The sequence below is a fragment of the Hippopotamus amphibius genome, chromosome 8 (assembly GCF_030028045.1).
Source record: "Hippopotamus amphibius kiboko isolate mHipAmp2 chromosome 8, mHipAmp2.hap2, whole genome shotgun sequence".
In the NCBI taxonomy this organism is placed as follows: domain Eukaryota; kingdom Metazoa; phylum Chordata; class Mammalia; order Artiodactyla; family Hippopotamidae; genus Hippopotamus; species Hippopotamus amphibius.
Window position 1 is genome coordinate 106,099,559 of NC_080193.1, and position 72,089 is coordinate 106,171,647.

A 72,089-nucleotide genomic window follows, 5' to 3' on the forward strand; every position below is an offset into this window, starting at 1 on the left:
AATGTATTTCTCACAGCTCTGGAGCCTGGAGGTCTGAGAGCAGGTGCCAGCGTGGTCAGGGTCTGGTGAGGCCCTCTTCCAGGTAGAGGCTACTGACTTCTTTGTGTTGTCACATGGCAGACAGAGAGAGCTTGGGTCCTTCCATGGCCTCATAAGGCCACAGATCTCATTCAGGAGGGCTCCACCCTCCTGACCTAAGTACCTCCCAAAGGCCCCATTTCCTATTACCATCACATTAGAGATTAGATTTCAACGTGGACTGGGGGAAGAGGGACACAGCATTCAGTCTTAACACACCTCCTGTGGGAAAAGCAAACTTCGCACTCGGCTCACATGGCATTTATCCTCGTGACTTACTTTGGCAATAACTATGTGAGCAAGTAAGATGGACCCCATATCTAAGCAAAGCTTGCAAGGGCCCTTGGATGTTTCCATCAACCATCTCACTCTTTTCCTTCTGCCTCGGGAAAGGCACAGCCTATATTAAGTCCCTTCTTTCAGCCTCTTGGGGTATAAAGACTTGTGGAGCAGGAATAGAACCAGCATTGACCTTCAGCCAACATTACAGATAAACAAGAAGTAAACTTTTGTTCTTATAAGCCATTGAGATTTGCGAGATTACTTGTCACCACAGGACAGCTGACAAATGCAAGGAACAAGATTAACAAACCAGATAAGGAAACATGGAAGGAATATTAGTGGCCTCAGAATATTTTGATCTGATATTGCATCTATAACCAAGATTAGCCTATGATTCAAAATGAGTAATCAAAGCTTGTAAAAGTGTATCTAAAGTTAAAATTTTATCTGAAATAAATTTAATGGATGGGCTACATAATAAAATTGTTATAGTGAATAACTAGGTGATTTAGAACAGGGCTTATCAACTTTATTATGCTTACTGGTCACCTGGGGATTTTGTTAAAATGCAGATTCTGATTTAGGAGGTCACAGATGTAGCCTGAGAAATTGCATTTCTAATGAATTCCCAGGTGATTTTAATGCTGTTGATCTGGGACTCAGAATCTGAGAACCACTGTTCTAAATCCTTGCTACTCAAAGTATAGACCAAAGGCCAGCAATTCATCAGCAAGCAGCTTTTCAGAAGTGCCATGGTGCTCCCCCGCCCCCCAACAACTACAGAATCAGAAAGTCTGTGGATGGAGTCCATCAATTTATTTTTAAAAAGCCTCCCAGGTGATTCTGATGCACATAGAAGTTTGAGAACCATTAATTTAGAGTGAAGATATCTCTACAGTATATATAACAATAACAAAAAAAATACAAAGAAAAAATGGAAAAGAAATTGTGCCAGAAAAGGTAAAGCAATAGGTGCTAGACAGACTGTCAAAAGAAGTCATAGAAGACAAGAATAGATACCGCGAAGGTGAGAAGGGAGAAGTTTTCAGACCAAAGGACACATTAAATGCTGAGCAGAACGAACAAAGGTGACCTACATCCAGACACCAGCCTGTAAATGTGCAAAGAGGTCATTTAAAATCATCCATAAGAGAACATTTTTTGCTCAATGAATCCCAGGAAATTCACTTACTCTCTTAACTTACAAACCTTATAATTGATGCTGGTATTTCTCATCTCCCACTTAAGGTGAGCAATATGGAATTAAAATAAGTAGAGATTAAATCTCAAATTCCCTCCCACCTACCCTTCAAATTACTTTTAAAACCTGTTTTGGCAAATTACTTGGTGTTTTCTTATTTACTGAACAGCACTGCAACAAAACAAGCATGATTTCAAATAAAAGTTATAGCTGGCATTTTTTTCCTTGATGAATCAAAAGTGCTTAAATTCAGTGGTGTTTAGGATTTGTTACCTTTTTAAGTGTATCAGCCAGATTTGTTTTTGATGTAAGTGATTGTAATCACCAGTTGTTAAAAAGTAACCAATCTAGCTATAAGCTGTTTAGCAGTTTTAAGTACAGTAACATAAATATTAAGCTCTGTAATTTAGTTCCTATTAAGCACATATTCAAGAAAAGAAAAATGTTAAAAGATTTTACACAATAATTTAAGTCTCCAAAGGCTTTCGATTTAACAAATCAGGGAAACTGAACATATGTTTCATTTGTAGAAGGAAAAGTTTACAAATACATGAGGAATTTCCATGACCTTTTTGCAATTTGATTATTAACTCACTGCTGAGCCCTTCTTAGGAGCTTACCAGGCTCTGGGGAAGCAACAGTAAAGAAAGTCACTGGTTTTGCCTTCACGGAACTGACATTCTACTGAAAGCAGGGAGGAAACAAGCAAAGAGATGAAATCATTACAGATGGTGACAGATGCTGGAAAGGAAAGGAACAAGCTACTAGGGGAAAGAAAAAGGAGACACATCCTTACAAAGGATGGTTAGGGACCCTTATTAGGTAGACCCAAAGAATAATATACAGCCATCCATGCAAAGTAGAGGAGTAGGCAGTCCTAGCAGAGGAGAGAACAGTAAAAAAATTCTTGAGCGAGGGAAGAGTTCTGTGTGTCCTAAGAAGGCAAGGGGGAGGCACAGGATGAGGTCAGAAAGATAAGCAGGGGCCAGATATGCTCAGGCCGTTGAATAAGGTAGAGAGCAGTCAAAAGCCATGGAGAGTTTTAAGCAAGAAGACATTATCTAATTTTTGTTTTAAAAATATTACTCTGCACAACCATTAGAATGGCTATCATTAGAAAAATTTAATTTAAAAAAAACACGAGAAAAACAAAATAACACGCATTAACAAGGATGTGGAGAAATTGGAACCTTCATGCACTGATGGTACAGCTACTGTGGAAAACAGTATGGTAGTACCTCAAAAAAATTAAAAAAGGTATTATCATATGACCCAGCAATTCCACTTCTGGGTATACTCCAAAGAATTGAAAGCAGGATCTCAAACAGTTATTTTTACACCAATGTTCACAGCAGAATTATTCATAATAGCCAAAAGGTGGAAACCCAAATATCGATCAACCAACGAATGGATAACTACAGTGTGGTATATAATTACAACAGAATACTCTTCGACCTTGAAAAAGTAGGAAATCACATGATTCAATGTGAATGAACCTTGAAGCCTTTACGCTAAATGAAAGTAAACTGCACACAAAACACCAAATGTTGTATAGTTCCACTTAAGTGAGGGACCTAGAATAGTCAAAATCATAGAGATAGAAAGTAGAATGATGGTTACCAGAGGCTGGAGGGCAGGGAGGAGGAGGAGTCAGTGTTTAATAGGAACAGAGTTGCAGTTTGGGAAGATGAAACAGTTCTGGAGATGGATAATGGTGATGACTGCAGAACCACGCCGACGTGCTCAATGCTGCTGAACTGTATACTTGAAAAGAGTTAAAATGGTAAATCTTATGTTATCTATATTTTACCACAAGTTTTTAAAATGCTGCAGAACTTAAAAATACCTATCACTCTGGCTGTGGTGTGAAGAATAGATTGGAGGGGAACAATGGAAGTGGAAAGACTGATCGGAAGGCTGTAGCAGTTGCTGGGGTGAAAGAAAACAGTGGCTTGAAATAGAGAGGGCAGGTCACCGTTTCCATCGGTGAGGCCATTTTAATAACTGATTTTGAAACAATAATATGAAACAAATGTCCTCTATTTCCACCACCACAGGTAGGTTGAGCAAGGTACTTACGTTCCTATACCAACAGGTCCCACTTCGAGTAAATTTCATTTTTTAAAATAACGCTAATGCTCCGCAGGGTTGCGGATGTGGGTTGGATGGGGATGCACGCACCAAGCACTGTGCAGAGGAGGAGCAGGGTATCACACGCCAAGCAGTGGGAACATCCTCATGGAAGTCCAAGTGACTGTTAGCGCAGATTTCCACCTATAGTTTGATGTAACTAATACTTTAAAATCAGAAAGATATAGGTCCCATCAATTTTAAACTTTATATGACAGACATTAGAATATGCCTAAAGACTTGGTTCTTTTTACTTCAGTAAATATTAATACTAACTGGTCTCTGTGAATTTTATCCAATGAATGTTTTACGGGATGAGTGGATAGACTTGTTATTCAACCTGCATGTCATATACATACAAGAAAAAAAATAAATTGCTGCCATCTTAAATATCACTTGTGCAAAATGTCCTTTCTCTGTGTTGAACATGTGGAAATATGCTAATCTCTTTCCAGATATATTTCTAGTTTAATGTCAGGTTACGTTCCTTTGATTTCTGCTGTAGGAACTGTTCCTGGATGTCTTGTAAAGATGTGAACACAGCTTGCATACCAACCTTCAGGTCTGGACTTCAAGTGATATGTGACATAACATAACATAAAAAGTGTATGTTTGGCAGACTGAGGCCAAAGTGTGAAATCACTATTTTTTTCTGATACGAAGCACAATATTTGAACATCCTCATGACCTATTTAGGAGTGATTTCTTTGTTCTAAAAGAAGGCTTGATTTAGGAATACATTTTAGTCTTTACTTTGGCTTTTCTCTCCTCCCTTTACAACTTGTGAAAACTAGTAACTGTATTTTACGTGGTGAAAAATTTCAGAATGTATTATTTCTGTTCTATTCTGAATGGAACGTTATAAAACAATTCCCATTGGCGCAGGAACAAATAACTTCCATTTGTGAAACAATGCCCTTCTGGTTTTTAACTCTCTGACTTCCTGAAAGTTATTCCCAAGGAAACGAGCCATAACTGCGGCATTCTGTTTGTTTGGATTGAATTGCTACTTCCTAATGAATTAATGTCCAGAAATTCTTACATCTTGCTCAGCAGCCAAAGTTCTGCAAGCCATCCACATAACAGCAGCAGAAAATGAGAAGACAGAGGGAAAAGGCTCCACAAATCCTCTGAGGGCCACTGTATAACCTTGGACCGCGTGTCGGGAAAATCTTGCTTCTAATTGGAAGCATACACACATTTAATGCTTTTGCCAGCTGGGAAACTGAAACTTTCCAACTGTGAATAGAAAAATGTGCTAGATAACTTTTCATTGGAGGTGTTTTAAAAACCAAGGTTTTCACATGGCTATTCCAGCACAGCAAGTAGCCTTCTGATTAAATTAATGTTTTCTAAAAGCTCTAAAATGAAACAAATCATAAGTAATGTTGTTGTGAAGTTAGCTTACTTGTTTTCAGGGAAAAGCAGTTCACTTCAGTATAATATTCTGCAACATGAGAACCAAGAGTGAAATTATTTTCCGTGTTTTTACTTGGATTTCCAAACTAGACCTTATCACAGTTTTCAACTCCATTGACCTAACCCAATAAGTATATTCCACCCTTACAATGAGTTATAGTAGTCCCTCTTTTTTAAAAAATATTTATTTATTTTATTTCTTTTCTTTTTTTAAAAAAAAATTTTTTTTGGCTGCATAGGGTCTTAGTTTAGGCATAGCAGTCCCTCTTTAAAGAGCTCATACTCAAGTAATTATGTTCTCAATGAATCAAAAGCAAAAGGTACTTTAGTCTGAATATGGATATTTATAAATTGCTTTAAAAATTGTGTTGAGAATTTTATAACATTTGGAAAGATAAGAGGTAATTTTCTATTATTTTAAAAACCACTAAATTGCTATTTTAATTTTCTGTAAAAAAAAAAAGGAATGTGAAAAATCACAGACTCTACAATTCCCTTTAGAGAGTTAAAGGAGGAGAAGAAAGATGGCGGCGAAGTAGAAGGATGTGGAAAGCATCCCTCTCCACAGATGAATCAGGAATACATCAAAAGATGCAATAGATTCCACATAGAGAGTTAAAAGAAAGCTGTTGAAGACATCGCATTCGAGGAAAGCATTTTGCATTTTGGCAATGATGTCATATTTAATAAGGAAAGCTAGCTGTGTCAAAGCACAAATTAAATAGCCGTATAAATGTCCAGAATTGTCTTTTATAGGTTTTCCAATGGAGAAAAAATAAGGATTGCTATTTTGTTCTTATTAAAGCCATATAAATGTTGTTCTACACTTGTCTCAGACTTTTATGTGCACACAGATATCCTAGGGATCAAAATATAGTTGTGAGTGGATAAGGTTTGGCATGGAGCCTGAGAATACGAATTTCTAACAACCTTCCAGGGCATGTTGTCCACCATAGCTTGTTAAACGCTGCGCTTTGCTCGCTGTCTACATTGTGTAGACAGGGTAGACAGAAGCTATTCATCATCAGTTGTTAAGTGAAGAAGGCAGATTTCTAACCTGTATGTATTATATGATCCCATTTAGGGTCGGGGGAGGAGGCAGGGGGCAGGGAGGCATTTCCATGTGCCAGGAAGGGTGGTAGAGGGGGAAATTCTTCCATTTAAAACAATAGCAAGGGGGCTTCCCTGGTGGTGCAGTGGTTAGGACTCCACACTCCCAATGCAGGGGGCCTGGGTTCGATCCCTGGTCAGGGAACTCGATTTCACATGCATGCAACTGAAAGTTCGCATACTACAACTAAGGAGCCTGCCTGCCACAACTAAGACCCAGTGCACCCAAATAAACATATAAATATTTTTTAAAAATAAAAATAAAACAATTGCTAGTCTGAACTGTTTCTACCCACAGTGGCATGATCCCTCAGCAGGCTAAAATACCCATTGTTTGCGAAAGATGTCTGAATGGGCTTGAGAGTGGAAACTGAGGCCTTCCAGAAAAGGGTCTGGAAAGAACCATCAAAACAGACAGAACACTGATTTGCTCCCTATAAAGAAAGTCACCAGATCTGGGGCAGTTGGACGACTGCATGAGAAGAGGCACAGGCTGAGAGAGACAGAACCAGACAGCAGTGCAGCCGGCACTTACCCAGTCAGGTGGGGAAGCAAGTCCGGGCTGAAGCAGCTAAAGGAATTTTGAGAATGGAGATGTGTTAAGCATATGCTCTTCTGTAACACTTGTCAGCAGCCCCAACACCACCCTTTCCCCCCCGGGAAGGAGAATCATGGAATCCAGGATAAAACACTGTGTTCTATATTAGAGTCTACACAAGAGACTAGACACAGGGAGATTAAGACAGCAGCAGAAGCCAGAAATTGAAGCAAGATGTAAGCAGGAGGACCATTTGCCCAACCTGAGAATCCCTAGCGATACTGAGAAGGATAATAAGTTTTCCAATGTGAAGGAGCAGTCCTGGTGTGAATTATATGTGAAATTTATAGGATAGAATGACTTTCACCTACTATAGGACATGGGGTCATCCAAACAACTGCTATGCTATGTAGATAGAGGAAAGGGTCTGGAAAAATACACACCAAAATGTTAACTGTATTTATCTTTGAGTGGTGGGATTGTGAGTGAATTTTCTTTTTTGCTTACCTATATTATCTAAATTAAAAAAAAAATAAGCTGTATTACTTCAGAATTGAAAAAAGTGAATTTTAACTCCACCTGCACACACACGCACATGTGAAATGATGCCACTTTCCAGTAGAAGTGATACTTCAGATGAAACCTATAGAACACAGACAAGTTGGGCAGTGGGAATTAGTTGGGGGGGCTGCTTCCTATGTGCCAAGGAACAGGGACAGGGCAGAGCCTGCTGCAGTGGCAGAGCCCAGGGACGGTGTGGCCAGAGCGGGTGAGGAGGAGCACAGTGACCCGGGCTAAGACTAGACCAGTAGTCGTGAGACACGGCACGCTGAGCCTCGGAGGTCAGAGAAAGCAGCGTGGTTTTATTCTGAGTGCAGTGGTCAGTCATGAAAGGGCTGAAGCAGGCAATGACACAATCTGATTTATATTTTTAAAATATCAGAGTAGGGGAATGGCTGAGGGTGAGAGAGGTGGGCAAGAGTAGAAGCCGTTGTCAGTTTTGAGCCCTCTGCAGCTCCCAGGCAAGAGGGGTAGTGGCTTTGACTACAGTAATGGGATGAGAATTGACAGCTCTTGGAGACAGATGGGCTGAGGAACAGGGAATAACAACACAACACCACAACAACGTCTCTAGGGGATAGAGCTTGGACAATTAAGTAAGTGGAAGTGCCATTTTCTGAGATGGAGACTGGGGAGAAATAAGTATTGGATGGAAAAGCCGAAGTCTAGTTTTAGAAATGTTAACTTTAAAGTGCCTGTCAAATATCCCAAGAAAGATGATAGCAGAAGATTTGATAAATAAGAAGTCACAGGTGAACTGAGAGTCAGTCATTGGAATTGAGGTAGGGAGAACATATACTTTGTCACTCAAACTGGGACACTTTTGTGAGTGAACAGGGAGACTATTAAAAATTTTGCTAAGACAATAGGGATTGATAGCCCCAACCCACACCCCCCGCCATGGCAGAGTACAGAATGAGGAGAGGATGAGACCAAGAACTAGCCTCTGATGAATTCCAACATATATCTTCAGCAATAAGTGGAGGAGAAGGAACCAAATTACATACAGAAATCGGAAATCCAGGAGAATGTGGTGACATGGAAGCTAAGAGAAGAAAGTATTTTAAGGATGGAATGCTCAATTGAGTCAAATATGGTTAACAGCTCTAATAAGATAGTGGGGAAATGTCCATTGGATTTGGCAACATGAAAGTCATTGACAACCTTAGAAAAAGTAGTTTGAATGGAGTGGTGGGTGCAGAAGCCAGAAGAGATTGTGCTAAAGAGTGAGTAGATATTGAGGGACTAGAAACAGTGTGTGTACAACTTTTAGAAGAGTCTTGGCTGGCAAGGGGACAATAGAGATCTAACAGTGGTTGCAAGAGAATGTGGAGTAAAGGTAGGGACAGGTGAATTTAGCATCAGAGACACTGGAGCATATTTGAATAATGATGAAAATGAGGCAGGAGAAACTCTTTAGCAGAGTAAATCTACTAGAATGTTCATTACATATTCCACAGTAGCAAAAACCTGGAAATAACCCAAATATCCATCAGTAGGATACAAGGCAAATACAACAATGTATAGACCCACAGTGGAACATTATACAACAGTGAAAATAAATGAACTTCGGTAACACACGATGATATGGATCATCTCAGCAACATAAGTGAAAAAAAATAAACCCCAAACAATTACATGTACTATGATACTCTTTATAATGTTAAAACTGTACTTTTTAGAATTCTAAATAGGTGCAATAAAACTATATAAAACATGGAGAAAAAAAGGAAACATGATGAACACGATACTTTAGGTGAGGGTCATCTCATGTCAAGGAGGCAGGGTGATGAGATGATGGAGTGGAGCCTGGGGTTCAGATGGAGATTATTGCAACTTCCTGCCTTGTGTTTCAAGTGGTGGGTTTACAGATGTTTACTACCCTGAAAAAAATAAAAATAACTAAATACTAAAAGAAGCCATAAATAGATCTGTGTTATGAATATGAATAGGAGTATGTTATGAATCACATTTATGATTAATCTAGGTCTGTGTACCTGATGTCCAAGGGCCAGGGTGAGAGTAGAGGGGAGAATTCAGTTGATCAGTTCCACAACAGGGTTAAGATAGTCACAGAATACTTCTGTTGATTACACAGTAGCTCCAACCCGACAGTTGAGGCAGAGGAAAGGAAACTGCTGCAGAGACAAAAGCAAAATGTGAAGAGAAAAGTCCTTTTATTTTTACAAACAAGGCTGTTAAGGCATTCTCTGTAGATGGTAGGGAGATACTGTGTCATCCTCACTTCTGATATTTCCCTTTACCTCTTTTTCTGGACATCAGAGAATATTCAGTCCACCAATATAAGTTGCTTGGGGGCCATTTTATTTTCCACATCTACTCTTCTTCTTCCTTCAGTTACAACAGTCACTTAATTGTCTCATGTATGGTGAAATGGTATTTCTAAAGCAATTTTGTCAGTGGTATTCCTATTGATGTAAAACAATATATTGCCATTTTAACATGCTCACATGATTCATAATTATTTCATTAATAGACGAATCCCCAAAAGCCTACTTGGCAGTATTACTGGAGCTAGATTTTGCCCATTTGAATACTGTATTTTCATTTCTCCCTGTGTGAGCTACTGTAATTCAATTTCCTTTTACTGATTTCTGTCCACATCTTTCATTTATCAAGATCAAACTGCATCTTAAGAACATCTCCCAAACTATTCATAATTCCTCCCAAGTTTTTATCATCTGCAGACTCATCTCTTTAGAGTACTTTTCCTTTCACTCCTGAATGCTTCAGAAACACATGGGGAGAAAACTAAAACAGGGACTCCACAGTAAGCAAGTCAGAACTTTCTTAAAGACAAAGCAAGCGGGGTTGGGCAGCTTCAAATCCCACGTCTCTCTCTGCTCAGTTAGCAGCTGCAATGCACGCTTGTAAGAAAACTCACAGTAGCCTGGTTTCCGATATGTCTTCATAACAACCCCCAAAACACTCCTCAGGCTGGGAGGTGGGAGTTGCTGATGTCCTAGGGGTTATAGTAACCAAAGCTTCCCCTAGGAACAGATGTGGCCCCATGCTCTCTCCTAGGAATTTCCTCCTAGAATTCCCGGCTGTGTGACGCAGTGCTCTAGCCAACACCCGCAGCACCGTCACCACTCCGACCACTTCATCAGTCTTACACAGCACCCTCAGAGGACACAGGACAGCCGTCGGGTAGATTTTCAACTCCTCTTCTGGATTTTGATTAATTCATTGATTTGTTGAGGTATGAATCTCTTCATTTATTTAAGTGATTACAGCGTCTAGGATATAGTTAGTCTATTACGGGTTAGTTCTAGAAGATCCCAATTAACTGGCTAAACTGTGCAGATCTCATGGTGATTCCCAGCCTCCCATATTTCACTGTTGCCTTCCTTCCTTTGAACAGAGACGCAATGATCTTGCAAGCCAAGACTTGTAATTTGCAAGAACCAGTGTTTTGGAACTTAAGGCTGAGCTTTAAAGGAAATTAGGCCCAGAGTTCCTGCCATAACACAAGACTGGAAGGGGACGAGGAAAAGGCCAGGCCACCCACCTCCACAGAGAGAGTCTGTTCATACTCACAGCAGGACTCTCAGAGGGGAGAAGAAAAGCTTCAAAGCTGTGTCCTGCCCCACCCTGGCTGAGTCCTCTACTGCTAACCACCTACGTCATGCTAGGTAATCCCTTTACCCATATCTACCTCACCCATGATCATTTGTCAGAAAGCAGTAACTGTGATCAATGCTAGTTGTAAAGTTTTGTTACAAAGTTAATTACAAAACCAGCAGATAACTTTCTCTTTAGAAGCAACATAAGCACTCATTTAAACAATATTTAGTGAGCAGTTACTTTGCATTACAGTTACATAGATGTACTAGGTACTTGGTACTGGGAACAAAGAAAGGAAAAATGAACAAAACTGACTTTCCTCACTGCTGAGACCACCTTGCAATTATAAGACAACATGCGTGAGGATGAAAAGTCCATCGGGCTGGAGCTGGCCAAGGGAGAAAAGGGAAAAAGCCCAGGCCACGTGGCTACCACTGAGCAAACGAAACATTGCCTCTGAGCTGCCTGCCTCCAGGCTTCTGGTTTTGTGAGATAATTAAATGTTTTATTGTTGAAGCCACTCTTGGTGGGTTTTCTGTTTTTGTAACAGAAGGCATCCTAAGTGCTATATACTCTCTTTCCACTGCCGGCTGCCCTGAGATCCTTTCTTAACTCTTGGCTTTTTAGGTACAAACTTTAACCCGATGATATTCGAAGAACGTATTATTGTGCCCCTAATATTTTCTTACGACTCCAGGAGCCTAACCCCTTTCCATTTCACTCTGCCCAAAGTCTGGCGACTAACTCAGAACCCTCCAGTGTGGGTGAAGTAATGTCCTTCCTTTTGCCACCCCCAAGCCACTCTTACCTGATGAAAGAGTCTTCTTTCCACAACTCTTTAACCATCTGATTTCCTGAATGTGTTGGAACTTTTTTCTTCACAATGTTTTAAACCATCAAATAGAAGAGGACATAATCAATGTAAAAGGTTCAGCTCCCACAAAAATGTTTTGTTAGTAAGTCAATAAAGTTATAGTCTAGGGCAGGCTCCAACACTAATATTATCAATACTAATATTATCAAAATAAGAACACGGAATCAAAAACATCAGCTGACATACAAGTATATAATCTTGCCTTCAATGCTGAGTGTATAGTAATGAAACTTGAAAACGTCAATAGATTCCCAGAACAGGATTAGCGCTTACCATTCCTTTATCTTATGCTCCAGGACCCACACTGTAGTCAGAATTATCTTTCAAAAATGAATATCTGACCATTAATCACGTGAATTTATAACCGTAAACTCAGACGGACAGGACATACCATGTTTCTTGAAGTCAATCATGTTCATATTTCATTCTGAGCCCAGAGTCAGACACATTTTGAAGAAACCCCATGTCAGTCATGCATGTGGATCCTCCTTCCTTTAGTTCATACACAGGCTCTGTAGGACTGAAGCTTCTTTGGTCTTCAGCCAACCAGGCTCACTGCTGAAACGCTGAGGGCCTGAGCCTTCTTGTCACTCAAGAGTCTGAAGGTGTGCTGTTCCTGGGCCCTGGGGCCAGGCTGGGAGCCCCTGTGCTCCGCCAGCCTCACCTGGAACCTCTCCCATCCACTCACCACCAAGGCAGGTCCACACATCAGCTCTCAGCAGGGTCCGGAACACAGGTATGGTCCTGCTACTTCCCCTCTGGCTGCAGGACCTTCTCAAACTTGGCAAAATTGCTTTCTTCCTCAATACCCTCAAAGCCTCCCTCTCCCCTTGCAAAAGAGGTATTGTTTCTTCTGTGAGCTTAGCTTCTCCAAAACCTAGAAATGTATCTCATAATTAAGCAGGTGCTTATTTGTCCACCTACCCTCCCCACCAAAAGTTCTGAAACAATAAGACAAAAAGGACCTGGATACCAGGATTGAATGAAGAAAGGAAAAAATAAAGGAAGTGGGGGGAAAAAATCTTAAAAAGATCATTCTACAGCTAGATTAAATCGCTCCCCTGTTTAAAATCCTCTAATGATTTTGTACTGCTCTTAAGAAAAAGTCCCAGCTCCTTAATATGGCCTACAACAGCGATCCCCAACCTTTTTGGCACCAGGGACCATTTTTGTGGAAGACAATTTTTCCAAGGACCGGGGTGGGGGGGATGGTTTGGGGATGATTCAAGCACAGTACATTTATTGTGTACTTTATTTCTATTACTATCACATCAGCTCCACCTCAGATCATCAGGCATTAGATCCTGGGGTTAGGGATCCCTGACCTTCAAGGCCCACCCTCCCTTTCGCCCACCTTGGCTGAACTGGGAGACCCAAAGGGCTCTGACTCCACATCACCTCCCTAGCCTATAATAAAGGATGGTATCAAATGCCCAGTGAGATTTTTTCCCCCCAATTTTCATGGAATTGTAAGACCCCAAAGGACTAACTACCCCACATTCTAAGTTTACAGACCCAGAGAAGTGCCAGTTTTTAAGGCTTTTCAGCTCCCCTTGGGGCTGCCAGAAATTGCCATTTCTGCCCATACCCCTAACACCACTATCACCACAGCCAAATAATAAGACGACTGAGGGAAGGGAAGGGTTGCATTTTGGAGGAATATAACGTCTGTGAAAAGACTACCCATTCCCTAAGCTAACTCGGGGTGGGGAGAGGAGGAGGAGGGAGGGTAAAGGGAGTTATTATCATCCCCAAAGCCAAGGCAGGCTCGAGAGAATAACTCTCAGAGAATGGGGGTGTCTTCATCCTGTAAGTCAAGTCCTAATTACAACCTCCTCCTTTCTCATCTGAAAGCTGTCTAGTCACGCAACGTGGGAACCACGGATACTGCTGAAATTACCAGTGGAGTACGTTTCCACCTTGTGGGAGGCAAGAACCCACTAGTTTCCTGGTGGTAAGTGGACCAGAAGGAAGGTGGCTGGTTGGAGCAGTCTTGCGAGTACTTAAACTAAGATGTCTCACTGCTGGTTAAGTAAAAGACAACGGACAAGAGGTCATGGGGTGTACCACATAGGCTGGGGCTTGGGGAGTCTGGAGGAAGAGTTTAGAGCCCAAGTGAGATCTCCCATTGGCCCAAGACCCACATGTAGACACATTTTTGGACACTGCCTGTCCCACAGGCATGTAAATTGACAGCCAGTATCAGACAGAGGAGAGGCCAACTAGTCAGCAAGCAAGGAAATCAGCCTCTGCCAGTCATTTTCCGGCCCCAGCAACAGAGGGCAAGGACAGGGAAGAGGAGAGGAAAGGGTGGGAGAGCTGACCATCCCCACCCTCCATTCCTTACGACTAAAGCCGCTGCTTGGTTTGTATCTCTAGTGACACGTCCCTCTGACTCTGAATTCTCATGTGCCCCTCTTCTACTTTTAAGGACCTTTGTAATTAGATTGGACCCATCCTGATAATCCAGCTTAAGCTCTTCCAATTCTGACACCAATTCCAACGTGGGTATTTTTTCCACACCACCAAGCAATTCTCCAACACCAGCTGGCTGTCCTGCAGTTCAGCTCAATTCTGACACTATCTACCTGGAGTAGCGTCAGTCCTACAAGACTGCCTTTCTCCCCACTTCAGATGCCAGTCGCAGTCCAGGCTGTCGCCTGTGCTTCTGACCAACAGGCTAGGGATTGGAGGTTCCAACCACCCTCTTCTTGGGCTCAATTAATTTTCTGGAGTGGCTCATGGAACTCAGAGAAATAGCTCACTTACTAGATCACAAGCTTGTTACAAAAGGATACAACTCAGGAACAGTCCGATAGAGGAGATGTCGTGGGAAGGAGCACAGAGTTTCCACGCTCTCAGTGTGTCACTCCTTCCAAATTTTCACACGTTCACCAACCTAGAAGCTTTCCAAACCCCCTCCTTTTGGGTTTTTCTAGAGGCTTTATTACATAGGAACAACTGATTAAATCATTGGCCATTGGCAATTGACTCAACCTCCAGCCCCTCTCCCCTACCCAGAGGTGGGGCTGTGGGGGTGAGACTGAAAGTAACAACCCTCTAATCACATCCATCTTCAGATGCTTTCCAAAAGTCACTTCATTAACAAACCCAGAAGTGGCTGAAAGGGGTTTGTTATAAATATCAAGACACCTTTATCTTATCATTTAGGAAGTGCCAACAGTTTTAGGAGCTTTGTGCCAGAAGTGGGGATTAAGACCAAATATATATTTCTTATTTAAAATTGAAATATCACAGCTCCCTGTCTTAAAATCAGCTGATTAGCAAGCTTAATTCCACCCAAAACCTCAAATCTCCTTTGCCATGTAATGTAACATGTTCTGGAGGTTGGGATATGGACATATTTGGGGGGCCGTTATCCTGCCAACCAAAGTGTCTGTCTTAGGGTGTTTAGAGAAAGAGAACCAATGGGGTGTGTGTGTGTGTGTGTGTGTGTATGTGTGTGTCTGTAAAGATGTTTATTTTAAGGAATTGGCTCATGTGATTGAGGAGGATTGACAAATCCAAAATCTGATGGTGGAGGCTGGCAGGCTGGAGACTCAAGAAAGAGTTGCAGTTTGAGTTCAAAGGTAGTTTACTGTAGAACCAGGAAAAGACAGCTGCAGATAAAATCCGAAGCAGACTGCTGGAGAGTTCTCTCTTGCTTGTGGGAGGTCACTTTTTCTTCTCTCAATATGTGGGCCTTCAACTGATTGGATGAGGCCCACCTACATTATGGAAGGCAATCTGCTTTATTCAAAGTCCACTGATTTAAATCTAAATAGTCTCTAAAACCACCCTCACAGAAACATGTAGAATAGTGTTAGATCACATATCTGGACACCGTGGCCCAGCCAGGTTGACACATAAAATTGACCAACACAGTATTACTCCACCAAAGAATAGAAATGTCTCAATAATCCGTTTATACTTATGTTTAGCTATTCTCATCAAACTTGCCCTTTCTGGTATAGCTACAAAGCAGGCACTCTCTAGCTGCCAGGGTTTCATCCATACTTTCTAACCCTAGCTCACCCTTTAAAGCTTTCTTAGGGAGTCCTTTTTCTATGCATTCCCATAATAAGAGTTAATATTCACTGAGTGCATATTATGTGCCGGGCATGTTTTACATGCATTACTTACATGCATAACCCAATCAACTGCAAGGCCACTAAATCTATTATTTTTCTCATTTTGAAGAGAAGAAACTGAGACACATGGAATTTGCCCAACATCCTTCAATTGAGCAAGTGACTCACCAATGGCTGGACAAATGGAAAAGTTGGGATCCAGACATAGTGGCCTCCATAACTCCACTCTTAACCTTGAGGTAGAGCACCCAAGCAGAGAAGTTACCTGTGAATATATGGGCATTGTTTATAGGCCTCCATACTTAATTTGAGGCTGGAAAGCAGACTGCTAAAAAATCTCACTATACCAGGCGTGTCATGAGGACTATCTAGTATTTCAAATTTTTTTAGATTAAAATACCTTTGATGAGCTAGAGCCTCCAATTCAACAGCAATTCCCATTTCTCCTTGTTTGTTTTACTTTCCTCCTCTTCAGGCGATTGTGACCTATGAAAGCAATGGAACCTGCAACCTCAGCTTCAACTTTTTTAAAGGCCACAACTGCCTTCATCTTGTTCACAGTCATCTCCCAGGGCTTATAATGTGATTGGCACGTAGTAACATCTGGCCATCAAAATAGAATCTAGTTGGAAGTAAACAAGGAGCGAACTGGGGCTCAAGAAGTTATAGTTGCCAAGAATCACAAAGTCAGAAGGGGGCAGACTTAGTCTCGCTAGTCCTCACACTCCAAAGCCCACGTTTTACTCATTACAGTGTGGTATGTAGGTGGTGTTTCATTACACATGTTTATAAAGTCCATTAGTTCTTTCAAATAACTCCATGATATATGAATTTAAAAAGAGAGATTGGCTTAAAAGAATAACTCAGCTTTTGACATAATAAATCAAACTTTACAAAATATATTGCTGTGATATGGAACATTTGGGAGCAGGAGAGCTCTGCATAGTTCTGTTCACTAGGAATGTGTGCTTACAGAAGCCCTCTTGGATAACTTAAAATCCTGAGCTATTTCAGTCATGAATGGAGTTTTGCAGAATACAGTTTAGGGAGGCCTGTATTCCTGAGATTTCAAAGACTGAAGTCTACACAGACTTCCTCCTGTGCAGGCACTTTCCCCAGAGGATTGACCTATGACAGAAATGGATGCAAAATAAATTAAGCTGCAGACCCTACCATCACTAGGTTGCCAACGTCAATTTTGATTTCTTAGACAAGAAAGTATGACAGTGCTACTTGACAATTAATCTCTAACTTGCAAATGTCATTGTTCTGGCCTAAGGCCACATATGGAGGCAGGATGAGAAAGAAAAAATGGTGAAGTTAATGGGAACTCAACACATTTTTCAGTAAATCATACAAAAGCTTGTAGCAAAATAATGGGCCGTGAAGTCATCAAAAGGGATGTAACACATGTATAAAATTAGGCACACTGACAAGGGCCAATGGTCTTTCCCCCAAATGTTAAAAACAGTACATGTAACTGATTTACACTCGTTTAATCACACAAACTGGCACACTGTTAAAAATAATACAAAATATGTTACAAAATTAGGTCTTCCATAGGATGTTCTGATTCCTAGCATCTTGCAGAAATGAAATTATTTGAATCGTAATTTTAATTTTCTCTCAAACATCTGCTGTCTCCATTGACAGAGACCCCCGATCCATGTGGGCCTTTCCTTCTTAGCATCAGAACTCCAGTTTTATTCAGCCCAACAACACACCCACCTAAAAGCCTGCAGTTCCAGCCTTCCTTGCATTTAGGTATGGCCGTGTCACCTGGTGGTCAGTGCAACATGAATAGAATTCCTGCGTGGAATTTCTAGGAAGGCTGATTACAGTGAATTGACACAGATGGGAGGAGGAACATTTTGTCCTTTCTCCCTTCTTCCTTCCAGCTGGCTGGATCACAGACAGAACAGATAGAGATGCAGCTAGGATGGTGGAGTGTTGGAGGAGGTCATCACAAGGACATGACCTCTGTTTGACCCACGAGCTGGACCTGGGTAATCAAGGCTCTGCATCCCCATCCCTATCCTTGGAATGTGCATTCTGCCCACCGTTCCCACTCTAGGAGCCATTTCAAGGGCGCATCCCTGAGAGTTATTGAGACCATCCAGACTGTGTACCTGACTGAACCTTGTTAATAAGGCCTCTATATAAACTTTAAAGATTCTGGCAGGCAGGAGCAGAGCCACCCAAGACAAGCCTCGTATATAAATCCCCTTGCATATTAAACCTGCCACCTACCAAGCTGGAGTGTTCTCTCTCTTCAGTCTCTCCTTGCTCTCCCTGTACAGGACCAGCTCAGAATTTCATCCAGGGAAACTGTGAGGTTGCAAACCAACATGGGACATAAAGGAAAAAGAGCAGAATGTTGAGGACCAGGGAGCTGCTATAACAGCCTTGAGTTGCCTAACTCCAGACTTCTTATTTCTGAGAAAGAAATAGACCTTATTTTGTCTAAGCTACTGTTATTTCTCCATCCCTATAGCTGAAACATATCCTAATTGATAGACCCCACTGAACCATAGCTCCAGTATTAAGATCAACGTTAAGTTTGAATACTTGTTTTAATTTATTTGGGGGTGGTGGGAGTGTCACTTTTAAGCAGTTCATCTCTTTATTTTACTTGCTGAAACTTCACCAGAAATATTAGATTAGCATATTGACAGGAAACTAACCTGGCCAACTGAACAGGATAACCAATTCATTCCTCAAGATAGGCATCATGTTTCTTCCTTATCCCTAAACTGATTTATGACCAGAAACTGGGAATCCAAAAAGTCAGTTTATGAGCAGAATCTCCAAGAGTTCCTCCATCAGCCAATGAATCTACCTACAAATCTTTCAGACTCTGTAATTTATCACATTCCAGTTAGTGAAATTTGGAATTTACCACAGCGCACCACCACAACAGATTTTCTAAAATCGAGTTACTCAAAATGTTTCATAGTTTAGGAAACGTCTATTTGAATTTGAAACTGTATCAGTTAATACAGAAAAGATACCAGCCCCTTGATGACCTTCACCAGATGTTACTTAACTGGTTCTATCCTCAGTTTTCTATGAGTTGAAAGTTAGATTCCTAATTCAGTAAACTAATTAATATTAATTAGCCTGTTTTTTTAAAGAACTTTTATTGAGATACAGTTAACATACAATAAACTGCATATATTTAGAGTGTACAATTTGATATTTTTTTTCTTATTAGTAATGTACATATGGCAATCCCAATCTCCCAATTCATTCCCTCCCCACTTTCCCCACTTGGTGTCCATATGTTTATTTTCTATATCTGTGTCTCTATTTCTGCCTTGCAAACCAGTTGATTTGTACCATTTTTCTATAGTCCACATATATGTGTTAGTATACAATATTTTTTTTTCTCTTTCTGACTCACTTCACTCTGTATGACAGTCTCTAGGTCCATCCATGTCTCTACAAATGTCCCAGTTTCATTCCTTTTTATAGCTGAGTAATATTCCATTGTATATATGTACCACATCTTCTTTATCCATTCATCTGTTGATGGACATTTAGGTTGCTTCCATGTCCTGGCTATTGTAAATAGTGCTGCAATGAACATTGGCATGCATGTGTCTTTTTGAATTATGGTGTTCTCTGGGTATATGCCCAGCAGTGGGATTGCTGGGTCATATGGTAACTCTATTTTTAGTTTTGGAAGGAACCTCCATGCTGTTCTCCATAGTGGCTGTATCAATTTACATTCCCACCAATAGTGCAAGAGTGTACCCTTTTCTCCACACCCTCCCGGCATTTACTGTTTGTAGATTTCCTGATGATGCCCATTCTCACTGGTGTGAGGTGATACCTCATTGTAGTTTTGATTTGCATTTCTCTAATAATTAGTGATGTTGAGCAGCTTTTCATGTGCCTCTTGGCCATCCATATGTCTTCTTTGGAGAAATGGCTATTTAGGTCTTCTGCCCATTTTTTGATTGGGTTGTTTTTTTGATATTGAGCTGGGTGAACTGTTTATATATTTTGGAGATTAATCCTTTGTCTGTTGATTTGTTTGCAAATATTTTCTGCCATTCTGAGGGTTGTCTTTTCGTCTTGCTTATAGTTTCCTTTGCTGTGCAGAAGCTTTGAAGTTTCATTAGGTCCCGCTTATTTATTTTTGTTTTTATTTCCATTACTCTAGGGGTTGGATCAAAAAAGATCTTGCTGTGATTTATGTCAAAGAGTGTTCTTCCTATGTTTTCCTCTAGCAGTTTTATAGTGTCTGGCCTTACATTTAGGTCTTCAATCCATTTGGAGTTTATTTTTGTGTATGGTGTTAGGGAGTGTTCTCATCTCATTCTTTTACATGTAGCTGTCCAGTTTTCCCAGCACCACTTATTGAAGAGGCTGCCTTTTCTCCATTGCATATCCTTGCCTCCTTTGTCATAGATTAGTGGACCATAGTTTATCTCTGGGCTTTCAGTAAACTAATTAATATGTAGTAAACTAATTAATATTAATTAGCCTCAAGTTTGGTTTTCTGACACCCACATCTCATAAGTGGTGAAATGTGTTTCATTCTGCATCACATCAGGAGGCACGCCTGTCTGGTTTTCTCACTTCCAGTGAGGCTACATTAATCAGAGAGTTCCATTCCCCATCAACACTATATCTAATGGTTTTACCATCTACTGATGACCATTAACATCACCTATCTGCATTAGAACTTGAAAAATAACTTTTCCATTTCTATTATTCCTTCTTCATTTATTTGCTGAAATTCTTCTGAATGGAAAACTTTTCCTTCATCCATGTGATTACCCTGAAAAAGTTTATACCAGTAATCTAATATGCACACTTAATCCTTTTCCTTTAATGATCAATTTTTAGTGTAATGAGCTATGCCCTGGTTCCACTTGTTCTTAGTCAACCTAAAAGACCCCAAGTACAGCATAGTCATCATTGCACTGACCATGCATATTAATGAGTACTCAGCCACTCCACTCACTGTTCCCTACAAGACCTGTTTCCTGACTCTAATTAACTTTTCTTAATGCTTGAGGAGCAGGTGGGAAGAAAACGAAACAGAAGGACCAAGTCAGGGCCAATCTTAATGTTATGAAACAGACACCTCCCTGCTTCTGTTCAACACCCTGCCTGGTTATCCCCTCTAATTCTTAGCTCTCTTAAAACATTATTTGATGTACACTGCCAAGAGCAAACCCTAATGTCAGCTAGGACTTTTGAGTGATCATGGTGTGTCAATATAGGTTCATCAATTGTAACAAAGGTACTACTCTGCAGGGGGATGTTAATTAGGGAGGCTGTACATGTGGGGGGAGAGGGAGTATATGGGAAATCTCTGTACCTGCTGCTCAGTATTGCTGTGAATCTAAAACTGCTCTACAAAATAAACTATATTAAAATAAATAAAAACACTCCATGGCTACCCAGAGCTGTCTCCATAATCACCCCCTCTAAACTTGCTCTCTTATGTAATGCCTAATGCCCCCAAATTAGTCCTCTTCCCATCCGGGTACAAATTCCTATAATGACCACATTCTTCTTTCATATAAATAACCTTGTACAAATTAATGCATAATGGGGTTTTAGAATGGATTAGTGAAGAAACATGATGCTATTCCCTTAAAGTATGCTAATAAGAACAGTAGTTGGTGCTGACTGGTATGAAATATTCACAAAGTCCTTTGCTATTACACTGTTCATATCCCATTGTAATTATCGCACATCTATGTTTTACCCCTTGACTAGACTGTGAGCTTCTCAATAGGATTTCATCTTATTCATCTTTGTATCCTCCAGCACCCAGCATGGTTCTGACCCATAGCAGGTGCTCAATAAATATTCTGAGAAGAATAACTGAAATATTTTCCATTTAATAAAGGCAAGTGCTGTATGTTATACACATACCAAGCATCTATCCTGTGACCACTAATACCTCAAACACTGCAAATCTAGGTCTTGGAGAAGGAAAGGGCAGAAATGGAAGGTGCCTTGGAGTATCTGCACCTGTTTATAAACCAAGCAGTTGAATTATAACTATCAAAAGGTGATGTTCTAGAACTATATGGGCATTTATTTAATGAAAAATGCCATTCACATCAGCTAGCACTCTAATCATTGAACACTGGGAAAACACAAAGTAATAATGTACCATTTCTTTAAATTTGTTATTTCTTGCAGATTTATTATTCCTCTAAATCTCCCAGACTGTGTAATCTTATGAGACAACAACCAAAAGAAGTGTAAGAAAGTTAATCATATTTAGGCTCAGTATTTATTTTTATTTCATCCCATAATACCTTTAATAAATATCTTGAAACTTGCCCATTTGCAGGTTCTCCCTGAATAGGCAGATAGCTTTCGGAAATTTTTGGTTAATTTAGGAAACATCTAATATTTTTCGCCAACTCTCCTTTCAGGAATGTAGAAGTACATTCTTTATGTTCACTTTCAATGACACTTGGAAATATAGCCATCACTGATTAACTAAGTTTATTGCGATTTCTAGATGTTTGAGTCAGTATCAATCTCAATATTTCAGTTTTAATTGAGGCTGGCTATGGAATTCATGCAACTCTTCATTGAGAACTCTAATTCATACAAACTTAGACATTCAATACCCCTCAAACAAGCGTGACAGGGATAATATTATCACAGGAGAGAGATGGTTATTTTTCCTCTCAACTGTGTAGGGAGGCTGCTTCTCCTTGTATGTGTAGATTTAAATCCTTAAAAAATAATCTTCAGTGACACTTAGAGTTGAAAACAAGTATTTTTATCTGACCATGCCCTGATAATAACAAATACACAATAGTCTAAATATTATCTAACTTCCTGCAGCTCAGACAGATTTATAAGACAAAACTTTGTAGATCTTAACTTTCAAATCCGTGTAATTTATTTCTTCCCCTTACACTTCCATTTCCCCAGTGAATCATCTTACAGCAGCCCCGACTGCAAGCTATGGGAACAACGTACAGTCTGTTCCCGTCTACAGTTTTGCTCTGTGCTCCATGGTGGGGGTACGGAGCTCTGTCTTAGCATCTGCCCAACTCCTTTCTCCAGACCAGACCTTCCCTGATTAATTTTTCTTTATTTAATTAAAGTGAAGCAAAAATTGCATGTTATCAAGAAAGAGATCAGTCAAAAGATTGTACTTCCCTTTAATCCCTATCAAACCTAACGCCAGGTAATGTTTGTTTACTCTTTTAATGTGGTTATTAGAAAACTTAAAATTACCTATGTGGCTGACATTTGTGCCTTGCATTGTATCATCATTTGGACAGTGCTGCTAGATGCCACTCCTCCTGCCTCTGCGCCCCCTTCTTTTGAAGGTGGGATCCTTTCAACCATCTCGAGTCCCGAGCTTTAGAACTGGTCTTATCAGCTCTCAACTGATCAACTCAGTTGTCGGGATCATAGGGCAGAGGAGTTGCCCACAACTTGCAGCTGAATTTATATGAACACAAATCTACCTAGACAGTGTTCCAGGTGAGAAGACGGCAGTTGTTCTGACCTCTTTGATTACTTTCCACGGGACAGAAATTATGACCACATGATGACATCCCATCACTTAGTTACATCAGCTGGGCCATGGAGGGGAAGGGTAGGCTTCCCTTTACAAGAAACATAAAAAGCAAATAAGCGTGATCCCTAAACAAAGAGGGAGGTTTAGATAGGTACTTTGCCAAAGCCTCATGTGTTCCTCCTTGACATGGATCTAATCTGAGTCTTGGAAGGGGATACAGATGTGGGAAAACCTGTCTAGAGAAGGAGAGACCAGCTCTATAGGCAGCTAGTGGCTTCCATTTCCCTTGGGAGCAGATATGGTCACATGTGATGCTAAAAATGCAGGCCCCCATCAAAGAGAATTCTCCTATGTGTCTTCCATAAAAGGCTCATTGACTTGCCGTGCTGAGGAGGCTAGCACTACATCATCTGTGCACGGGGCAGATAAATAATATCTTGGTAGGGAGAATACAGCACATCCTTTTTCAGAGGTCCCCCAAAATAGCTAATTATCAAGATTACCTGGCAGAGCTTTTCAAAAACCACAGATCCACTCAATAAGGATCTCTGAGGGTGAATTCATATGAACCAAGCCAGAGCCTGCATGATGTTCACCCTTCCTTCTAGGCAAAGAGAAATTCTTAAGAGTGAATGAATTAAAAAGAGAGGCCAATTTCTGTCTCTTGATTCTCTGATGAGTTCTTTGCTTATATGCTGTGCGGGAGAAAAAGGGTGGGGTGAAACATTTTGCAAAGAACTAAAATTTGGACATATGTTAAGGAATACATGTACCATAGAATGACTCACAAACTGTGCTCAGTAAGCTTGCAGTACATAATATATCCAAACTGTGTTAATAGTTAGAAACACTTAGACATAAATTCCACACATTGTTCTCATAGTGTATTAAAAATACACTGGTGCATATTATGATCCTGTCCAAAGCCTGGGGATATGGAATCACCTCTGGAAGATGTTAGCTCCTTGTTGAAGAGCAGAAAACGTGAATATAAGGTAGAGCGAGCATCTGTTGTTTTTACCCATGGGCTACCCTCCTTTCATTGTGAAAATGATCTTCCTGATTGATGTGACATGTAAGGAAGTGTCAATACAGGGCCTTTCCTGACATTTGGTCGTGTAACTGAGCATGTGACCCAAACCCTGCCAATAGTGGTTTTCCAAACTGTGGTTGGTCTAAGGGCCAAACAGGCTCAGCCAAGACCAAATCCCCAAGTAGAGTCAAGAAATAAGGACCCTGGAGGACTGTTTTTCTTCTCTCTGGGTAGTGACCTGGGAGAACCTTCAAGCCTAGAGCTCCTCTGCATCCTTTCACTCTTTCCCAATTAAGTAGCAGCCATAGTTTGGTGTGACTGGCCCAGGCTGCAGTTCCAGAGATGGGCCCAAAGTGTCATAAGTGTAATCTGATCCTCCTGGTCACAGTGACCAGTCTCATGAGTGAATGCACAGGACTTCTGTTTGATGGCTGAGGGAAAAGTCTTTCTTGTCCTGGACAATATGGTCTACCAATGTGATCCTGAAGCTGCCTCAGCCATTTGAATACCTAAGGGAAATCAGGATGGGAATGCAGTCAACACATGAAGCAGGAGAGAGCCAAACAAAATATAGAGACACAGAGAGCCCTGATCAAACCTTGCCTGAATGCTCTCAACCTCTGGAATGCAACCTCTAGTTTTTAAACGATGTAACTATTTTCTTTTTTAAGCCAGTTTAATTCTGTTTTCTATTATTTGCGACTCAAACTGATACAGAATTTGGTACTAAGAATGAGGGAATAAACCCCTAAACAGTAGGTTTGGCTGAGGGAAGGAGGGCCAGCAGAGGGCAGTGTGGAGCCCAATATTCCAGCATGCAGGTTGGTCATCCCTATTTAAGGGCAAAATGTCAACTGTCACTTATCACCTTAATTACATTGTGATTTTCTTTACAGTAGAAAAACTTTTTCCTGTATCCATGCCTCTGTCAAAAGCAGAAAAACAAAAAGTAGAATTGAGTACTGCTGGTCCGGAGGAGAGTAGGATCTCAGGCCTGCTTTACTCATTTATATCCTATTCATTATATCACGGCCTGATGTCTATAGGCATTTGAGTTCACAAATCCTGGAGTAGCATCCACCTGATTGTGGGGGTGGGATCGAGAGGAACAGTGATCAGGGAGGGGTAGGGAGTTGAACTACATTATCTCTGAAGTCTTAGGAGTCTATAACACAAAAATAGAGTGTATCCTAATAGCATCTATTGATTTCTTTAGACTATATTTAGTCATTTTAGGCAACTAAGGTATGCATAAAATTAGGAGGCTATCATGATCAAGAGGGTATCATCATCTAATAGTTTGGGAATTATTACTATTATTAATATAGTAACATTAATAATTCTTCCAAATAGTCTCAGTATTGGACCCATATGGGCTCTGTCAAAATAGCTCATGCCACTTAGTATTCTAAAATTTTTTCCCCTTTATTACAGAAATTCTGAACATTACTGTGTCAGAGCCACCAAGAGTTGTCAGGATCTCTATGAGAACACTTTCAGATACAACAGCAAGAAAGAAGATTACGTAAAACCCAGTTCAGACATACCTGTTACTACAGAGCTTTTGTCAGATGAGATGAAAGTGAAACACAAGGAAAGGTAGATTTATTTGTGTTTTTATTTTACAGCATAAATTCTATGAATAGATTAATAGGAGAAACTAACTTAACTGTACTCTTCCCCCAAAAAATATTTTTTAAAGTGGTATAATTAACTCTAAGACAGCACCCAAGAGGTAGAAAAGTGAGGGTTCTGGGTTAGAACTATCTTGAGAGGCAGAATTTCCAGTGGCCTGTGTTTCTAGTACTCCTCACCTCCCGAAACAGTACCAGCCTGAGCCAAGTTTTTTCAAATGATCACCAACAAGATCAGGTGTTTGTAAAATCTTACCAGACAAAATCCGTGTGATTTTATGTGAAAGCCAGTGAAGCATGAATTTGGTTAAATCAGTGTCTTCCCTTTAGCTGGGAAGAGTAAAGGTGTGACTGTGAGTAGAGAGAGGGACCTTTCCAAAGCTGAGCACAGCTCTGGTTGATAATTACATGTATGAAGAGCCCAGCCTTGGAGTGAGACTCCCTGCTTTGAATCCACCTCTGTCACTTACTACCTACAAAACACTGCCCAAAGTACTCACCCTCATTGTGTCTCCATGTTTTCCTATGTAAAATAGAGCTGATAATAGTGTCTCACAAAGTTGTGAGGATTACATGGGCTACTCATGTTAAAACAGAACAGCATCTGGCACATAATATGTTCTCAGTAAAAATAACTATGTCCTTAGCACCTAAACGTTGACATTTTTCAAGAGGGCTAACAATGGCAAGGTATATCATGGGTTTCCATAGCCTGTTAGTTCTAGGATATTGCTGGTCACTTTCTTAGAATTGGTTGACTTCTCCTGCTGACCTGGACCTTTGTTGGAAGATGTTAATTCTCTAGGCTATTTCTCTGCAACATTTCCTAAAGGTCGATTTCAGAGAATGTTTGAACAACATCTGAATTTTACAGTTCTGTAAATTAAGTTAATTACTTTTGCTAAATGATTTCATTATTGGACGCTTAATGGCACATGACATGATACAATAGCTGATGGCCACTTTGCCCTTTTGCTTTATAACAAAACTCTCCTTAAGATAGTATTGGAAGATGCTTCTGGTTTAAGGATTTTTCTTGTACAAACAGGATGTATGTCAAGGCTAAAAATTGGGTTACTGTGCAAACAGGGGAAAGGCAATGAGCACATTACTTATAATCCTATTTTTAGTTCCACCGCCTCCCACACTGCTGCCAGAGTTCTATCAGAAACACAGATGGGACTGCGTTATTCTACTGCTTAATACTCTTCAAATGGCTCCTCACTGCCTAAAAAATGTCCAAACTCCTTAACAAGCCCAAGGCTTTAAACAATCTGGTTCCAATCTGCCCCTGTAAGCTCATCTCTACTCATTCCCTCCTCTACATCCATGTTCTGACTTCTGAATACATCATATACTTACTTGCTTCTATACCTTTTTCTTGTGTTCCCACAATTGCAATCCCTTGCTTATCTTGCATAATATATTCCGCCAAGCTAAACCGATATGCTATTTGTATTTTGCTTCGTGCTTATTTCATCTTTTGCTGCCTTCCGGCAGAATTAATCATTTTCTCTCTGAGTTGCAGAGAACTCAGTTTAAGTACTATACTAGGGATACAATGAGGTCAAAACAGATATCATTCCTGCCCTTGTGGAGCAAACAGTCTAATGGCAAGCCAGACATTAATCAATTAATATACAAATATAAATTAAACTATGATAAGAAGAGGAACATGGTACTATAAGGTCATTTAGGCAGTTAAAAAGGCTTACCTAAAAGATATGAAAAGTAGCAGCAAACAAGGTAAAGGGAGCAAGGAGAGTATTCTAATAAAATCATGTGCAAAATCCCTGCGGCAGGAAAGAACATCAAAGTGTAAGAGCCAAAGTCCAGGGCGACTGGAATGGAAAAATCATTGAGGCACCTACAGTTGGTTGACCTGGAAAACAGCACAACAGCCTTTCTTCTCAAACCTTTATATCATCTACTCTAACCCTTTTGCCTCTAGAGGAAGATAATATGAGATTACAAGAAAATTCAATATAGAATTTGTAAGATTTTCTAATATTCTATTACTGCTAATTCTTAATGATAAGAAAGTGAACCATTCCCTAAAGACTGCTTCTGGCATTCATAAATGAAATTTATCTATTTTATTCTTTTTAGTTCTTTATATACTGCTCCTAACAGACTGTTCATGAGTTACAAAAGCTGTGCCCAATACCAGGAGTTGTCATTGCTCAGAAAATAAAAGCTTGTTTTCACCGGCAGAAGCAAATCAACACAACTCTGCCAACAACCACCACCAGTAAGTCCCCCACCATGACCCCCACGCACACCCTATATATCCTGCAGAGCAGCAGTCCCCAACCTTTTTGGCACCAGGGATTGGTTTTGTGGAAGACGATTTTTCCATGGGGGTAGGGGATGGGGGAATGGTTTGGGGATGATTCAAGCACATTACATTTGTTGTGCAGTTTATTTCTATTATTATTACACTGTAATATATAATGAAATAATTATACAATTCACCATAATGCAGAATCAGTAGGAGCCCTGAGCTTGTTTTCCTGCAACTAGATGGTCCCATCTGGGGGTGGTGGGAGACAGTGACACTCAAAGTGTGTTGCTTACATCCAGTCTATTCTGTAATCTTATTTTGGTTGCTGTCACTGCAGAAAACCCTGCTTCACAAAGGTAGGATGTTGGGAATGGAAGCAGGCATCTCAGTGCTTTTGTGACAATCTCAGGATATCCCCCCTTGACTTTAATCCAGAACGTATGGCAATTTGGAGTTGTCTCAAACATACTTTTAAGGCCACCATCATTTGCGATCTCAAGCAGTTGATCCTCCTGTAGCACAAAGTCGATTCACCTGGCTTATTCACAAACAGGTCGCAGATCCATTCCTTCCCAGTTCGGGGTCTTTTGTGGTTGGACGTAATGCTCAAACTCTTTTGAAAGCTGAGATAGGTGATCATGCACCAGCTGGGAGAAAGAAGGTCCTGGCTTGGTCTCTTTCAAAATCTCTGCTAATGTTTGAAACATGTCAAAAATCCCAATGTTCACTCGTCGCCCCCACAATTCCAGTTCAGCTTTGAATGCAGCCACTTTATCTGCCGACTGGAACACAGCTGTCGTTCTCCCCTGAAGTGACAGATTGAGTTCACTGAGCAGGTTGAATATGTCACACAAGCAAGTTTTGTGATGAATTCTGTGTCACTGAAATGTGCTGGCAGTGGTGACTGTTTTTCTAAAAGAAATCTCTGGAGTGGCTCTCGTAACTCAGAAACTCTGGCCAGTGATCTACCTTTAGAAAGCCACCTCATTTCTGTGTGAAAAAGAAGACGTGTTCTCTGCGTCCATCTCCTCAGAGCTGCGCGAACAGATGTGAGTTAAGGGCATGTACTTCAATGTGGTTGATAATTTTAATCACATCCTGCAAAATGGTGTTAAGTTCAGGTGATGTTTTTCGGCTAGCCAGCATTTCTCTATGGATAACACAGAGCGTAGACTCACATTCAGAAGCGACCCCTTTGACCCGAGTAGTGAAACCAGAAAGCCGTCCAGCCATGGCAGCCGCTCTGTCCACGCATATACCGACACAAAATGACCAATTCAATTTTCCTGATACGTAATCATTCAAAGACTTGAATAGTTCTGCAGCTGCGGGGCTGGTTGGCAACAAAAGTGCACCTAACATATCCTCATGCACATCTTCCTAAAAAATATATCGCACAAAAGCAAGCATTGTTGTCTTGTTGTCAACATCAGTAGACTCATCAACCTGGATTGCATACCATGGTGGCTCGTTAATCCTAGCAATTGTGCCTCAATATCCTCTGCTATTTCATCAATTCGCCTGGTTACGGTGCTAGCCGGAAGAGGAACTCGTGCCACCTTTTGAACTGCAGCCTCTGCTAAAAGTTCACAACAAATGTCCTTAGCAGCAGGCAGGGTCAACTCTTCACCAATAGTAAAGGGCTTCTTAGCGTTAGCAATGAGGTTAGCCACTAAGAATGATGCTCTCAGTGCAGACACATTTGATGAAGTGGTGGCCTTCAATAATTGCTTCTGTTCTTTGCATTCATGTTTTTTCCTTTGGAAAAACTCCAAAGGTTTGTCTTTTAATGCAGGGTGCTTGGTCTCCATGTGGCGAAGCAGTTTTGAAGGTTTCGTGGCTTCTCTGGATAGCTGGTCACCACATATTATACAAAGCAGACTTGGATAATGTGAATCACCTGTTGCAATGAACCTGTAGTTTAAGTAGGACTCTTGGTATTTTTTTTTCAAATGCAACTTTCTTTTTGTTGGCCATCTTAGAGTCTCCTGCTGTCTCATCATTGGGTCTTTCCCCCTTTTCAAAGAAGCTCTCCAGCAATGTTTGTTTCTTACTCATTTTGGCTAGGGTTAGCTTGTTGGCTTACCAAAACTGTGACTGAGACAAGTGCACATGCATGAAAGAGGTGTGGATGGAGGTGGTAAATAATGAGTGGACCAGGTGCAGACTAAAGTAAATGCTGGATTCTGACTTAAAGGCTGCCACCAGATGCAGCTGTACAATTGAAGAACAACAACTCACTTGCCACTATAAAGCCTGCCATCAGATGCAGCTTAATTGTCACTTGCTACTCACTGATAGGGTTTTGATATGTCTGCAAGCAACTGACTTATTATGGTCTCTGTGCAGCCAAACCTCTCTGCTGATGATCATCTGTATCCGCAGCCGCTCCCCAGCACTAGCATCACCGCCTCAGCTCTGCCTCAGATCATCAGGCATTAGATTCTCATAAGGAGCGTGCACATTGCCACCTAGATCCCTCGCATATGCAGTTCACAGTAGGGTTCGTGCTCCTATGAGAATCTAAACTTGCTGCTGATCTACCAGGAGGTGGAGCTCAGGTGGTAATACGACCAATGGGGAGCGGCTATAAATACAGATGAAGCTTCGCTCACTTGCCCGCCATTCATCTCCTGCTATGCAGCCCGGTTCCAAACAGAATAGCGTTCGTGGCACGGGGACTGGGGACTCCTGCTGTAGAGGGTAAAGAAGCTAATCATTGAGGGAACTTAGCTCCAAGTTTATTCCATGTTGCAGTCTTCACAAGATTTCTAGTGTTATTGATCTTAGAAAATTGAGTGTATTGTTCTGAAAGTAAATTCTTAAAAATTTCCTCAAGAGATTCATTTGCCAGAGATTTTTCATAGCAGAAACAAGGGAGATAGTTGCTCACACAGGGTTCATTACAAAAACAAGGGTTTTCCTGGGTGATGGATTCGGAGTTACTTGGTGATTTTATTTTTAAGAAAGGCAGCTTTATACCTGAATCCTATGTGCATTACAATTACAGTTAGAAAATGCAATGATTTGACATTTATTTTACCTATTCGTTCAACAGATATTTACTAAGCTTTTACCACGGCCTCATCACTATGACAGCTATGATTAGAAATACAACATATTTGTGATTTATGTATTTTATTTCCTTAAGCCAGACAACTGAAGTGTAACGGAAAACAAAGCAACCCTTAATAAGACTTGCAAATGTGTTTTATTCACTTGCTCTTCAAATGCATACATATCAGATATTAATTTCCACTTTGTGACTGAGGACACCAGTATGCCACAACTAATTATAGTGCTGGTTACAGAAATGATAGATGGGGAAGCAGGAATTGTGAAGATGAGTCCAGAATCAAAGTACTTCATCACTTTTGATAGAACCAGAACAAAACTTTCCATTCTGTTCATGTGAAATAGATTACAGAGTAAGGCAAAAATGTAACCGGTCTCTCTCAATTCTAAAATTAGGTTTTTTGTGTTTTTACTAAATGCCTCTGTTGGAGCTTCTCTCTAACCATTCAGGACAAGACGTTCCAAAGCTTAAGCCATCAGAGCAGGGAGAATATGGAGTTATGGCAGACAGGGCTGTGCTCAGTTTGTGCTGGTAACTCTGCTTATTACTATAAAAGGAACCATCACCTGTTTGCTCATAAGCTGACTGTCCTCACTAGACATCTAAGTGCACTGTTACAGTGTCCCCTACTAAGTTCAACTTCAAGTTCTGTTCCTTTTAAAGGGAACTTTATGTGACTGTTGCCTGGATACCAAAGACTCCAACTTGTATTGCAGTAGTCCATACTTCTGTCTCCATCTGTCAGGTCTTTAAGATCTTATAAAATCAAACACTCGACCTAGAATTTACAATTGTGAGGAAATTGAATTCCCTCCAAATAGAAAGACGAGGGATGGTAGTTTCTTTTTTCCCCAGTCAAGTCACTGTTTCACAAATAGTTGTCTTTGTGATTCTGAAGAACACAAACGCCTCAGTATTTTATTTTCAATCAAGGATCACCCTTTTCATGTTTGTGCATGTTTAGATTAATTTTTTGAAAATAGTGCATTTGCAACAGGATGACCTCTTTAAAACCAGATCCTTAAGAATTTTGAAATTCTTATGAGCAGAAGCTATAAAAATAACTGAACACTGACAACTAAAATCTGCAAAAATATTTCATCTTGCAAGATACAGTAACTTTAATTCTCTTCTGAGACTTGCTATTTCATTGTTCTTATGACTGATAGGCATCTTTGTGATAAAAATTAAAAACAAATATGAATCCATTCTCTATGGGGACAAGTCTGAAGCCCCATAAACCCTCTGCTGTCATTATGAATGAGAAACTAGCAGTTCTGTTGCTGATATAAACTAAATGGAATCTCTGTAGACATTGTTGCTTTTGTGTTGGGCAGAGAAACAATGCTTCTCTTTCCTTTGGAATTCAGAGTGCACTCTGCCTACAACTTTTCCCTAGTTTGTATGAAAAAAGTTGAATTCCTGTTTGAGCATAAAATCTTAGACAAGATGAGGAGTTGAAATCAAGAAACCTGGGAAAATGATTTGTATAGGCTTCTTCAAGTCAAATTGGAAAAAGGAGCCCAAAGAAACTAGACAGAACCTAACGGCTTTCAAGCAGGAACAGTCTATGTTCTCATTGTGCAATTTCACATGAGACAACCCAGACTTTGAGGGATACACTATTTGTACCATTATATTCTCAGGTGATTACTTTACTAAGGCCAGAGTGTGAGGTCATACCCACCTCCTATATGCAGGATTGGGATTTTCTTTGAAGGCAGTGGATTTCCCACTATCAATCACCTGAGAAGAGGTCATCCCCAGAACAGGAGAGGAAACCCTTGGACTTTGATGAGGGTGAAAACTTATAACCTATTGCTTGCTTCCTGTCAATCTGTAATAAGTCCACAAGTAAGAGACAAACTCTGTTGCTTTCCTGGTAATTAGGATGAAGCCATTGCCAGATAACACTGCCATGAAAACACTCTGGGGAGCAGCCCTATCTATACTATAACTAAGCATGGAAGTGCTGGTAAGATTTCCCAGTATAAGAAGTCTGGGTCTGTGGATGCTGAAAGTCATCCCATCCAGTGGCAGTTGTATGTTTTTCTGTGCTAAACTTCCCTTTGATTATGTCCAAACTTACCATGAAATCTAATTTAAAGTTTGCATCATGATGGATAACTTCCAAAATGGTAGAGTAAGGACCTCTGAAAATCTGCTAGTCACTAAAAGCAATGCGAACACTAGGAAAAATTGTCAAAAACAACCTGTTCAGAGCTCTAGATATTCACTAAAGACTTGAAACAATAAGAGGAGTTTTATTCAAGAAAAAATATGTGACTATCACTAAGAACAGTGAGTGAGTTTGTGGCATTTTAACTTGTCCTAATTCTGTCCTCCTCTCCGCAGCTCCATGGTATCCTTGAAAAAACAACAGCCTTGTAGCCATGGTAGCTGTACATATCAGCAGCCTAGCAGCCACTGGAGGGAACAGAATGGGCTTGGAATGCCTCAGAAGCCCCGTTTCCAGAGAATTGTCACTATATGACTTGTCTGGCAGCTTAACAAAAAGCTCCAATCTCAGGGCTGGTCTTTATGTGACCTGACTCAGAGCTCATTCTGTGAGAACAACTCTATCCCCAAAGTATTTTATGCAAACAATCAGCAGCAATTATATAACATCACAGCTCCTGCTGAGGACAACAAAAAAAGGCTGACCACAGAACTTGAAAGGAAAAACGGGGGAATGAGAAGTCCACAGAGCTTTGAAAAATTTTTATATGTTCCTGGGAATCTAAGCCATGCCCATACTCAGGAGCTTATTTCTATGTCCAAGAAAGACCTGAAGACTCCAATTTCTCACATCTGACAGACGTCGAGGCAACACACAAGCAGGAAGTGAAGGCTAATACAGAGTTGTAAATGACTACTGAAGTACTGAAGTCATGCTGCAACACATAAGCAGAGTTCCTCAGCAAAGACTGAGACTTACTGGTTCAGAGCACTTAAGGAAATCTTTGTCCAATCCTCAGCTGACGACTAAGAAAACCAACCAGAGACTTCAGTGACTGCACATGACAAAAAAGACAGACTTTATGAAATAAGCCCAAGAAAGTCACTAAACAAGCAAACAGCAAGAACAAACCTGGGGAAGGTAAGAATTTGATTTCCAGAGTTGTGACATTATATTATTTAAAATACCTGATTTCTGACCAAAAAATTATGTCACACACACAAAACAAATCAACAAATAAAACCCAGAAAAATATAGCCCATACACAGAAAGTCAATAGAAACCTTCCCTAGATATCAGACTTATATTTTAAACATTTGGACAAACACTTTAAATCAGCTATTATAGATATGTTCAAAGAACTAAAGGAAATCATGTCAAAGAAAGTATGAGACCAACATTTCAGCAGATAGAGAATAAAGAGAAAAAAAATAAAATATAAATTGTGGATTTGAAAGGGACAATAACTGAAATGAAAAAATCACTAGCAGGGCTCAACAGCGCATTTGAACTGGGGAAAAAAAGAATCAGCAAACTTTAAGATAGGTTAATTAAGATTATCCAGTTTGAGGAACAAAAAAGAAAAAAGATAAAGAAGAATGACTAGAGCTTCAGATATCTATGAAATACTATAAAAAATACCAATGTATGCATAATGGGAGGGCCAGAATGAGAAGAAAGAGGCAGAAAGAATATTTGGAGAATAATAATCAAAAACTCCTCAAATTTGATGAAAACTATTGATCCGCACATCCAAGACACTCAACAAAACCCAAGTAGAATAAAGTGAAAGAGGGCCACACTTAGACACATCATGTTCAAACTGTCAAAAGACAAAGAGAAAATCTTCAAAGTGAAAAGTGACTCATTATATACAAGGGATTCTCAATACGATTAACAGCTGAGTTCTGATCAAAAACCAATGAGACCAGAAGACTGTAGAATTACATATTCAAAGTCCTGAAAGGAGAAAAATGTGTCCACCAAGAATTTACATTGTGCAAAACTATTCTTCAAAAATGAAGGAAAAAGTATGACATTCTCAGATAAACAAAAACTGAGAGAATAGTTAGCAGTTAACTCATGGCCAACACCAACCCATCTTAGATTACCTACAACTCATGGTCTAATAATTCTTTTTCTGTTCCCACTGTTGCTCTTCTTATCTTAGACTTGAAACTTGGCCCTGACTTTTTAATTCCAAACTAAAAATGGGTCTGAATTTCTGAATTTGTTTAGAACATATGTATACATCAATGGGAATTAATAAACACTTATTAAACTTTAATGTAACCAAGCAGCAGATTTAAAAGTGCACCTTCTCCTATTTCCAATTGACATGTAGGTGTAATTCTGCCTCTCTAAGGCTAGGAGCATATCCATAATGTAATTCATGTTCTTTCCAAAGTGTATTTATATATTCAGCAGGTAAGAATCAAGGGAGCTCATTAGAAAGGTGGAAGAAGGAGCTAATTACAACCATTTTCCAAAATTCACATCAAACTTTTAACTCCTAATAGTTAATTAAGCACTTCAAAAAAAGGTAATCATTTGAAGGCTCTGAATATAGACTGCTCATCTTTGGCAAAGATGCTGAAAAAAAATCAAGCACCATATTCTACCTGCCTATCTGGATATGCTCAGCCTCAGCCCCATTATCTTGGACAAGCCTTGTCAGACCAGCCTCCTCCCCTATCCCTAGAACTCCATGCTACAGGACACTTTGGATATGCCATGCTCTTTCTAACTCAGTGGCTCTATTAACCTAGTCATATTACTCACATCTGAAGACCAGAACACCCCCTCCTCTGTAAACCCTTTTCTGATGTCCTGAACAATTGGTCACTCCCCACTCTGCAGTTTCACCTCTGCTTTTATTTCTTGGAAGTGCCTATCACATTATACAGTAATTATCTGCCCACAGCTTAGCTGCTGCCACTGCTAAACTCTGATCTCCTCCAGAAACTTCAGTGCTCATGGATCTCTGTATTCCTGACCCCCAGCACAGTAACCAGAAAAGGCTCAGTGAGTTTTGATCTAGTGAACTATCTGAAATAGAAAACTAAATTTCACTAGTGAATTATAGGTATAAAAGCCTTTAATGGAAGGTGGGGTTCCTTAACACAACATTTTCTAACAGTCTCTGCTAATAAGCTCTCTGATAATCCACCAATGTAAAGAAAACTCCCTACTTCCTCATGACTGCCATTGATATAGAAGGGATGTGAGTAGTCAGTGTTCACATCTAGGGTTTTATGAATGTTTTGCTTATTTGGATAAACACATGTTGCAGTACTCTCGAGAAGCAATCAATGCTAACATCAGCAACTGTTCACTCATGCAAATCTATGCCTGATCAGGTCTCCTCACAAGTATTGCAAATATACCTAGGCATGCCTGACTCTAAGGATGAATGCAAGTTCTGCCAGGGAATGCAATATATATATATTTTTTTCAAATATATATATTTGAGCACCTTAATTATCTAATAATTCCAAGAACATATATCCTAGTATCTAACACAATGCTTGGCATGTGGTAGATGATCAATGTGTGTTGTCAATTAATAAAATGGTCTTGATTTAAATAGTATAATTATCTCCTGAATCTTTCCCTATCTTTATCCCCAGTTCTATCCCTGGTCAAAGGCCGAGCCCTCTCTTTCAGCACACCTTTTCAGAGGAAATAAATACTTTTTCAGAATGATCTTCTGTAGTTATTCCTCTTGAGACCAGTTCAGCTTCCACTGCCAGCACTTGATGTCTCTAATATAAATGCTTTTCCAGTTTCCCATTTCACAATTTGCACTGAAATAGTAACAAGTTTAATTTGATCACACAGAAATAGTCTCTTTTCATTGGGCTCACAGCTCTTGTGAGCTTTCTTGAATTCACTTTCAAGCCTTTTCTAAGTGACTTCTGCAAGACAATCATAAAATTTCTTTGTCTCCCAATTTTTCTCCAACTTTCTTTTCTAAAACCTTTAGTATTTATTTTCTGCATCCAACTCTCATTTACTTTTCTTTCCCTAAGATCAACTCCATGGTCTTAAAGATCAGCAGTAATGCTGTCTTTCCTTGGCCCATTTCTAAATACTATGGAGTCACCTTTATACCTGTAGCCAAATAGACTTCAGTGTAGTCAAAAAATTGGAAACTGAAGTGGTTCTGCACACTCCTCTTAATGATGGAATTATAATGTTGGTTTACACTGATCATTAAAGAGTTCAAGTTACTGATTAGTCTTTGGTTATATCCATTTTTTTTAGAAATGTCTTTCTTTGGAAAGGAACATTATTACACAAAGCCACCAGCTGTAGTAAATGTGTAGCTGTAATTTTATAAGAATAAAGCCCACTTTTTAAAAATTAAAGCAGGAATGGTTCTTTAGATATACATACAAAGGAGCTTTAGTTTACATACTGCAGATACAAGCAGATACTCAGCTAACACTTAAAAGTAGGATGTTGATTTTTCTCCTCCTCTTCTTCTTCACTTCCATTCATTTCTCTTAAAAACAGTGGCATGGCCAGGGGCCAAGGATGTGGCAGGATCAAGGTGGTAGCAATGTGGTTGAGAGATTGATTACATATAGGTAGTTGAGTAAGCAAGTACATATATCAATTATAATGGGAGCCAGGTTCTCAATGAAATGTGAGGCAATGTTAATTGCTAGGGCAGGAAGAGCTGTGAGGGGAAATTTGAGAAGAGAGTAGTCTTGAAATACTCATTTTGGAAAGTAGAAAAGCAAGCAAACTAGGAGGTATAATACAGTTGTCAGATGATGTTCAGTGGACAATTGACATTTGTTCTATGTATTGGTTTCTTATTGGTGCTGTAATGAATTATCAGTTAGTTGGTAGCTTAAGACAGCACAGCTTTATTATCTTAGTGCTGGAGCTTAGAACATGAAATGAGTTTCACTGGGCTAAAATCAAGGTGTCAGCAGTCCCTCTGGAGACTCTAGGGTAAAACCTGTTTCCTTGCATTTTCCAGCTTCTAGAGACCACCTGGATTTTTAAAATTCTGATTTCTTTCCCCTCCTCAAAGGAAGCAGTGGAGCATCTTTAAATCACTCTCCCTCTCTCTCTCTCTCTGACTGCTGCTTCCATTGCCACTATATCCCCTACTCTGACTCTGCTTCTGTCATTACATCACCTTCTCTGAATGTCCATCGTATAAAGACTTTTGTGATTACATTGCATCCAAAAGCTAATCCAGGATAATACTGTCAAGATTTTTTTTTCCCTTTCTTAAAAAATTGAAGTATAGTTGATTTACAATGTTGTGTTAGTTTCTGGTTTACAGAAAAGTGATTCAGTTATGCATATATATATGTATTCCTTTTCAGATTCTTTTCCATTATAGGTTATTACAAGACACTGAGTACAGTTCCCTGTGCTATACAGTAGGACCCTGTTGTTTATCTATTTCATATATACTAGTGTGTATACATTAATCTCAAACTCCTAATTTATCCCTCTCCCCCTTTCCCCTGTGATAACCATAAGTTTGCTTTCTATGTCTGTGCTTATTTCAAGATTCTTAATCACATCTGCAAAGTCCCATATTCAGTTTCTAAGGTTTGGAATATGCACATCTTTGATGGAGAGCATTATTCTCTCTACCACATTCTATGACTCTGAAGTGAGAACAGTCAAAAAAGTTGTACTTTTCTACAGCTGTTAGGGGGGAAAAGCATGGAGGAAGTAAAGGGCTTTGTTTTACCAAGACTGTAACCCTGGAGGGAGAAAGGGAGAAAAGGTCATTGTAGTGATGGATCTTGGACTCTAAGTTGGAGAAGAAAGGAAGAGAAGACACAATGGAGTGGGAAGGATGATTGATAATTAGACTGTGGTAAGACCAGTGGGCTAAAGGTCTCAATGAGATCAAAGAATTGCTGAGTGGGATGCCTAAAAGAGACTAGTGGATGCAAGGAATCAAGACTTCAGAAGTGTGTATTCATGCTGTGGAGGAGGTCAGAGGTGTGACCATGGGAAAGGACAGCTGAGGCGGGGTGACAGAACAATTATTGGATGCAAGGTAGTCGTTTGCAATTGTTCCGTTTAAGAAATTGGAAAAAGGGAAGTCACTGAATAAAGGGAGTAAGGTTGAAGCTTGTCAACACATGCAAGCCATGGAATCAAAGTTAAAAAAAAAAAAAAAAAAAATATATATATATATATATATATATATATATATGCTTATTTTTCTAATCCTGTAGCATTTGCTTAGCAAAACCAAAACACAATTCAGGGGTATTATTGGATAGAAAATTAAAATTATTCCTATGCTGCACCTCTTCATAGAGAGCTAGAGCTAGTAATCTGGGTTACTTAGTGTTGTGGCCTGAATTGTGTGCCAAAATTCATATGTTGAAGCCCTAAACCCCAGCACCTCAAAAGGTTACTATATTTGGAAATTGGAACTTTGAAGAGGTGATTAAGTTAAAATGAGGCAAAGTAGGATGTAATTCAATCTGATTGTTGTCCTTATAAGAAGAGGAAATTGGACACTCAAAAAGAGAGACACCAGGGATATGCATGCACAGAGGAAAGACCATGTGAGGACATAGTGAACAGGCAGCCATATATCTGCAGGCCAAGGAGAGAGGCCTTACGGAAACCAAACCTGACACCTTGATCTTGGACTTCCCAGCCTCCATATCTATGAGAAAATTCCTGTTGTTTAAGCCAACCAGTCTGTGGAATTTTGTTATGGCAACCCTAGCAAACTGATGTACCTCGTTTGTTTTAGAGATTATTATTTAGAAATTGTTCCTAATTTTAACACTACTTTAGAAAGTTCTTTCTATCTGGAAAGTTCTTTTGAGTAAGGATCTCGGAATTCATTCCATCTTACTTCATCTTGAATTCTCTGACTCTTAGTAGAGAGGGCGATGAGAAGTATTCATGTGAGTAGGTGAGAGGTGATGGCCTGTTTCCCATTGATGCCCAGACTGCTTTGATCTGCATAAATTCAGCCTTGACACAAGGAGATTATGTTGTGAAATCTTCATCGACAAGGACACACACCAAGTCTTTTCCACAGACTGTGCCTGGAAAGGTTTGAGTGCAAGCTGGCAGTAATAAAAGAGCAACCCAGGAGTCAAATCCTTTCCTGCTTGTCTCCATTACGTGTCTTCCCTGCGGCAACTTATTTGCCACTGGCAGGCAGGCAGGGAGGTTTTGTCATTTACAAATTAAGGTGTTTGTGCTAAAACACTCAGGAAACCAGCAGAAGTAGAAGGAGAGGTTGTATAGTCCTACATAAGTAAGAAGTGAAACATGAAAATTAAGTAAATCATGAAGGATGATTTGGCAAGATGACCCACATTCTATTACACAAGATATTAAAGAAGCAATTTCATCTATTTAGAAATATTACAACAGGAACATAATGTTGTGTCCTTGTGTAGTCCAATTCTTGCTTCTGAGCTACCACATTAATTTATGGGTATATTTCTACTCTCTCTGATCTTGAAATGTTTATAGAAACTACCAAACTTTTGGCCACCAAGCAATTTGTGAAGTTCCTGTAAGAAAAAAAAAGAAAGAAAGAAAGAAAGAAAGAAAGAAAGAAAGAAAGAAAGAAAGAAAGAAAGAAAGAAAGAAAGAAAGAAAGAAAGAAAGAAAGAAAGAAAGAAAGAAAGAAAGAAAATGGGTCTGTAAACACAAGCTGGGTGAGAGTTTTGGTGTTTGTGTCCAGTGTCATCAATTGGACATATTATTGGCAGCAGAAGCCTGTGGTAAGAATCTATACCTGTGCACTCAGTTGAAGCAGGCCACCTGCCTGGTCCACTGTGACTGCCTTGAGAGCAACTGCTGCCCCATCAAGTAGTTCACTCCTTATTTAACTTGCCCAATGGGGCCTCCCCACTGTTCCATCAGCTAATGCAGCAGGTGCAGTGTGGATGCTCTCATCATGAACATGTCTGGATTTAATGATGCTCCATTTGATGCCAAAGAGACTGTGTATAAACAGTAGTCCTGCCATGAATGCCTGCCATTGCCAAAACACATGGCAAGAGAAGAGCATGTTTTAGCATGCTTACAGCGCAAAGGGGTACATGCATGTATTTTTAAACAAACAACAGAGTTAAAGGCATAATTATTGCTCCTGCCTCCTTCACATTGGAATCTCCTGTACTATGAGAAAACAACCAATCTTAATATGTTACATAAAATCATAGAATTCAAGCCCCTCATTTCACAAACGAAGCCTAAAGACTTTGTTCAATATCACATGCAAGGTCATGCTGATTTCTTAATATTTGATCAAATGTACTTGCTGAAAGTTCACAGGCCCAATGCCCACAATTTCTGATTCAGTGAGCCTGGACCAGGCCCAGGAATCTCCATTTTAACAAGCATTACTGGTGACTGCAGGCAGGAGAGACATACTGGGATAATTAAAGGCAAGTCTCAAGCATCCTTTCATTTCAGCTGGAAGAACTCATTTCAGCACTTTTTCTGTGGCAGGTCAAGTGGTAAGGAAACTCCCCTAGCTTTTGTTTGTCTGAAAAGTCTCTCTCTCTCCTATGTTGCTGAAAGACAAAATTTGCCAGATAGAGTATTCTTATATGGCAGGTTTTTTGGTTTTGTTTTTTTGCTTTCAGCAGTGTGAATATATTATTCCACTTTCTCCTGGCCTATGAGGTTTCTGCTAAGAAATCCACAGACACCCTTATGAGGGTTCCCTTTTAAGTTACAAGCTTCTCTCCTCTTGTTGCTTCTAAGATTCTCTCTTTGTCTCTGATTTTTGATAGTTTTACTTTAACATGTCCTGGAAAAGATCTCTTTGAGTTTTGAGAGGGACCTATGTGCTTCATGAACTTGGATATCCAAATCTCTCCCCAGATTTGGGAAGTTCTCAGTAGTTATTTCTTTAAATAAGCTTTCTTCCCTCTTTACTCTCTTCTCCTTCTGGAACTCCATATTGTTTCTTTTCCTTTTTCTTTCTTTTTTTCCTTTTTTTTTTATGATATCCCATAAATCACATGCCTCCTTCTTCACTCTTTTTCTTTTTCCTTTGTTCTCTTCTGATTGGATAATTTCAAAGATCCTGTCTTCTAATTCATAGATTCTTTATTTTGCTTGACCCGTTCTGCTATTGATGCCCTTCACTGCACTTTTCATTTTTTTCATTCTATACTTTAGCTCTTGAATTTCTGATTTCTTTTTATGATTTTCTCTTTGTTAAACTTCTTATTTTATTCATGTATTGTTTTCCTGATTTTGTTGAATTGTCTTTCTGTGTTTTCTTGTAGCTCATTGAGCTTCCTTAAAACAGCTATTTTGAATTCTTTATCAGGTAAATCGCAGATCTCCATGTCTTTGGAATCAGTTACTGAAAGATTATTGTCATCCTTTGGTGGTGTCTTGTGTTCTTGATTTTTCATGTTCCTTGAAGTGTTGTGTTGCTGTCTTTGCATTTGAAGTAGCAGTCCCTACTCCAGTCTTTACTAACTGCCTTCAGGAGAGAAATATCTACTATCAAGTCTTGTTAGGGTTTCTGAGGCCTTCTCAGACCTTGAGATACTCCTGCTCCACACTTGATGCTCCTCCTCGTGGCAGAACATTTAAGCTTGTATGCCTTCCCTTGACCCCGCAGTGCACCAGGATGGGTACTGACAGCCTCCTTTTTGCTTTCCCAAGGGTGGAATTAAAGCTCAAGTTTGTGGTTCCTCCCTGGCCCACAGATTCAGGCTGGCTTTCCATGTTTGCTCACTAGCTGTCTGCCACTGCTCATTCTCACTAGCACCAGGAGCCAGCCAAAAGTTCAAAAGCTGTGTGGATGAGGCTGCAGAATGCTCAGGGCGGTTGGGGAGCTCTGCAGGTGAGGCATCTCTAGCAGCTAGTGGGTAGGCTTCTTGACAGAGTCCGTAACACTGTGAGTCACATTCACATCCATTTAATGCCCTCTGAGAGTCCCCTCTGCCACTCTCCCAGCTTCCTCCCAACCCCCAAGTCATTCAGCTCATAGCTCAGTACTCTGGATGGGGTGAGAGAGAAATGGGCTTCTTTGGCAGCATCCTGCACAGCTGGGGAAGCCAGACATCCACTCACATGCTCTCACTTTCCCCTGCAAGAAAAACCACAAACCAAAAAGGTCTCTCTTGGCACTGAGCTGTGCCACCTTGGGGAAGACATGATTTAGGTAAAGTCAAACTGTTCTTACCCTCTCCAATATGTCCAAACTCTTTTTTACATTTTCTCCAATGGTATGCTGGAACTTCACTGCTGAAAACCTAGCCTCTCACAAAGGTTTTCTTATTCATGGGTGATTGTCTAAGACAGTGTTCTCTAGGGGCTCCTGGACTGCAACCAAGAAGGGCTGGAGCTGGTTCATGGGTCACTGCAGGGTCCACAGCCAGAACCGAGGTCTGTATGCCTATTGTCCAATGCACAAGTGAGTCCCCTCCCAAGCCCCTTGGTGTATGGTGCTGGATCTCACAGCTCCCACAAAGGCATTTTCTATGCATGGATGCCAAATTGTTGCTGTTAAGGGGGGGGATACAAATGAGGGATGTCTTATTAGCCCATGTTGCTGATGTTACTCCCTCACTATGTTGATTCTTAAAGCATCATCCCAGTAGAGGTTCTTTTTTTTTTTTTTTAATATTTAAAGCATACAATTTGATATTTTTTTCTATTAGTAATGTATGTATGGCAATCCCAATCTCCCAATTCATCCCACCCCAACACCCCCCCACTCTCGCTCTCCCCACTTGGTGTCCATATGTTTGTTCTCTACATCTGTGTCTCTATTTCTGCCTTGCAAACTGGTTTATTTGTACCATTTTTCTATATTCCATATATATGTGTTAATATACAATATTTGTTTTTCTCTTTCTGACTCACTTCACTCTGTATGACAGTCTCTAGGTCCATCCATGACTCTACAAATGTCCCAATTTCATTCCTTTTTACAGCTGGGTAGTATTTCTAGAGGTTCTTTAGAACACAGTTCAAGATGTGAAAAATCTGAGTGTTGGGTTATTCAGACCTCAATTCCCTTCCAAATTTACTTACCTTGTTTCTAATCATGAACGGATCTCAAATAAATTTAGTCACTTTCCCTTACTTTTTTGGAGGAAAAATAAATGCAGTTGTTACAATTTTCATTAATGAGAAAGTATCTGATACTTAGAGTTATATAAAATGATAATGGCCAAAGTAACACACACAACAAATTAGAAGACAGGGGTCAGCTTATAGAACCAGTGAGACATACAGACAAGTATTCTAAGTACCAGAATTACCAGAGCTGTTCTATAAACATTCATTCAGCAAGCACTATCTGCAAGTCTCTGTGCTATAGATGCTATAGGAGAGTCAGCCTCCTACAATCTTCAGAATCTCTGATTGGAGAGGAATGAATGCAAATAAGCGATCAATAGTGTCCAGTTCATTCACCCAAGTTGCTGATAACACTTGAGGAATAATTTAATACTACATATATAGTTTAAACAGTGGAGCACTAGAGCTGGCTCATATTGGCTTGCAAGATCCAATTATTAAATTTTCAGGAATTTTGCAACCTGGGTGTTAAATACAACGTAATTAAAAATTAAATAAACTTACAATTAAATTATATTACAAGTAATGGATATATATAATCAAAACTCATCACTTCCTAATGATTCTACTACATTTTACTATCACCTATATTCTTGAGGTTATGTCTAGGATATCTGTTTTGTGAAAATACTATAAAATAGTGTTCATCTCTTTCCAACCTCTCATTCAATAATATCACATTGGTAGCTTGAAATCAGCCATGATGGTAGTATTTACACCACAGAAACCAGAAAAAGCTACAAATCAGGGCTTGATTTACTGTTTTGTTGACACTCAGACTGAGATTCGGCAAACACCTTCTATAAAAGGTCAAACAGTATTTTAGGCTTTGCAGGCCCCACAACTACTCAATGCTACCATGGTAGAGAGAAAGCAGCCACAGACAAAACGTAAGTGAATAACAGAGCTGCATTTCACTATAACTATTTACAAAAACAGGGGCAGCCAGACTGGACCCACAGGCTGTAGCTTGTCAACCCATGGTCTAGACTTAGCAAAGTCATAGGTAAAATGTTAATGTACATCAAATTCAAAAGAATTTCATAACATAAGGTAGTCATTAAATTGTATAGGGCACAAAAAAATGAGAAAATATTTTTCCAGTATTCTAAAACTATCATCCAATTCAGCAAAAAGTCTGTCATCACTTTGATGAGCCAATGAACTTCTAACATACATCACAGCCATTTCACTTTTATCTTACTTGCTGACATAAATAAAAATATCAACAGACATTTATGTTGGAATCACACTTTTAAAAAATATAGGTATTTATTCTGAAATAATAAATGTGTCTCAATTCTTGATCAGATGTAAAAAGGTTTTTAAATTGGCTGACATAATCATTTAGATTTTTTTTTCTCTTTTTCTTTTCCTTTTCTTCCTTTCTTACTTTTAAATATTAGGACTTAGAACACTTACCTCTAGTCCTTATTTTACTAACTTGCTGTACAAACTAGGTCACTTTGAGCTAGAGGTAACAGAAAACAATTCAATCTGTCTTCAAATATTAGAAAGTTTCTTGGCTTATATAAGACATAGGACTGGAAGATTGAGCCGGTTTCAGGGTTGATATCATCTATGGCTCTGGCTCCCTGCTGTTCTGCCCTCGTGTGTGTGTGTGTGTGTGTGTGTGTGTGTGTGTGTGTGTGTGTGTGTCTTCCCATTTAGGCTGGATGTGAAACGACTGTAGCACTTCTGGGCCACACAACAGCACCCAGAGGAAGACAATTCCTAGAAGAAGGAGGAGGCTTTTCCCATAATCCATAGCAAGCCTCTCCTTCATGCTTTTTGGCACAGATTGGGTCATGTGACAGTTTTTGAACCAATCCCAGGTAAGGTGGATAGGCTTAACCAGAGGCCCAGCCTGGAGCCTGGGTGGGATCAGCTTCCCCTGAGATATATGGACTGAACTGGATGGGGTTGCACACCTGAACAAAAGGGAGGAGGGGGAAAATGAATACGGAAAAGGTCACTGAAGAGAACCCACTACTGTTTATTTTTATTTAGCTTCTCTGTTAGCTTTCTTTGCAGCTTGCATCTCAACTGAAACCTTTAGTAAAGAGTTGCTCAACAAGTTTACAACTTGAAGAAAATAACTGAAAATAGTTTTAGATACTTAACTGTTGGAGTTTAAATCACAGCAAGCAAAAAAATTGAAAACAAACTACATATTTAACTATGAGGAAATTATGTCGTTGAAATATTGTAAATACATTTGACGTGGTAAGATGTTCATGAAATAGCATAGAGAGGAAAAAGCATGTTGTAAAATAGTATTTTAGAATCAAAAAATAAAACAAAGACCACCAGTGCTTTAAAAGGAAAAAAATAAAATAAAAACAAGCCAAGTTGTGTTCATCACCTTAGCAGGCAGAAAAACTCAAACCAGTGAGGAAATCACTGAGTACTTTGCTCAGGGGGGAAAGTAGGTGTTAGAGGTGCTTACACTTATTAAGCACTGGAAATTAGCCTCTGGGAAGTGATGGAACAACTCCATTGGTCTGTAAACAGTTGATAACCACAAGCCCCACAGCTCATTGATAAGCATCTCCAGTTAGTTCCAGTAAGGGTCAAAGTTCATAGTCTTTAATCAACTTAATTGCTTAGGACCAGTTGCAATGAAATGCAGCATTCAATTCTGATATCTCCTAGATGAGAGTAAAATTATTTTTATACCACTATCAACTTCCATCATCAGCGTTCAGCCATTAGTATTTAAAATAGAGGGAACTGAAATCGGAAAACTGGATACACAGGAGATGAAAGAGTTGAGAAATCAGAAGATGAGATGACAGATTAGCCAGAGCAGGAAGCCACTACCCAGACCCTAGACTAGTGGGACAAAGGGAAAAGTGGTGACGGTATAGCCCAAAAGCTAAGGTTGACTGATGGAAACTAGGACCTCCATCATCCTATCTCACAGAAGCTGGAGGAGATGCTCCTCAAGGCAGAGAGAGGGAGATGGAAACACCCTGGCTTCTCCCTTCCTCCTGCCCTCCAGTCTCTCACAAAGGCCTCCCATTGGCCAAACCTCAATGAACCTGGATGATGAGGTGGAGGGGAAGGGGTAAATAGGAAGTGCTGTTTGCTGTGGTCAGAAGTAATGTATTGAATATCTGACTGCAAAATAGTTCTAAGCCTGGCACAGAGAACCTGCCAATGAATGTGTGAATGTATGTAAATATACATTTACAGGGATGCTTCTAGAAGTCCATCCATGTGGAAGAAAGTTAGTCTTTTTTTCTAGGTTATAATAGGTTTTTTTCTATTTAATTTTTCATATTTTCTTATTTTTCTTCAATGACTATCTATTACTAAAGTTATTTTTTTAAGATTACAAGTTTTTTTTTAGAAACTAAGTATTATAATAGGAAGCTATTATTGCAAACTTTTGGTCAACAAATCACTGCTGATTTTTTTTTAATTTTTTTAAAATTAATTTATTTACTGGCTGCATTGGGTCTTTGTTGCTGCCCACAAGCTTTTTTAGTTGCAGCAAGCGGGGGCTACTTTTCATTGCCATGTGCAGGCTTCTCATTGCGGTAGCTTCTCTTGCTGTGGAGCACAGGCTCTAGGTATGCAGGCTTCAGTAGTTGTGGCACACAGTCTCAGTAATTGTGGCTTGCAGGCTCAGTAGTTGTGGCACCCAGGCTTAGTTGCTCTGCAGCATGTTAGATCTTCCCAGACCAGGGATCAAACCCATGTTCCCTGCATTGGCAGGCGGATTCATAACTACTGCACCAGCAGGGAAGTCCCAAATCACTGCTGTTTTTCAAAAAATCTATATTGTTATTCATGCCCACATTGTCTAGAAGGCATATAGGTATAATCCACCATGGGGGATATTCACATTCCTCAGAGCAGAATATTTACAAAAACAAACAAGTCTTCTTTTTGCTACTATTAGGTGCCTCGCATAATAAAACAAATATTATTGTTTTCATAATAAAACATATATTATCTCATAATAAAAAATATATTATTGTCCTCACAGATGGACTCCTTACTCTTAGCAAAGCTCCCATCTCCTCCAGGCATGAGAAGTGGAAGTCAAGAAGTAGTTAAAGGGAAGGTAATCTCATTCTGCCACAGTTTTAATGGTTCAACTATTTTCTTTCTCTGTAAGAGTAAAGTATTAATTGCAGGATTATCACAAGGCTGGCAGTAAACAACTGCAAAATGCTGATGGATGAAGTTTTAAGTTTAATGTACTTAAAGGTGACAGCTCAATACACAGGAAGACATAAATAGGGAGTTACACAGCAGCATGACCAAGCTTCCAAATCCCCAGGAACACCCCGAGATACTGAGAGCACGAGAGGAGATGGGGTAGAATCCAGTGTGCTCTCCTTAGCCCTTCTCACAGAGTTCTTATAATCTTCTGTCCCTGCCTGCAGATTCTGTCCATCTGCTCACCTGTCCAGTAAACACAAATAACTACTAACAACCCCAATACATTCCCAAATGCCTCCAGATAGGTTGAGAAACTGAGTGAACTAAAAGTCAATTTTGCCCTGGCATACTACCCCCCTGGTAAAATGCACATCAAACTTGGCTGCCTGTTAAAATCACCAGGGAAATTGTGAGTGGATGAGTCTTGTGTGGACCTGGGGCATCCACAGTTCTAAACACTAGTCAGGTACAGCCAGGGTTGAAGATCACAACTCAGAACCAGTCACAGACCTACCAAGAGTTATCTCAGAAAGTGCTTCTTAATAAGCGTAAATGAATCTGCCACTGGGAATGACACCACAGGTTCTCTGCCTCTCTTCCCCAAGGAAGAAACTAACTGGAATTTTCCAGTTGTTAACTTTAGACACTTTTAAAAAGCCATTTGCCTCACTATCACCCTCACTTCAAAAGGAGGATGGAAGGAAACCGGGTCCACTTAGCCTGCTGCCTGGGGCCAAAGATCCCAGAGTAGAGTGAGGGGTTCAAGAAGGGTAAACCATTTACCCACTTCTCCACAGGTATTTTGGCACACTGTAGCTTTCATAATTTTTAGTTCTCAGATAAGACCTGTCCATATTAAAATTTACATACTCACACACACACACACACATACACACACACACACACACACAAATCTTCTGGGCTTAGTCCAAGTCCTGCTTTGAATAATGGGCCCTTAACTATTATATCACTTCCCTCATTTTGCTAATGGAGAAATTGAGAAAGGGGTCACTTTGGTTTTCAACTTAAATGTCTCTTCTCCCAAAGAAGAGTCCCAGTTCCGCCATAAGGTACATTAAAGCCCTAGTTCTGTAGTCCCGTCACCCCCTCTCCTTCCCCTATCAGACCCCATTCCACACATCTTACAATAGCTGGGATTGCCCATCAGTCTCAAGTCCCTGAGAACAGAGACTGTGTTCTCCTGTTCCTCAGTGTACCCCCAGTCCCAGGTACTACATCACATTTTAGGGGAGATAATAGCTCTTCTTTCATCTTCATCAAGTGAATGCCATTTTTGGTAGGCATGGAGTGAAATATCCTAATTTCTCTTTTACAAAAACACATTCCACCTTAAGGAACATGATAGGAACATGCATTCTTTAAAAACCATGTTACTGTCATCATGCATAACAACACCTTCAGAATTGACTTCGAGGTTTGGGCCAGGTCTAATAATTAAAAAAAAAAAAATCCTGACAGAAAAATGAGGAAGATTTAAAAATGTAGCTTAAATTGTATCAGAAAGAATTACCAAGGTTTTTATTTCTAGAAAGAAATATGATATGTGAGGGGTAGTGAGCTGAAAAGTGAGCAGGCATCAGAGGCAAATTGAAGAGGAGCCCGCTGGCCAGGACACAGGAGAATTTTTAGATGATTACATACAGTTTTGGCTGGGATTTACAAACTTACTGGTTTGAGAGTGCTTGGAAGAAAATCAGCAGCCTGATCGTCTAAAAAAGTAAAACTGCAAGATTTGAGCCAACAGTGCAAGGCACTAATCTCGAATACCTAGAAATCTGCCCAATTTTTGAGTTGAGAATATTGTGGAAGAACATGTGTAATAGGTTGTATATTTTTAGAATCTCATACTTTTTCAAATGCTCTCACTTTTCCTTTCACTTTGAAGAAAAGCATTTGCTTATTAAAATAATATATTCTTTCCCAGCTTCCACATCAACTTTCTATACCCTTGAATGCATGAATATTTGGCTTTTGTTTTCTTACCTTTCTTTTAGAAAGACTACTATGTTTGGGGCTTCCTAGGTGGCTCAGTGGTTAAGAATCTGCCTGCCAATGCAGGGGACACGGGTTCAAGCCCTGCTCCAGCAAGATCCCACATGCTGCAGAGCAGCTAAGCCTGTGCACCACAACTATTGGGCCTGCACTTTAGAGCCTGTGAGCCACAACTATTGAGCCCATGTGCTGCAACTACTGAAGCCCATGCACGTAGAGCCCGTGCTCCACAATGAAGAGTAGCCCCCACTCACCACAACTAAAGAAAGCCCGCGCACAGCAAAAAAAGACCCAACACAACCACAACCAACAAAATAAATAAATAAATTAATTAATTAATTAATTTTAAAAAAAGAAGACTACTATGTTGGTTTCCTTAAACACATGGTCTCTGCTAGGTGAACTGTGTCTTTTAAAAAACTTCTTCTTTCATATGAAAAGAAAAAGACCCTACTAAGTCTCTTTTCAAACAATTCTGTAGAATTTTTTTCTTCCTTGCCTTCCACATCTTGTGAACTCATGTGTTACTACCAATACCTCCATTTGCTTCACAAAAATGAAGATCAGGTATATGCACTCCTCTCCTAGGTATCTGGCAAAACTCAGAGAGGAGGCTGTGATTTTCTTTTCCACAAGCCATCTTGTGTGCCCTCTTGCATTCTCCCACAGGCAGGATGGAAGTGCACTTTGTATTTCCTGCTCCCCATCTCACCAGCTGATCTTCCTATTTGGCCTTCCTGGGAGAGGGTAAGAAGACTAGTTTCTATAAGTACAACATGTGGTGGGAGAGGGTAAGAAGACTAGTTTCTATAAGTACAACATGTGGTCAGAAAGAAAGGCAGTGTCCAAAGAGCAGCATCCCTTTGGTGATAGGAAGGGCAGGCAATAAAGAGATGCTATTAGGGAGAACTGCATAAGAACAAAGAATAAATTTGAGCACTCAGGCTACCAGGAGACAAGTTGATGTGTTGTGGACCAAGCTGAATTAGGAACTAAAGAATTAGAAGATAGTAGTAAACATCATACTGTTGGACTTAGTCTCAATAGTTAACATGAACATGGTGAGCCAGGTCAGTACCAGGTTACCAGCTCTGACACCAGAAGTCCGTGTTTAAAGTAAAAGATGGAGATTTCCTGCCTGACCTGGGACTCATGCTCTCACGAGCCCAGATCAGTTCTTAGCTGCCTGATACCCAGCGTAGTGGGATCATATTTTTAGGAAGTAACTGAAGTTTATCCCTCATTTAAAAAAACAAAAATTGTTAAACACATTAGTGATGAGAATATATAAAAATTTTAATAAATCTTGCTTCAAGGGAAAAAGCCTATAGCAGACCAATTCAAAGATTCAATAGAGAATTTATAGGAAAAGAGAATAGCTAGATCAGTGTTTTTCATGCTTAGTACTATGGACACTTGGAACTGAAAATTCTTTATTTGAGGGGTAGGGGGCTGTCCTGTGCATTATAAGATGTTAAATAGCATTCCTGGCCTCTACACACCAGATGCCAATAGAAACTCCCACTCCCTCCACCAGGTTGTGACAACCAAAAACATACGCACACATTGCCAAATGTTCCCTACGGAAAAAATCACCTCTGATCAAGATGCATGGGGTTAGATTACCACTGGTTAAACTCAAATCAAAAAGAAAAGAGTAGTTGGTTAAAGGCTACTAAATTCTTGACAGATATCAACTGGGTATGTAAGTGACTGGGCTCCCAGATTTTTAATCCCATTAAAGTTCCTCAGGAAATGGCTTAAACATTTTATCAGGAATGCTATTTCCCCCCTGGAAGGAAATTGTGAATCACCTCACACAAAAGTTCTGTCCCAGATCAGATCCAATTTGGGACAGTTTTCTTTTACAACCTCTAGGACACACTTATTTGTATTCATTACCCTCTCCCCAAGCATTTAGGCAATAACAGTGATGGTTTTTCATATGTGCTGTTCTTGAGGGAAGCGAGATAGAACAAGAAAAAAATCAGGTAGACATATTTCTAAATATTATTATTAAATGCCTAGCAGAGGCAATCACAGGAAACTTCAAGAACAAAAGCCAGACCTTTCATTGCAAGAACAAGGCCTTTTCAAAGACCAAACATGTGTTGAGCTCAAGGTTTGAGAATCTGGAGCATTCAGAATAGAACACACACACACACACACACACACACACACACACACACACACACACACATACACACACACTATAGTATTCACACACAGAGAACAAAATGGTCAGAATACAGAGATAGCACAGGGAGTTATCTAAAAGGGCTCTATTCCTGACCCCAACCAGAGTGAAATCACAAATATTGGAGAATGAGTGGTGTATCAAGAGAAACACAGATCCCAAGGGCAATGAGGGCAGATATAAACAGAGAGAGGGCCTAAGGAAAATGCCCACCACTCCCACCCCAACCTGTCTCCTTCAGCTCCCCATAGCATGGGGCAGGCAGGCACTAAAGAGAGCTGAGAGTGCCAGTGGCCAACCTGTGGAAGCGGAAGGTGTCACTGAACAGGGACAAAGTGACCTTCCAGCAGGGAGCTAGAGAATTGACTACCCAAAGTGAGGTTTAAATGAGAGTCACAGCTAAATCTTGGAGGAAGCTGCAGCTTCACCAAGAATCTGGGTTGTCTGAGTCAGCAGGATGAAACCTCATCTGTGGGCCATGCTTGAAGAATGAGTGATATCAGCGGTAGACACTCCAACAGTGGATGCAGCAAGAGCAGAGTGGTGAAAGGGAAGAAAAGGGGCAGGAGACAAGACAGATCTCTGAAAGCACAAGTCTGTAATATTTTAAATACTTCATAATAAGAACAAAAGAGAGCCCCAGAGTGACAAAGCTAGGCAAACTATACTGACTCCTCATCCTCCTCTCCTGAGAAATTCAGGAAACCACATCTCACTTTAACACTAGCAACAAAAGACAACTGCAAGTGAATTTCCTGTAAAGTTATGATAAGCAGAAAATGAATAAAGAGAAGAACAATATTGCTGCAAATAATAAAGTCATTGGAAATTTGTAGATAGCTACAAATATATTTATAACATTTGAAAGCAAGGTAAAAGAATATAAGAAAATTATAGAAGCAATGAAAGAATAGCATAAAGCAAAATTTTAAAAATCTCAGAAATGAGATGATTGAGCAAAAGGGAGCTGACAGCAGAAAAATTAGAACTCATAATAAGGCATGTCAGGAATTAAGACAAACTGGAAGGAACACAAGAGCAAATAATAATGCTATAAAAGAAATAAAGAAGAGATTAAAGGGAAGAAAAAAGCAAAAGGAAAAGAAGAAAACAATCATAAAGATTTGAAAGAAACAACTGATGTAGAGATAGGCAAAGAAGCTTCAGCATACATACAATAGGTGTCACCAAACACTCTATAATTCAATGACACTTTCCTGAAATACAAGAAAACTTGAATCTACATATTTAAAGGGCATTTTGTATACTTGGGGAAAAAAATCAAATCAGGCAGTCAACATCAATACATTGCCTAGTAAAACTATTGGGCATTTTAAAAAGAAAAGGGAAGGGATCCAGGCAAATAGACCAAGTTACTTATAAAGGGTAAAAAAGCAGATTGATATTACACTTTACAACAGCAATGTTTTACACCAGAAGACAATTGGGTAATATACCTAGGTTGCTCAAGAGAAGAAAACATGAGCCAAGTATTTTATACCCCTTCAAACTGATCTTTAAGTATAAACACCACAAAAAAACTGTTGTGAACATATAAGAATAGGATAAATATTATTCCCATCAGCACTTCCTGAGAACTCTTCTAGAAAGTAAGCTTTTCTAGAATCTGGAGAGGCACTGGCAAAAAAATGTTAGAACTGATTTTTGTTTAATTTTTGTATGATGATTTCATAAACTGCTACTTTACTAAATTCTCTTCTTGTTTAGAGTAGTTTTTCCACTGATTCTTTTGGGAATCAAGCTATATAATAATATTACACACAAATAGAGATAGTTTTACCTTTTCAATTCTTATACCTCTAATTACTTTCTCTTGTCTAAATTCATTGCCTATTGCTTCTAATAAGGTGTGGAAATGTTTGCTTTGTTATTTTGGCAGGAAATTCTCTAATGCTTCCTCTTGTTTAGAAAGTATCCACCATTTTCTATTTTAATGAACTAGTGTTGAATCTTGTCAAATTATTTTTCTGCATATATGGAGATGATCATATGCTTTTTATCCTTATTTCTATTAAAATGATAGATTACATTAGCTGATTTTCTGTTGAGCCTTTACATTGCAAGAAAACTTTACATGATTATAATGTACTAGTTTATTAATGGGTTGTTAGATTCTTTTTCCTAACATTTCATTTAGAACATTTTAATTGATGGTCATAATGAGATTGACTGGTAGTTTTATTTTTTTACTGCAAATTTTGTCAGATTTGGGGATCAATTTACTTCATAAAAAGAATTTGGAAGTTTTTTTTTTCTTTTCTTAAACCATGCTCTGGAATAGTTTAAATACTATTAGGATTAACTGATCTTTAAAGTTTTACTAAATTCTTGCGTGAAACCATCTGGCCTTTAGAGTGCAGTGCTGTTTGATTTTTCTATTTCTTCTATGTTAATTGGTCTATTTATAGATTCCATACCTATTGGTGAATTGTATTACACCAGGAAATCATTTATTTCAAGTTTATTTGCAGAGAGTTGTGCAAGGTAGTCATAATTTTTAAAGTTTTCTCTCTTCTGAACATTCATCTCGTGATTTCTAATTTTGTATATCTAAGTTTCCTCTTTTCTTTGTAAGTCTGACCAGTGGTTTTTCTATTTTGTTGATCTTTTTCCCCAAAGAAGCAGTTTTGGGGTTGTTTTGTTTTGTTTACTTATTTATTAGTTCACTCTTTTCGTTTTATTTTGTGTTCTAATTCATTATTTTCTATTTTTCTCTTTATTAATTCATTCCTTCTGCTTCTCTATTTCTTTTGTAACTCTTAGATTTTTCTCTAAGGTGTATGATTCTTTTGCTTCTGTTTTATTGCAACAGCTATTTGATGCCTTTTGTGCTCCTATTCTGATATATTAATGGCTATGGAACCACATTCTGAAGATCCACCCTGATATAGCAAAAATGAATATTACAAACACACATGGGGGACTGGCTGAAATGAGTTACATTCATACCACTATGCAGCCATGAAAATAAATGAGTTAAATTTATATAGGTTGCCTGGCAGAAATTTCTATAAATATTTGTTTAGTGAGGGAAGATGTAAAGAAGTCGCTATAATTTTCTCTAAGTCAATGACAAGCCTTTAAATACACACCAGAATATGATTACACATCCATGGAAAAGAAATGGAAGAGTAAATATATCAGTTATTTGGGGAAGAAGGGAGATCATATGAAGATGAGAATACACACAGAAAAATGTTTTTAAAACATGACCAATTAAAAATAACAGGATCACATTTAAGACAATCATAAATATGTGAAGATAAATATAAACAAAAAGATGGTCACTAAAATGTTAAATACTGATACCTCAAAATGGTGTGATTTTAGGTGTTTTTAACTTTCTTCTTTATATAATTTTTAAGAAAATAAAAGAATGACAAACTATTTTTATGACACGGGCAAAATCTCTCACAGTTATTTTCATCTGAACTGATCTTCATTTCCACCATTATATATTTATATATTTTCTGTTATCTCTATCTTATTTTTTACATAGATTAAAAATCTCTCAAAGAGAAGCTAATTTTCGACCTGAGTTGACAAGGGCTTATAGCTCTGCAGAAAGTGGTGAGAGTGACATTTTTTCCTCTTTTGTCAGAAAAGCCATGAAGGTTTAGGAGGTAATTTAATAATGATATTTATTTTTAAATGAATATTGTATAGGAATGAGTAATCCTTCCAATCATTTAAAAAATGTTTAGAAATGTATCAGAGTTTCATGAAAAGTGGAATCCCACAATTTTAGAGCAGTATGGTAACATCACAAAGGATTCAGAGAAGGATCGAAAAGATCACTGAAGGATCTGAAAAATAAAACGTATGGGGCAAAGTTAGAGGAAAGTATTGCTCAGCAAAGTAGTTGAAGAGAAACTGAATAATCATTTTCACATCTGTAAAAGCCTCTTATACAGAAGAAGGGGCCCAGCTGGTTCCAATCTCCATCCATGATGTAACCAGAAGGGGGACGGGGGAGGAGGAAATTGCAGCAGATGAGACATGGGCTAACTACAAAGACCCCGGTGGCAAGATTTGTCAAACATGAGGATGAGTTACTAAGGGAGGTTGTGGGATTACTTCTCCCTTCTCCTTAGGGGCACTTCCCTCATCTGTCTGGAATGGTTTAAATGCAATCCGGCCCTGAGAGAGGTGAACGCCTTCAGGACTTACAGGCTCGTCTTGTGCTGTATGTCTAAAACAAATTTGGACAAGGATAAATTTAAAGCTAAAACAATTACATTCCCTTCCATCACTCTCCACCCCAGTGTCCAATAATGGAATATTTACTATAAAACTTTATGAGGCAGCATGGCAGAGATTGGCTCCAGCAGGCAATTTAACAGAGAGTGGACCATGGAACAGCATAAACCTGGCTCCACTACACACGATTTCAACAAAGAAATTTCATTGTGTCCTGTAAACCTAATTAAAATGTTTTTGCTGGTTTCCTAAACAATTTGTTTTACTTCGGACCATTCTATTGCTATAAGATCTTAAAAGCTGCTGTGAGGCAGAGCCTTTTTGCAAGATGGCTGTGTCTTATTTTGCAACTATATTTCATAAATAGCTGCTTTTATCATTTGTATCATGATTATTACTAAAGTAACAATGAAGAAGAGATCAAAGATCATCCCAAAGCACTATGGGAAGAGGAGCAAGAATTCTCCAGGAAGCAATGTGGAGACCTATGGAAATCAGGACAAGAAATTAGTTAAGAGCCCTAAAACGGCTTAGAAATAACCCATGGTTATGAGTCCTAATGTTTTTATAATATTTAATTTTTTTTATTTGTGGTAAAAAACCGATAACAGAAAACCTACCATCTAAACCTTATGTGTGCAGCTCAGTAATGTTAAGGGTATTCACACTGTTGTGCAACAGAGCTCCAGAACCTTTCGTCTGTGTAGATACTGAAACTCTATACCCATCGAACAGCACCTCCCAATTTCCCCCTCCCTCAATCTCTGGCAACCACCGTTCTTTCTGTATCTATGTTTGACTACTTTAGATACTTCTTTTAGGTGGAGTCAGACAGTACTTGTCCTCTTGTGACTGGCTCATATCTTTTAGCATAATGTCCTCAAGCTTCATCCATTTTGCAGCATGTGGCAGGATTTCCCTTTTTTTTGGAAGGCTGACTAGTGTTCTCCTGAATGTATGTACCACATTTTGTTTATCCATTCATCTGTGGATGGACATTTGGATACGTGTCCTAATTTTTTAAATGTGACAAAGTATTTTAAGGAATGTGTCAGTTATAATGCTATTGTCTCTTGGTCCCAAACACATCATTTTGTACTCTGTTTGAGGCTAACGGGACTGAGACTCCATAAATCCAATTTCTTCTTTGCTGGCTGACTCTGTTAGACTCTGTCAATAGGAGGCGCTAGAGGAGGAAGTGTGCTGGCTGGAGGAAGAGGTAGAGCTTGCTCCTCCTTGATCTCTATCGCTTTTTCTATACTCAGAGTTCTAGGGTCACCTAGAACAGCAGCATTCCTCACCTGGCCTAGCAGTTCCTCCTAGCGCTATACCAGAAGTTGAAGGCAGTTTGCAGTTTTTCTAACACCTGCAGGGCCAGCCTCACTGCACCCTGACACCAGCACCACCTGAGCAGCCCCCTTCCAGGGACCTCAGGGACACCTCCACAGGCCCCTCCTCTGAGCTTCTGCCTTTTAGTAATTTCCACCTAGGCCTTTGACCTCCAGCTTTAGTTAAGGGTGACAGCTGCCTCCCGCAGTTGCTGCCTCTGAGATACATCAATATTCTCTTCCTGCCTTTTCAGTTACCTACTTAACAACGATATACCTAGTTAATGATTCTTTGTATTAAATTCACTCTGTTCAAATAGCTGATCTGATTCCTACCTGCTGACTGCACCTGAACTGATACAGAAATTATGCAAAAAAAAAAGTCACCTGAAGGTCTCAGGACCTTCCAGAAACGAAGAACAAGCATGGGCATGCCAAACAATTGAACAAGTATACTGTCATTCATAAGCAAAGGACAAGCAGTACAGCACAGCATGCTAAGCTCTGTCTCCAAGGAGAAGGAACGTAGGTTGTTAGGGAGGAGAGAGGTTGGCCCCTCACCCAGAGAAGAGTTATCTTACCAGAGACAGGCTTGCGCCTGGAACAGTGTGAGGGAAGGGCTGAGGCGACTGTGGACCTGGAACCTCTACTCTGAGCGCTGGAGCCAGCGTTCGAGGGCTGCTGCCTCCCTCCACTCTCCTCTCTGGCTGTTTCTCCATGGTTGCCGGTCACCGGTAAAGGTGAAAAAGCAAAATATGTAGGCCTGTGTGTTCTGTCTCCTTTACACTCCAAGTCCCTCAAGAGAGCAACAAGGAAAATTTTAACTCTGTAACTCTTCCAGCCCAGAGAAGGGCCCAGCCAGAGGCAACAGTTATTGTAGTCAATGGTCTAGGTCTCTGTTTGCCACGAAATTCATTCATCTGGGAGATGTGTGAGTTATCACAGGGCTTGGCCCGTGGGTGCTCATCAGAAAAACTGGCATTTCCTGCACGAGGGCCACGCGCCAGGCATTGTCTGGAATGCTGCTCATCCATGAACTCCAGTTCTTCAACAGCACCCTCAGTGCCATGACCACCGTTGTACTGATATTCAAAGAAATTATGCTCAAAGAGAGTTAATGAGCTGGCCCAATGTCTCACAAGCAGGATTTGATCTAACGTTGTAAGATTCTTTGGACACAAGAGCCTGTGGTGCTTTCTCTACTGCCCATTTTTATGAAAGAAAATAAAATTTCAAGGAAGTATTCTGTTAGACCACTGATTTATCTTCTGCTTATACTATTTCAGACATATAAATAAAAATCTGCTGTCTCCTTTAAATACAAACAGCCTCTCCCTTGAAAGTAGAAATTATTCACATCTTATGATGATAGTATGTATAAATGTAAAGTTATTTATATGTTAAATTTTTGGGAGTTAGACTAGTGGAACCATTCTAGAGAGTGATATTCTGGTAGTACTTAGCCCCAAAAATGTGTACATGTACCCTGTAACCATGCTATCCTACCCCTGGGTATATACGCCAGAGAAAATATCACACAGTCCAGAAGAATCTTCATTGTAGTTTTGTGGTTGCAGAAAGCAAGCAATCTCAGTGCTCATACTAAGGGAGCAGACACGTAAAATGTGATGGATGCACGTTATTGAATTCAATGCTAGAAAGCTTAAAAACAAAAATCACATTTCCTCGACTCCCTCGCATTTAGCGCTCTGGATCTAGCAGCCCTAGATGCCCTCGCATCTACTAGCTTCTGATTGAGGCGACCCTGTCAGATGGACTTTCATGACATTTGGAAGGCAGCAAGGTGGTAGAGGCTGGCATTCTGCTGCTTCAGCTGGTTCTGTGGGCAGTTCCTGAAGATGCCTTTTTTGCTGCTAGGGCTTCCTGACCATAGAGGCCTTCTAATGGTGGCAGGGCCACTTGATTTTGCCACAAGCAGCTTCTCAATTCTGTAGTTTCTTGTCGGTCTCTGGGCTCTTAAAGCAATTCTTTGAGGTTCAATTTAGCCCTGTAATAAATCCATTTCCGCTTAAACGAAGTAGAAGAATTTTTGTTCCCTGCCCTGACCAAAACACCACATCACTGTCTACCTTGAATGGGATGCCTTGGACAGAGCTTGTCAGGACCTGTGAAGACTAATCTGCATATCTGTGGCAGAGTAAACAGTTTTGGGGTTTTTTTGCTTTTTTTTTTTTTCCTAAAAACAAAACTTTAATGTCTAACATGCTTCATGATCAGTAAATACAATGTTAAAAATAAAGCTTCTTAAAAATAAATATGCAATGATATCTCCTACTAGCTATATACACAAAATGTTTAGAAACATACCCTATCTACATCACCAGGCACAAATATAACTTTATTTATACCAATATACTTTGTGCAAGACTTGCAGGCACCTCAAGGGAAACCTTGAATCATGTTCTATTTATTTTTGTTTTACTATATAGTCTGAGCTAAAATTGAATACACTTTCTTTGTTTGTCTAGTTTTACTTCAGCTTATATGAAACTAACTATGGAATTTGAGGAATCTTAAGGAAGCTTCTCAGATTCCCCTGCAGCAAAACCAGCAGTCGTACCACTAGATGGGATGTATATTGTGCTCCTATTCTTACAAGACGTTTTATGCAGTCCTTTTCCAGCTAGAAACAGCAATTCTCAACATGTACGGAGGAGGAGAAGCACTTAAAACTAGTTTTACAAAAGCACACATTGTTTTATGTAAATAGCACATTCCTGGTAGGTTGCCTGGGCCAAGGTCAGAGCAGCTAAGACTAGAAAAGAGGACAGAGGTCAGTAGGAGGAAACCTCCACTGAATGGCTACAATTCCCTAACCATTACAACTACCACCAGGGGCCCCAAAGCCTGGAATGTACCTGAACTCTGGACACCAAAGTTAGAATTCTCTCACCTCTGTCCTTACTTTTGCAGCCAGTTATATTTTGGGAAAGGAACTGGTTTAAAAAAAAATCTGTTCTCATTTGCCAAATGAAAAAGGGAAAAATTTAACTCAATATTCTAGAAAGGGAAAGGGACCCCCACCAGCATTGCATTTATTATCTTTCTTTTAAAGAACTTTTATTGAGATATAATTGACATACAATAAGCTGCATATATTTAGAGTGTACAATTTGATTTTTTTTTCTTATTAGTAATGTATATATGGCAATCCCAATCTCCCAACTCACTTCCCCCCAATCCCCCCCGCCATCCCCACTTGGTGTCCATATGTTTGTTCTCTACATCTGTGTCTCTCTTTCTGCCTGGCAAACCGGTTGATTTGTACCATTTTTCTATACTCTGCATATATGTGTTAATATATAATATTTGTTTTTCTCTTTCTGAACTCACTTCACTCTGTATGACAGTCTCTAGGTCCATCCATGTCTCTACAAATGTCCCAATTTCGTTCTTTTTACAACTGAGTAATATTCCATTGTATATATGTACCACATTTTCTTTATCCATTCATCTGTCAATGGATATTTAGGTTGCTTCCATGTCCTGACCATTCTAAACAGTGCTGTAGTGAACACTGGAGTCCATGTGTCTTTTTGAATTATGGTGTTCCCTGGGTATATGCCCAGCAGTGGGATTGCTGGGTCATGTGGTAATTCTATTTTTAATTTTTCAAAGAACCTGCATACTGTTCTCCATAGTGGCTGTATCAATTTACACTCCCACCAACAGTGCAAGAGCGTACCCTTTACTCCACACCCTCCCAGCATTTACTGTTTGTAGATTTCCTGATGATGCCCATTCTCACCGGTGTGAGGTGATACCTCATTGTAGTTTTGATTTGCATTTCTCTAATAATTAGTGATGTTGAGCAGCTTTTCATGTGCCTCTTGGCCATCCATATGTCTTCTTTGGAGAAATGCCTATTTAGTTCTTCTGCCCATTTTTTGATTAGGTTCTTTGTTTTTTTGATATAGAGCTGGATGAACTGTTTATATATTTTGGGAATTAATCCTTTGTCTGTTGATTTGTTTGCAAATATTTTCTTCCATTCTGAGGGTTGTCTTTTCATCTTGCTTATAGTTTCCTTTGCTGTGCAGAAGCTTGGAAGTTTCATTAGGTCCCACTTATTTATTTTTGTTTTTATTTCCATTACTCTAGGGGTTGGATCAAAGAAGATATTGCTGTGATTTATGCTAAAAGAGTGTTCTTCCTGTGTTTTCCTCTAGCAGTTTTATAGTGTCTGGCCTTACATTTAGGTCTTTAATCCATTTTGAGTTTTTTTTTTTTAAATCTTAAGTATTTAATAGCTTGGTGAAATTAACATTTAGGGGCATAACCCAGGCTTTTGATGTATTTTTTTTTAATTCTAAATGTGATTTATTTATTTACTTATTTTTTAATTTATCTATTATTTTTTTGGGGGGTACACCAAGTTCAATCATCTGTTTTTGTACACATATCCTCGTATTCCCTCCCTCCCTCGACTCCCCCCCACCCTCCCTCGAGTCCCCCCCACCCTCCCTGCCCCAGTCCTCTAAGGCATCATCCATCCTCAACTTGAACTCCCTTTGTTATACAACAACTTCTCATTGGCTATTTTACAGTTGGTAGTATATATATGTCTGTGCTACTCTCTCACTTCATCTCAGCTTCCCCTTCACCCCCACGCCCCCTCCCAATCCTCAAGTTCTCCAGTCCATTCTCTGCATCTGCGTCCTTGTTCTTGTCACTGAGTTCATCAGTACCATTTTTAGATTCCGTATATGTGAGTTAGCATACAATATTTGTCTTTCTCTTTCTGACTTACTTCACTCTGTGTGACAGACTCTAGGTCTATCCACCGCATTACATATAGCTCCATCTCATCCCTTTTTATAGCTGAGTGATATTCCATTGTATATATATGCCACATCTTCTTTATCCATTCATTTGTTGATGGGCATTTCGGTTGCTTCCATGTCCTGGCTATTGTAAATAGTGCTGCAATGAACATTATGGTACATGTTTCTTTTGGGATTATGGTTTTCCTTGGGTATATGCCCAGTAGTGGGATTACTGGATCATATGGTAGTTCTATTTGTAGTTTTTTAAGGAACCTCCAAATTGTTTTCCATAGTGGCTGTACCAACTTGCAGTCCCACCAACAGTGCAGGAGAGTTCCCTTTTCTACACACCCTCTTCAACATTTGTTGTTTCCAGATTTTGTAATGATGGCCATTCTGATTGGTGTGAGGTGATACCTCATTGTGGCTTTGACTTGCCTTTCTCTGATGATTAGTGATGTGGAGCATCTTTTTATGTGTCTGTTGGCCATCTGTATGTCTTCTCTGGAGAAATGTCTATTTAGGTCTTCTGCCCATTTGTGGATTTGGGTTATTTGCCTTTTTGGTATTAAGCTTCATGAGCTGCTTGTATATTTTGGAGGTTAATCCTTTGTCCATTGTTTCATTGGCAACTATTTTTTCCCATTCTAAGGGTTGCCTTCTAGTCTTATTTATGGTTTCTTTTGCTGTGCAAAAGCTTTTAAGTTTCATTAGGTCCCATTTGTTTATTCTTGATTTGATTTCTATGATTCTAGGAAGTGGGTCAAAAAGGATCTTGCTTTGATGGATGTCATAGAGTGTTCTGCCTATGTTTTCCTCTAGGAGTTTTATAGTGCCTGGCCTTACATGTAGGTCTTTAACTACTTTGAGTTTATTTTTGTGTATGGTGTTAGGAAGTGTTCTAATTTCATTCTTTTACATGTTGCTGTCCAATTTTCCCAGCACCACTTATTGAAGAGGCTGTCTTTTTTCCATTGTATATTCGTGCCTCCTTTGTCAAAGATTAGGTGTCCATATGTGTTTGGGCTTACTTCTGAGTTCTCTATTCGATTCCATTGATCTTCCTTTCTATTTTTGTGCCAGTACCATACTGTCTTGATCACTATGGCCTTGTAGTATAGTTTGAAGTCAGGAAGCCTAATTCCACCAACTCCATTTTTCCTTCTCAAGATGGCTTTGGCTATTCGGGGTCTTTTGAGTTTCCATACAAATCGTAAGATTTCCTGCTCTAGTTCTGTGAAAAATGCCATTGGTAATTTGATCGGGATTGCATTGAATCTGTAAATTGCTTTGGGTAGTACAGTCATTTTCACGATATTGATTCTTCCAATCCAGGAACATGGTATGTCCCTCCATCTGTTTGTGTCGTCTTTGATTTCTTTCAGCAATGTCTTAAAGTTTTCTGCATACAGATCTTTTGCCTCCTTAGGCAGGTTTATTCCTAGGTATTTTACTCTTTTTGTTGCAACGGTGAATGGGAGAGTTTCCTTAATTTCTCTTTCTGCTCTTCCGTTGTTAGTGCATAGGAATGCAAGAGATTTCTGTGCATTAATTTTGTATCCTGCTACTTTACTAAACTCATCAATGAGTGCTAGCAGTTTTCTGGTAGAGTCTTTAGGGTTTTCTATATATAATATCATGTCATCTGCAAAGAGTGACAATTTTACTTCTTCTTTTCCAATTTGGATTCCTTTTATTTCTTTTTCTTCTCTGATTGCTGTGGCTAAAACTTCCAAAACTATGTTGAATAATAATGGTGAGAGTGGACACCCTTGTCTTGTTCCTGTTCTTAGAGGGAATTCTTTCAGTTTTTCCCCATTTAGAATGATGTTGGCTTTTGGTTTCTCATATATGGCTTTTATTATGTTGAGGTAATTTCCTTCTATGCCCATTTTCTGGAGAGCTTTTATCATAATGGATGTTGAACTGTGTCAAAAGCTTTTTCTACATCTATTGAGATGATCATATGGTTTTTATCCTTCAATTTGTTGATATGATGTATCACGTTGATTGATTTGCATATATTGAAGAATTCTTGCATCCCAGGGATAAACCCCACTTGATCATGGTGTATGATTTTTTTAATGTGCTCTTGACGTCTGTTAGCTAGTATTTTGTTGAGGATTTTTGCATCTATATTCATCAGTGATATTGGTCTGTAGTTTTCTTTTTTTGTGACATCTTTGCCTGGTTTTGGTGTCAGGGTGATGGTGGCCTCATAGAATGAGTTTGGGAGTGTTCCGCCTTCTGCAATATTTTGGAAGAGTTTGAGAAGGATAGGTGTTAGCTCTTCTTGAAATGTTTGATAGAATTCGCCTGTGAATCCATCTGGTCCTGGGCTTTTGTGTGTTGGGAGATTTTTAATCACTGCCTCAATTTCCGTACTTGTGATTGGTCTGTTCATAGTTTCTATTTCTTCCTGGTTCAGTCTTGGGAGATTGTATTTTTTTAAGAATGTATCCATTTCTTCCAGGTTATCCAATTTATTGGCATATAGTTGCTTGTAGTAGTCTCTCATGATCTTTTGTATTTCTCTGCTGTCCGTTGTTACTTCTCCTTTTTCATTTCTAATTCTGTTGATTTGCATCTTCTCCCTTTTTTTCTTGATGAGTCTGGCTAATGGTTTATCAATTTTGTTAATCTTCTCAAAGAACCAGCTTTTAGTTTTATTAATTTTTGCTATGGCTTCCTTCCTTTCTTTTTCATTTATTTCTGCTCTGATCTTTATGATTTCTTTCCTTCTGCTCACTTTGGGGTTTCTTTGTTCTTCTTTTTCTAATTGTTTTAAGTGTAAGGTTAGGTTGTTTATTCGATAATTTTCTTGTTTCTTAAGGTAGGACTGTATTGCTATAAACTTCCCTCTTAGAGCTTTTGCTGCATCCCATAGGTTTTGGGTTGTTGTGTTTTTATTGTCATTTGTTTCTAGATATTTTTTGATTTCCTCTTTGATTTCTTTAGTGATTCCTTGGTTGTTTAAGAGTGAATTGTTTAGCCTCCATGTGTTCGTACTTTTTCCAGTTTTTTTCCTGTAACTGATATCTAGTCTCATGGCATTGTGGTCTGAGAAGATGCTTGATAGGATTTCAATTTTCTTGAATTTGCCGAGGTTTGATTTGTGACACAAGATGTGATCTATCCTGGAAAATGTTCCGTGTGCACATGAGAAGAAAGTGTATTCTGTAGTTTTTGGATGGAATGTCCTATAAATATCAATTAAGTCGAGATGGTCTAATGTGTCATTTAAAGCTTGTGGGTCCTTATTTATTTTCTGTTTGGATGATCTGTCCATTGATGTAAGTGGGGTGTTAAAGTCTCCTACTATTATTGTGTTACTGTCAATGTCCCCTTTTATGGCTGTTAGCATTTGCTTTATGTATTGAGGTGCTCCTATGTTGGGAGCATAGATATTCACAATTGTTATATGTTCTTCTTGGATGGATCCCTTGATCATTATGTAGTGTCCTTCCTTGTCTCTTGTAATAGTCTTTAATTTCAAGTCTAATTTGTCTGATATGAGTATTGCTACTCCAGCTTTCTTTTGATTTCCATTTGCATGGAATATCTTTTTCCATCCCTTTACTTTCAGTCTATATGTGTCCCTTGGTCTGAAGTGGGTTTTCTTGTAGGCAGCCTATAGAAGGGTCTTGTTTTTGTATCCATTCAGCCAGTCTGTGTCTTTGGTTGGAGCATTTAATCCATTTACATTTAAGGTGATTATTGACATGTGTGTTCCAATTACCATTTTCTTAATTGTTTTGGGTTTGTATTTGTAGGTGTTTTCCTTTTCTTGTGTTTCCTACTTAGAGAAGTTCCTTTAGCAATTGTTGTAAGGCTGGTTTGGTGGTGCTGAATTCTCTTAACTTTTGCTTGTCTGGAAAGCTTTTGATTTCTCCATCAAATCTGAATGAGATTCTTGCTGGGTAGAGTACTCTTGGCTGTAGGTTTCTCTCTTTCAGGACTTTCAGTATATCCTGCCATTCCCTTCTGGCCTGCAGAGTTTCTGTAGAAAGGTCAGCTGTTATCCTTATGGGTTTTCCCTTATATGTTATTTGTTGCTTTTCTCTTGCTGCTTTTAATATTTTTTTCTTTGTGTTTAATTGTCATTAGTTTGATTAATATGTGTCTTGGTGTATTTCTCCTTGGGTTTATTCTGTATGGGACTCTCTGTGCTTCTTGGACTTGGTTAATTATTTCCTTTCCCATGTTGGGGAAGTTTTCCACTATAACCTCTTCAAATATTTTCTCAGACCCTTTCTTGTTTTCTTCTTCTTCTGGGATGCCTATAATTCGAATGTTGGTACGTTTAATGTTGTCACCAAGGTCTCTGAGACTATCTTCTATTCTTTTTATTCTTTTTTCTTTTTCCTGCTCTGTGGCAGTTATTTCCCCCATTCTATCTTCCAACTCACTTATTTGTTCTTCTGCCTCAGTCATTCTGCTGGTTATAGCATCTAGAGTATTTTTAATTTCAGTTATTTTGTTATCCATTGCTGTTTGTTTTTCTGAGTTCTTATGAACTGTTTCTTGTACTTTCTCTATTTTGTTATCAAGATTTTGTATCATTTTTACTATCATTACTCTGAATTCTTTTTCAGGCATTTTTCCTATTTCCTCCTCATTTATTTGGTCTTGTGGTTTTTTTCCTGCTCCTGTGCCTGCATGGTGTTTCTTTGTTTCCTCATGGTTGTCCAAACTTTTGGGGTTGCTTGTTCTGGCGATAGAGGTGTTTATAGAAGACTGTCTGAGCCTCAGACTAATGTCCAAGTGTTAGGTTAAACAAATACTAAGTCTAGGAAACACATACATGTATAAGACACACAATTACTGAATCCATTAGGACATAAAGCTCTGGAAAGACCTGACAGAACCCCAGTATCCTATCAGATATTCAAAGAGAAACCCAACAGAAATTGACAACTGAAACAGAACAAATCAGAGACAAAAGCAAAAGCAAACAAGCAAACAAATAACACCTTACACATACAAACACTAATCCAGGGAGATTTTGTAAGCTAGAATCAGATATAGAAAAGAGCTAGAGTACCACCAGACAGAATGGAGATTCTCAGAATGAAATTAGACAATTGTACTAAGAACTAACATAAAGACAAAAACCTAATATTAAATACCAAGGCGGTGCGTCATCTGGAGAATAGAGCAAGGAGTCTAAGCAGATTGATAGTATTGCTTATAAGTATGTTAAGATAAAATAAACTAAAAATGGATGGAAGAAAGGGGAACAGAAGAGTGTAGTGTGATTGGAAATATGCAAATAAAAAGAAAGGAATAGAAATGTATTAAAGATAGGGATGAAAGGAAAATATGAGAGATATATTGTCTGTACTACCAAAAACTTAGCTAGAAATAGAAGTAAATAAAAAGGCAAAAAAATAAAAACAGAATAAAAATAGCATTAAAAAATTATGTTATAATTGTAGATCCCTTAGGACTAAGATTGTAATTAATAAAGGGAAAAAAAAAATCCAGAACTGATCCCAGAATGGACCAGTTCAATAGGATTGATACTAATATTTCTGTTTCCTTAGAGTCTCAGCTGTAAGTGTCCTTCTACTCGCCTTGGGTTTTTTTGCATTATTCTGTGACCAGCAGAGCTTCCTTTATTGTTCGTCTGTAAGCGTTGGTGTGTAGGGACGGAGAGGGTACAATAGTGGCTCCTTTCCCTGGGAGTGAGTGAGCAGTGGCGCACTGTTGTTTCAGTCGGGCTTGGAGGTGCCTGTTGCAGAGGGACGCCGGTGGCTGAGGTGTAAACAGAAAGTCTCAGAGTTGGGCCTCTCTCGGGTTTTTTTTTTTTTTCTTGGCAGCCTCCCTGCTGCCTGCATTCCAAGGGGTTTTAATCTAGCCCCACCCGAGCGCCTGAGGGTACTTGTTATCCCTGAACACCTTAGGTGGCCCACAGGGCATCTCTCCACTGCCTGTTGCAGAGGCACCAAAAGAGAGAGAGAGGCTATGCACACAGCTCCTCCCCCCCACCTGTGAGCCTGCAGCATCCAGCCACCATCATGGCCGGGCAGCTCTCAGGGGCAGGCACTCCTCACTGCAGACCTCTTCCCTCCTGTCCTCTCGGTCCATCACCTTACTGGCAACAATGTTTCTCACCCTGAACCAGCTCTCCGGTTCCCACAATCCTACTCCTGGACCCTCTGTTCAGCTGTGAATCGATGTCTCGGTCTGGGAACGCTGAGCTGCAGTGTGGACACTCCGTATGTTTCTCACTCCCTCCCGTCTGCCACAGCTCCACCACTTCACCCTCTTTCAGCCATCATAGATGCCTCCCTACCGGTTATGTCAGGACCCTCGTGGTCCTTTCTGGTGTCTGAGGTCGTCTGCTGATGTTCAGCTGGTTCTCTGTGGGAATTATTGCATCCTTCGGTGTATTCCCAATGCATCTGTGGAGAGGGATACATTCCACGTCCCTCTACTTCACTGACATCTTTTTTCCCTTCTAAGTTTATTTTTGTGTATGGTGTTAGGGAGTGTTCTAATTTCATTCTTTTACATGTAGCTGTCCAGTTTTCCCAGCACCACTTATTGAAGAGGCTGCCTTTTCTCCACTGTATATCCTTGCCTCCTCTGCCATAGATTAGTTGACCATAGTTTATCTCTAGGCTTTCTATCCTGTTCCATATTTCATATCCTGATCTATATTTCTGTTTTTGTGCCAGTACCATATTGTCTTGATTACTGTAGCTTTGTAGTGTAGTCTGAAGTCAGGGAGTCTGATTCCTCCAGCTCCATTTTTTTCCCCTCAAGATTGCTTTGGCTATTCGGGGTCTTTTGCATTTCCATACAAATCGTAAAATTTTTTGTTCTAGTTTTGTAAAAAATGCCATTGGTAATTTGATAGGGTTTGCATTGAATCTGTAAATTGCTTTGAGAAATATAGACATTTTCGCAATGTTGATTCTTCCAATCCAAGAACATGGTATATCTTTCCATCTGTTTATATCATCTTTGGTTTCTTTCATTAGTGTCTTATAGTGTTCTGAGTACAGGTCTTTTACCTCCTTAGTTAGGTTTATTCCTAGGTATTTTATTCTTTTTGTTGCAATGGTGAATAGGACTGTTTCCTCAATTTCTCTTTCTAATCTTTCATTGTTAGTGTATAGAAATGCAAGAGATTTCTGTGTGTTTATTTTGTATCCTGCAACTTTACCAAATTCATTGCTTAGCTCAAGTAGTTTTCTGGTGGCATCTTTAGGATTTTCTAGGTATCGTATCATGTCATCTGTGAACAGTGACAGTTTTACTCCTCCTTTTCCAATGTGGATTCCTTTGATTTCTTTTTCTTCTCTGATTGCTGTGGCAAGGACTTCCAAAACTATGTTGAAGAGTAGTGGAGAGAGTGGACATCCTTGTCTTGTTCCTGATCTTAGAGGGAATGCTTTCAGGTTTTCACCATTGAGAAAGATGTTTGCTGTGGGTTTGTCATATATGGCCTTTATTATGTTGAGGTAGGTTCCCTCCATGCCCACCTTCTGGAGAGTTTTTATCATACATGGGTGTTGAATTTTGTCAAAAGCTTTTTCTGCATCTACTGAGATGATCATGTGGTTTTTATCTTTCCATTTGTTAATATGGTGTATCACATTGATTGATTTGCATATATTGAAGAATTCTTGCATTCCAGGGATAAACCCCACTTGATCATGGTGTATGATGCTTTGAATGTGTTGTTGGATTCTGTTGGCTAGTATTTTGTTGAGGATTTTTGCATCTAAATTCATCAGTGATATTGGTCTGTAGTTTTCTTTTTTGTAGTATCTTTGTCTGGTTTTTGTATCAGGGTGATGGTGGCCTCATAAAATGAGTTTGGGAGTGTTCCTTCCTCTGGAATGTTTTGGAAGAATTTGAGAAGGATAGGTGTTAGCTCTTCTCTAAATGTTTGATAAAATTCCCCTGTGAAACCATCTGATCCTGGACTTTTGTTTGTTGGAAGAGTTTTAGTCACAGTTTCAATTTCCATACTTGTAATTGGTCTGTTCATATTTTCTATTTCTTCCTGATTCAGTCTTGGAAGGTTATACCTTTCTAAGAATCTGTCCATTTCCTCCAGGTTGTCCATTTTATTGGCATATGGTTGCTTGTAGTAGTCTCTCATGGTGCTTTTTATTTCTGCATGTCCATTGTAACTTCTCCTATTTCATTTCTAATTTTATTGATTTGAGTCCTCTCCCTCTTTTTCTTGATGATTTTTGCTAGAGGTTTATCAATTTTATTTATTTTCTCAAAGAACTAGCTTTTAGCTTTATTGATTTTTGCTATTGTTTTTTTGTTTGTTTGTTTCTATGTCATTTATTTCTGCTCTGATCTTTATGATTTCTCTCCATTTACTAACTTTGGGTTCTGTTTGCTCTTCCTCCGCTAGCTCTTTAGGTGTAAGGTTAGATTGATTATTTGGGATTTTTCTTATTTCTTGAGGTACGATTGTATTGCTATAAACTTCCCTCTTAGAACTGCTTTTGTTGCATCCCATAGGTTTTGGATCATTGTGTTTTTGTTGTCATTTGTCTCTAGGTATTTTTTGATTTCCTCTTTGATTTCTTCAGTGAGCTCTTGGTTATTTAGTAGCATATTGTTTAGCCTCCATATGTTTATGTTTTTTACATTTTTTTTCTGTAATTGATTTCTAATCTCATAGCGTTGTGGTCAGAAAAGATGCTTGATATGATTTCAATTTTCTTAAATTTACCAAGGATTGATTTGTGACTCAAAATGTGATCTATCCTGGAGAATGTTCCATGTGCACTTGAGAAGAAAGTGTAATCTGCTGTTTTGGGATGTAATGTCCTGTAGATATCTACTAAATCAAGCTGGTTTATTGTATCATTTAAAGCTTGTGTTTCCTTATTAATTTTCTGTCTGGATGATCTGTCCATTGGTGTAAGTGGG